At 52.7% G+C, this 52704-nt stretch overlaps 1 protein-coding gene across 3 annotated transcripts; it reads left to right on the top strand.

Annotated features, from left to right (window-relative positions):
• Positions 1 to 13398: 13398 nt before the first annotated feature.
• Positions 13399 to 51445, top strand: IGDCC4 (immunoglobulin superfamily DCC subclass member 4). 3 transcript variants are annotated; one of them, XM_045822552.1, is made up of 20 exons: positions 13399 to 13549; positions 23122 to 23472; positions 24192 to 24333; positions 30549 to 30685; positions 31991 to 32131; positions 35027 to 35182; positions 35841 to 36254; positions 36781 to 36945; positions 37495 to 37632; positions 38547 to 38717; positions 39726 to 39944; positions 40103 to 40204; positions 42468 to 42651; positions 43328 to 43455; positions 44953 to 45123; positions 45372 to 45509; positions 46209 to 46314; positions 46835 to 47063; positions 47833 to 47994; positions 48499 to 51445. In XM_045822552.1, exons 1-20 carry the CDS (start codon positions 13483 to 13485, stop codon positions 48898 to 48900), a joined length of 3723 nt encoding a protein of 1240 aa, XP_045678508.1. In that variant the 5' UTR covers positions 13399 to 13482; the 3' UTR covers positions 48901 to 51445. The 3 variants fall into 3 exon arrangements, with proteins under 3 accessions (XP_045678508.1, XP_045678507.1, XP_045678509.1); XM_045822551.1 differs by having other exon boundaries at positions 39708 to 39944; XM_045822553.1 differs by lacking the exon at positions 39726 to 39944.
• The last annotated feature ends 1259 nt before the right edge of the window (positions 51446 to 52704 follow it).

The following is a 52704-nucleotide window of genomic DNA, read 5'->3' as shown; positions in this document are numbered from 1 at the left end:
GTGCTTCCTAACCTTTTCACCTCACGACAAAAAAAAAAAAAAAAGATGACATTCGTATGACACTCTGGGACAAGCTGAGGTACACTGGATTAACCTAGTAACCTGTAGAGACAGCTTGCAACCGGAAGCAACCAGCCAGGCCCACCCAGCTCTAAAAAAATATTTCAGCATACCCATAATCTATGGCATTCTGAGAAGTTTACAGGCTACCTTGGTCTCAAATTCAGCCTGGATTTAATGCTAATCAAAAATCAGCATTCAACCTGGCCATAAGCATTCTGCAAAAACTTGAGGTGCAGACTTCCTGTGTCTGCACCTCAAGTTCTAGGACTCAAGTCTCTAGGACTCAGGTGCCCCCATCAGATCTCAGCAAGAGCTGTGGCATCGGAGCCTTGGGACCTCCCCTTTGACCTAACCTCACCCACTCAGTGGTTAGGAGGAAACAGCGTTCAATCCCATGGTCTGTTTTGTTTGGGTGAGCAGAGTGGAAACTGCTGCAGTACGAGACCCAGCCATAACTTTATTGGGGGTTTCCAGTGGTCGGGGAAGTACCAGGGTGTAAGTGTTCATCAGCCCAGTTCTGTCCACAGATCTGGTGCCCTGGCACTGCCACACTGGGAGAAGCTGAGCTCCTATTGACATGGAGTGGATGGGATTGAGCTTCGATACAGACAATGGAGTTCCGTTTGCTGAGTGCTTCTTGCTGAAAGGTGCTCTCTGAATTGGCTCCCAGACGAGTTCTTGAAGTAGAAGTTTGGGAAACAGGATAGCTGACCTTAGCCAGTTCCCAGGTATTCCTCTCACCCCTCCTCACCATTACTGGAAAAGCACCCTACAGAAAGGGCATAGTTTATTTTAACATTGTAGTCCCAGGTGATACCTCTCTGCAGGAAGATCCACTGTCCATTTAGTTTCTGGAAAATACTGCCCTTCTGTAACATGAACTCTCCATGTTGGCTTGGTTGCTGGCCATGTACACCATCATAGTTGCACCCCTAAGAGCACATGTGAATGCTGCTGCTGTAGTTCAGCTGGCTACTTACTAATGCGTTGCCATACCAGTTCATTGCTTTGCACCATCTGCACTGTCCACTCCTCACTCCTGTGCTGCTCCTCCTGCCTGAGTCCAGGGCGGCAGTGGCAGGCTGGGTTGCTGCAGCAGCTCTTTCACTAGCCAGAGTTGGAGGTGGAGGTTAAGAATTCCAAGTGACTTCAAAGAAGCAGTTCTCAACTTTTCACTCAGCAAATACAGTGGAACCTTGGTTCTTGAACTTGATTTGTTTGAGAAAACCGTTCAAGAAATGATTTGTTCAAAAATTGAATCTCCTTTGTTCGTTGCCTGAGAGACATGTGACTGATCATACAGGTATCAGCCTGAAAGGGTTGTCAGGCCAAGAATCGAGACTTGAAGTCTTGTTGGACAACCAAGACTTTTTTACGAACATCTTGGTCAGACCCAGGTTCCTTCTGGCATCCTAACAAGCTTGTATGGGAATCTGCCCCACCTGGGAGAGGCGCCATGGGAATGGTACCAGCATTGGCTTTGGAGCCTGGCTTCAGCCCTTGCATTTGACTCAGGCCGGCTTTATGAGTTTAGGCATATTTACGTAACATCCTGACCCTCAGTTTCCTTAAGTGTGAAATAGGAATCATAACAGAACTCTCCTTAATGGTTTATTGTGAGGATTAAGTTCATTTACCACACTATAAAGCCTTTGGTGCCTGGCATGCAATAAAAGTACTCTATAAACATTATCTCAGGTTTAGCACTTCATTTTATACTGTACTGTTTGCCTCTGGTTTTATTTCCCCAGTTAGATTGCAGACGCAGGATGGGCACTGTATTACGCTTGGTTCATTCTCCCCATCGTACCTGCTACCGAGTCGGATATGTAGCAATCACTTACTAGATCCTCGAGTACCCAGAATTTTTCAGATGAGAAAAAATCTCTTATTTAAAGATGTCATCATTTTTTAGGGGAAGGGAGGGAGAAAGAGGGGAAAACATCGATTGGTTGCCTCTTGAAATGCCCCCAACCAGGGACCCAGAATTAAACCAGCGACCTTTCGTTTGCAGGCTGGCGCTCAGCCAACCCAGTGAGCCACACCAGCCAGGGCTCAGCTGAGGAAAGTCTTGTGACCTCCCTCAGGGTTGTCTGATTGCTAAGTGATAGGCTTTTAAGTACCCATTTACCAATTTACTTGTGGGACTGCAAAAGAAAAATTAAAAAATGATTTTCAAAAACTTAAAAAAGTGCCAAAGAAACCAAATTCTCCCTAATTTAAGCTTTTCAGACTCCTTCTTTGAACTGTCATTGGAATTTCTGTTCTTTGAAACTTGAGGTCTGGAGGAGAGGCGCTTCTGAGCCCTGGCTGCTATCATAGTTACCTGGGGAGCTTTTAAAAATGTTATCTAGCCCTGGCTGGCGTAGCTCAATGGATTGAGCGTGGGCTGGGAACCAAAGTGTCCCAGGTTCGATTCCCAGCCAGGGCACATTCCTGGGTTGCAGGCCACGGCCCCCAGCAACCGCACATTGATGTTTCTCTCTCTCCCTCTCTCTCTCCCTCCCTTCCCTCTCTAAAAAATAAATAAATAAAATATTTTTTAAAAAAATGTTGTTATCTGAGTCCCTCCTGGGATCAATTAATCAACGTGGGGCCGGGGTGGGCGGGGAGGGAGTAGGCCTGACATCTTTTATTTTTATTTTTTCACTAAGCACCGTAGATGATCCTAATGTGTAATCAGAGTAAAGTGCCTGGGAGGCAGAGCCATGGAAGACTGTATTCACAGAATGTGAGGGCCAGATTTTAAGAGAACAGATTCTTAGAAATCATCTCATCTGCTGCTTCACTTTGCAGATGAGGAGTGGGGGCCCAAAGCCAGAAAGTGATGATACTGTAGCCATTCCAGCTGTTTAAAGAGTCCATGCTTGAGCGCAGGTCTTCCAGCTCTGCCTTGGCCTCCCAGAGCCACGCTCTCCGGAACCAGAGCCCAGCAGAGGGCCTCACCACAGTGAGCGAGCAGAGGCTGCTGCCAGGAAACCGCAGATTCCAGCCCCTGCAGCCCTCACTCCACACAGAGCTGCTCAGCTCTCTTTATACTTCTGCGAGGCTCGGGGCACATATTTGGCAGCTTCAAAGAAGGGGTGACCCCTCAAAAATTCAGTGACTCCTGCATCAGATGGGGACACTGAGGCCCAGAGAAGACTGCAAAGCCATACAACTGTCAAGTGGCAGAGGGGGTACCACATCAGTCTGACTGCGCTCTCTGAGGTGCAGGCAGGTAAAGTGACCTCCCCAGAGTCACAAAACTAGTTGGTAGCTGAAAAGAGACACTTGAATGCAGTCCCTAGGTTGCCTACTAAATTTCCTAAAATATGAGATATTACTGTTTGTAAGATCCTGGATTCAGAAATATAAAATTGTAAGAGCACATCTCAGAATCGAGGAAATACGGTATTCGCCTGAAATCTGAGTTCCTTCAGGGACTGAGTGCATGCTGAGAAAGCATGTACTGGGGTGGGTCTTGGATAGGACTCTCCCCGAACTTGCTCAGAGAGGAAAGGGGACCATGGGAAAGACTAGAAAATTTGGAACCTGACGGGCGGGTTCAAGTCCAGCAGTTATGACTCGGAGCTAGCCTTTTGCTTCTCCAAACTTGGACCCTGAAATGGCATTCTAACACTTCCTTCAGAGTGCAGCGAGGCCAGCACGCCAAGCACAGGCCTCGCATGGGTTGGGGCCTTGGAAGTGATTTACGAAGTTCAAGTTGGCACCCCTGCCATTTCCTCCAGGGCATGTAGGACTGCCAGTGGGAGCAGTCTGCTCTCCAGGACCTAAGCTGTCAGGCCCAAGCCCTGCTGAGAAGATGGATGCTGGGCGGGAAGAGGAGCATGACTCAGCCCAGAGACCTTGGGAGAACAGCAGGTTCTGAGACGTGAGCGAGAAGGGTGGGTGCAGAAGCCTCTGCCCCGTGGGGCTGACCGCCTCTGCCTTGGCCTCAGATACCTCCCACATGCCTGACCAAGGGTCTATCTTCCAGTGTTCACATTGTTTGGATAAAGACATTACTAACTTGTTAGGGATAACATGTTTAACCTTTGAGCAGGTGACGTATTTCCCTCTGAACCCGCTAACATTTGTATGGTGAGTGTCCCGCCACCTACAGAATGTTTCCATATGTCAGCGTCATGTTCATTCGATCTTCACAATAGGCCAGGAGACATCGGTTAGGTAGCATTACTATTCCTCCAGTATCTCCCCATCCCAGAAAAAACTAGAGCTCAGAGAGGTTGTGTGTCCTGCCCGATGTCACAGTGCAGACATGGAATGCTAATCCTGGCGTTACTTACCCATCCGCAGCAGTGGGAATGGAGCAGCTGCCGCAGACGGGCGATGCTGGTGCTGAGGGCTCCTGGGATCTGAGGACGCTGTGGGGAGTCAGACTCGTTCTCTACCCTCACAGGAGTCTCAGTCCGGAAGTGGAGGTGGATATGCAAACAAGAGGGTCAGTGCAAACACAGGCACTGAGTGCTGTGCGAGTCCCCAGAAGGCAGAGCAGGACAGCAGTGAGGAAGGAGTGGGGCTGGGACCCTGAGAGCCTGCTGTCCTGAATCACTTCCTGCTGTGTGACCTTGGGCAAGTTATTTAACCCCTCTGTGCTTCAGTTTTCTCTTCTCTAACCTAGAGCTAATGATGGTAATACTTTGTGGAGTTGCTGTGAGCTTTGATATGAGAAAATACTTGCAGAGCGCCTAGTATCTGACACACAGCACTCAACAAAATTGAGCTACAATTTTCTCCAATTGTGGGAAAGGGGATGGTCAGGGGAGGCTGCACAAAGGAGGTGGCGTTTGAATTAGGTGTTAAGGAGTGAGTTTCCCCAGGTGGGGGGAAGTCAGTCCAGGCAGAGAGAGTAGTTTACAAGCAGACACGAAGGAATACAGCGGGGGAGCTGGCACACTGGGAGGCAGGATCCTGAGCGGGGGTTGGGGCAATCATAGGGAAAGGTGGGAGTGCTGGGGATGGAATGTAAAGGGCCTTGAATAACGGGAGCCAAGGCATCTGCCCCCGGCTTGTCTCGCTTCACCTCGACTACCTTAGTTAGTCTGAGACCAGAGGAGAGGGCGGGCCCTGGAATAGACACACTTGGATGGGGAAATGGAGGAGGAAGAAGGCCATCAGGCAGGACAGGCCTAAGGGGAGGATGCTGGCCTCCAGCAGAGAGGGTGCAGCTGCCAAAGAGACAATGGACAATGTGACTTGCATCACTTATCTTTCAGTTCTGTGGAACGTAGTGCACCCACCCTGATAGGTGCGCCCAGCTGCGGGCAAAGCATCCAGAAACCTCTGGGGAGAGGAGGTCGCACAGCCCGTTGTGCTGGATGTGTGTACGGGGGCCCTCATAAATGGGGACCAGAAAGCAGCCCTCTGAATCCCAGGCTGGCTGGGCAGGCTGGCCTTGAGCAGAGGCGGGTGTTGAGCAGTCGTGGTCCTGGGCAGGGCGAGCTGTCGGAGCAGCGAGGTGGTGGTGGGGAGCTGGGCGAACGGAAGCACAGCGTCTGCCTGGAGAGCTGATGAGGAAGGAGGGCTCAGGGCAGGGGGCTTCTGTGTGAACAATGCAGAGACCTGCGCCACTTTTTTTTTCTTTTAGTTTTAATTATCATGGTTACATAGGCACATAGCTTGAGGAGTCAAGTTCTAAAATCTCTAAATAATGTGTTTGTAATGTTACTCTGTATTTTTTTTATGCATTATCTAGTGGCATCCCACAATGAAAGATTCAAATTTGTCTGCCTTTCCTTCCATTTCCACCAAACACACACACATACCACCTCCCTCATCTGTTCCGTATAGTTCCATCATAACTTCACTTAGACTGATATTCAGGGTTTACATCATTATGCTGTGTAACTGCATCCAGAGATGAGTCATGTAATAAACTGAATCATTTTCATTCATGCAGAACTTTGTCTTACCTGGCTAATAATTCTCTTTTTTTGGTGTATGTATTTAATACTAATTCAATCCTAAACTTGTCTGCCTTTCTATAGATTTTTGTTTTGTTTTAACTGCTACTATTACCAAAGTTTTTCTGTAATATATTTTAATTGCCAATATACAACATTTCAGATATTGAATGAGTGAAGGGGGTTTTGACTGGGTAGTCTGATCACATAGCCAACATTTGTAGTGTTGATTATTTTAGAAAAAGATTTTATTTATTTTTAGAGAGAGAGGAAGGGAAGGAGAAAGAGAAGGAAAGAAACATCAATGTGTGGTTGCCTCTTACAACCCCCAACCCAGGCATGTGCCCTGACTGGGAATCGAACCAGTGACCCTTTGGTTCATAGTCTGTGCTCAATCCACTGAGCTATACCAGCCAGGGGTATACTGCTGATTCTTTAGGGAAACATGTTTTGCTTTCCAGGCAATTGATTTTTTTTTAAAGACTTTATTTATTTTTTAGAGAGGGAAGGGAGGGAGATAGAGAGAGAGAGAGAAACATCAATGTGCGGTTGCTGGGGGTTATGGCCTGCAACCTAGGCATGTACCCTGGCTGGGAATCGAACCTGGGACACTTTGGTTCCCAGCCCGTGCTCAATCCACTGAGCTACACCAGCCAGGGCTGGCAATTTATTTTTTTAAAGATTTAATTAATTTTTTTAGAGAGAGGAGAAGGGAAGGAGAAAGAGAGGGAGAGAAACATTGTCAGTTGTCTCTCACATGCCCCTAACTGGGGACCGAACCCACAACCCAGACCTGTGCCCTGACTAGCCAACCGGCGACCTTTCAGTCTGCAGCCCGGCCCTCAACCCACTGAGCCACACCAGCCAGGTCCAGGCAATTGATTTTTAAGTGTATGTAGGCATGGCCACCTGTTTGGTGCCAGTTTCTGCCAGGGTTATCTGAGATACAAGACTGAAACAAATAAATTACGTAAATGAAGAAATCGCTGTATGAGGCAGAAATAATCCAGTGCCTATCAAGTGGTACAGACAGATGGTGAGGACTGGATGACCACCTTGAAGGAGCAGGGATTCGAGCTGAGTTTTAAGGGATTATATACGTTCTTCTTATTGTGGTAAAACATGCATAGTATTTGTCATTTTAGCCATTTTTAAGTGTACAGCTCAGTGGCATTAAGTGCACTCACACCGTTGTGCAACCATCACCACTATTTCCAGAACTTTCTCATCATCCCAAACTGAAGACTGTATTTTTTTCTCTTGGTTACATTTACTATTTCTGATTACAAAAATAACATGTGTTTATTGTAGATAATATGGAAGAAAACATAGAAAAGCACAAAGACAAAAATAAAAACATCCCCAGTTCCACGAACTGGCTGCAGTTGATGGCGTGAAAGGGGGGGAAGGCGTCCCAGTGGGAGAAGAGAACCATCCCACAGGCTCAGAGTTTGAGCTGAGGCACAGTGTGAGAGAGAGTTTTGAAGAGGAAGGTTGAAGATATGAAAGCATACCTATATTTTTGTATTTTCCTTACAGGAGGATGAATGGGAGAGGCAGTGAGTGGGTCTAATAGTGAGCCCAGCGCAGTAAAGACTCTAGCAGTTGCCCTGGCTGGATGGCTCAGTTGGTTGGAGCGTCGTCCCATATGCCAAAAGGTTTTGGGTTCGAGTCCTGGTCAGGGCACATATGGGAAGCAACTGATAGATGTCTCTCTCTTCTCTCTCTCTCTCTCTCTCTCTCACACACACACACATAAACGCACACACACACCCCTCCTCTTGCTCTAAAATCAATAAACATAAAAAAACAGAAAAATTCCAACGGTTGTTCTGGTTATCTAGCACAAACCACCCCAAAGACAGTGGTGCAAAACAAAAACCCCCATTTGTTATTCTTCCTGTCCTATGCATGGCTGGGGTTCACCAGGCTCAGGGTCTCTGTGTGGTCACAGTCAGACAGCACCTGGGCTGGACATCAGGACGGCGACACTCACACATTTGGCTCCTGGGCTGGAACAGCAGCCACCCCCCTCTCCGTGCAACCTCCTCACTCGGGCTCTAGTATGATGGCCTCCGGGTGGCCAGACTTCCTACCCGGCAGTTCAGGGCTCCAAAGGCACATGTCCTCCAGAGAAAGCCAGGTGGGAGCCATGTCTTCTTTTATGACAAACCTAAGAAGCCACTCAGTATTGCCTTCACTACATTCTGTCCTTTAGAAATGAGTCACTGAAGCCAGCCTGTATTCAAAGGGCAGGGAAGTGGACTCTACTCACTGCAGGGAGAGGAGCAAAGAGCTTGTATACATATTTTTTGGCCCCCACCTTGGTGCATTCTGGCACCTGTTCTAGACTGACACGAGTGCCGCAGACCCCTCTGCGGGTCCTACAGGACAAGTGGTCTGTAAATTCTTGACTTGGTGTCACAGAGCCTAGCAAGGTCCTGGAGATCCCCCAGGCAAGTGTCTCTCCACAGTTTCTGACGCCCAAACCCCTTTTACAGTAACAGGCTCTCTGGAGAACTCCTGCCATGATTTAGAACTTTCATCATGTTTGCATGGCATATGATACAGGAGAAGCCTTTTCAAAAACGCTCATTGGAGGTTTTACCACCTGCCGCATAGATGCCAGGAAAACCAGAGGCAGCAAGAATGCACACAGCCCCTGCCACAGGAGCGCACTGCCCAGCAGGATGCCAGACGGTTTAACAAAGAATGTTGTAATAAAGTGTATTAGATGTTCTGATGGAGACACAGCAGCTGACAGAATCACTTCTCTGGTTCTGATCGCTCTGCTCAGACCAGAAAGGCGTTTCTGGTCCTTTTAACATCTTCACAGGGATGCTGTGAAGGCACCTCATCCTTAACATGTTAAGACAGCCAATTATCTCCCCTCTGCTCTGCCTCTCTCTCTCCACATTCTTTGTATTTAATCCCATCCCACCCACCTGGTCAAGACCATGAAAACTGGAGTCCTCCAGCCTTTGCCTAGTCTCCCAGCCCCCACACCGAGCTGTCCCCAGAGGTTACTTCTGTCTTAGAATTGTCTCAAAGACAAAAAATGTATGACACTACACTGTTAATGGAAGGAAACGTAAATACATTTCAGTTGATGAGTTAAAAAACCCTCCTCCCCATTTAAGAAGTGATGTGTACTGATTTTAAATTAATTGCAAAAAATCCCACATGATTTGTCAACAAACAAAACTATCAAGTTTGGGGACCAAATATACATTGAAATTTAACCACAGGATCAAAAATGCACAAAAACTGCTTTCATGATATGATTCAATTTTGCGCTACAACCAAAAAATCTTTAAGAAATTTTCGTTTTATTTCTGAAATGTGAAATAAAAGATTTTATATCTATTTGGTAAATACTTCTCCACACACACAAAAAAACATTTAGATACAATAGGTCTGGGTTTCTGGTAAACAAAACTCCAAATTAGAGTGAATTATCACTAGATTTTATTTTTTTAAACATTGTCTTTTCGTCCTGGCTGGTATGGCTCAGTTGGTCGGGTATCATCCCACAATCCAAAAGGTCATTGGGTCCTGGCTGGCGTAGCTCAGTGGATTGAACGCAGGCTGAGAACCAAAGCATCGTAGGTTCGATTCCCAGTCAGGTCACATGCCTAGGTTGCAGGCCATGGTTCCCAGCAACTGCACATTGATGTTTCTCTCTCTTTCTTTTTTCCTCCCTTCCCTCTCTAAAAATAAATAAATAAAATCTTTAAAAAACAACAACAACAAAAGGTCGTTGGTTCGATTCCTGGTCAGGCCACACATATGCCCGGGCTGCAGGTTTGGCGAACTTAGGAGAGGATGGCAATGGGTGTTCCTCTCCCTCTCTTTCTCCCCCTTTTCCTCTAGCTCTCTAAAACATAATAGTAATAAAATAAAAAAGTCTTTTTATATATTCATGAATAATGACTTGATTAGAAGACTATAACATTCTTTTTTGTCAACTTGAAACAAGTTGACAACATCTTCATTTTCTCAGCATCAGATTGTTGTAGTTTGGCCATCAGTGCTTCTTTATACTTCCTGTCCTATCTTTCTCATGGTCCCACAAGGATATAAATTAAACAACACCTACATAGCTAAGATGGGAAACAATTTAAGCTCTTTAATGGTAAGAACCTGTGACGGTGGCTAGTGATGTTCACCTGAGCGTGTTCGCTGGCCCTCCACAGCCCTCCACATGTGAACACCCCACACACGTTTGGAGGCACCCCACAGTACCATTCAAAGGGGGGAAGTAACAGAATATTTTAAGGATGGATTTAAAAAGAGAGAAATTAAGGCAAGTGCCATATCCATTTTTAACGGCGTGAACTCTTGGGCATTGCTGGTTAGAAAGTGCATCATACACACCCCAAGGCCTCTTGTTTTCCTCGCTGCCCAAGCTGAGGCAGAGGGAGAGGAAAGAAGTCGTCCACAGTCACACAGCAAACCGGTAGCAGAGGTGGGACCAGAACCACGCCTCTCAGTCCTTACACGGGATTTACCGGCCTGGACTCGCCACGCTCCACGTCTCCTCCACCCCTGTGTGCTGAGGTGCGAAGACAGACATGCACTGGGTTTTTGTGTGTGCCTTGTGGGACCAGCGACACTACATGGCGATACCTTGTCCCTTCATTTATTCATTGAATTGAGAGCCAGATCATCAACTGCTTTCTAGGTGACATTCAAGACCTTCCCCATCGGGTGCCAGTTTCCCTGTCTGGCTTCCTCTCCCACCTCTGCCCTCCTTCCTGCCCAGTCCGCACTTACACTTTGCTTACACCGGGTTCGGGTATTCAGTTTTCTCCAGAAGCTCCCCCCGCCCCCGCCTCCCCCCCCCCGCCTCCCCCCCCCCCAAGGCTGGGCAGGGTGCCACTCCTCCCTGCGCGCGCCCCAGCCTGTGTCGCACCGTGTTACGATTGCTCTTCTCCTTGTCTGTTTCCCTCACTGGACCTGGTGCCATGCTGGCAAGAACCGTCTTCACCGCAGTATCCCCGGAGCCTGGAGCGGACCTGACCCACGACAGGCGACCCACAAGTATCTGTTTAGTCAGTTGTTGGCGCTGCCGTTCCCAGCGTACCTTCTGTGCTCTCACACCGCAGGGCCTCTGCAGAGGGTGTTTATTCCCTTCAACCCTGCGGTTCCACCCTCCTGAAACCGTCACGACCCAGGATGAACATGTACAGCAATCAACACTTCTGTGAAGCCCTCCCTCTCCCTCAACAAGCCCCGCCCCAAATCCTCCTTCTCCTGCTCCCATCCTCTCAGCTACCCCATGCCACCTAGACACTGTTGTCCCTGTGGGCAGTGACTGGTACCTTTTATCCTGGCTATTGGCACCTACACAGTGCTACTGGTCCAGCTGCTTAGAATTCAGCAGGGAACCTAACAGACAAAAATCCCAGTCTTCAGGAAGCCCTCATTCTAGTTGAGGGGCGATAGACTATAAATAAACTTAGTAAAATGTAGAGCATGTTAGCAAGAAGCGTGGATAGGGAAGTGGAGGAAGTTGTGAGGACGGGAGGGGTGGGGGGACGGAGTTTCAGACTTGCACTAGCTGGGCAAAGGTCTAGAGGCAGGAGGGAGGGGGCTGGTCATGATCAGGTTACAACCACAAGGCTAGTGTGGCTGGAGAGGTGGTAAGTGGAGGGGGTGGTGTAGGAGTCGAGATCAGAAAGGTAACACAGTCCTCCAGATCAGAGCTTCTCACTGTAACAAGGACTTTGGCTTTTGCTCTGAGCTAGGAGGCCCTGGTAGGTGTTGAGTTGGGAAGTGACACAGTCTTACTCACATTTTAACAGAATTACTTCTGATGCTATACTGAGAAAAGAGTGAAAGGCCCAAGGACAGGAATAAGGAGGCTACTGCAACAGGCCTGGTGAGAAGTGCTCGGATCCCAGTGGCAGCAGGAGACAGAGCAGACAGACGTGAAAATGAAGAGTCCAGGATGACTCCAGTGTTTTCCACTTGAGCAACGGGAAGGATGGAGTGGCTCAGAATTGATGGGGGAAACTGGGAGGAGCAGGTTTGAAAGGGAACATCAGAGCTCCGCGTTGGACATGTTAAAATCGAGATGCCAATGAAAATGTTGAGCAGGGAGCTGGATAAGCCTGGGGTTCAGGGGAGAGGGTGCAGCCCAGAGCTATACATGCAGGCATCTTCCGTACAAAGATGTCTCCTAAAGACTTGATGGCCAGACATCACCAAGAGAAGCAAGTGGGAGGGACTGGCTAAGTCAAATGCTGCTGATGGGCCTGGCAATGAATGAATAAATTCCTGGTCCCATTAGATCGGCACAGTACAGGTCATTATTAAGGGCTGACTAGCAACAGACAGATAAGGCACCCCCTGGGTACAGAGACAAAATGGCTCTAGGTCATGGGAACACTGGAAGCACGAAGAATAAAGAACACGGCATCTTGGTCTTTCGAGGTACTTCACATAGGTCCTTTCATCTGTACTCCTCTCCCCACCATAGCCTGAAGATTGAATCCCCGGCTTTAGAGCAAGAAATATGTGTGGGACACTGATCAGGCAACCAGTCTGACTAGGAGAGAGGAGGCACAGTTGAAGAATGAGTGGAAATGACCTTCTAGAGTCAGAAACCCAGAGTTCTGGTCCTGCATCCACGGCTCCCAGGCCTCAGGTCCTTAGGTGAGTCTTCACCTCCTCCAGCCTCAGCTTCCCTATGTGTAAAATGAAAGCCGTCGAGCTTTCTCTGTCCCTTTCAGGGTTGCAAAGACGTCTGAATGGGCTCAGTGTTGAGCAAATGCCCTACCTGGGCTGGTTATTGCAAGAGCCGGGGAAAGAGGCCAAGAGAAGCCCTCAGCTTGGAATGGCAATGGAAATGGGGGTGAAGAGGGAACCGTCCTGTCCTCAGTGGGTCTGTTGGTGCAGCGAACGGAGAAGCTAACCAGGATTCAGGACAGGACCTGGGCTGGAATGGACTGGGCTCCGAGGGCAAGATGGGCCATCGGGACAGAAGCAGGGGCCTTGAATTTGCCTCCCTTTAACCTGGAACAGAGATGGGTGTGGGGGGACTCTAAGGCAGGGACGGGGAAAAGAAACGCAGACACCAAGGCAGAGAGACCCGCGGACCCAGAGACAGAGAGACTAAGAGACAGACTCAGAAACAAGTGGCCCAACAGGGACCCAAGGCAACCCAGAGAGGGCCAGGCACCGTGGCGCGGACCCCAGCAGGGCAGAGCCCAGAGCGCCGCAGGGTCACGGTGCCCGGGCCCGGCGGCCGCACTCGATGAGGCACCCCCCGCCCCCGCCCCCGCCCTCGCCCCCGCCCTCGGCTGTTCGCCCAAGATGGCGATGGAGGGGCGGGCGAGGCGGCCGCAGCCCCGGCCCCCGCGCAGGCCCCCGCTAGGGCCCGGGCCCCCGAGGCCGCGCCCCCGCCCACGGCGCCGCGCCTCCCCGGGCCACTGACGCCCGGCGCGCCCTCCCCCGGCGGCGGCAGCCGAGGCGCGGGGCGGCGGCGGCAGCGGCCCGGGCCGGCCCCATGGCGCAGGGGGACGCTGGCCACGGCGGGCTAATCGCGCTGACCTTCTGCTTGCTGGCCGCGCGCGGTAAGGGCGGGCACCGCTCCCGCAGCCGGAGCGGCTGCGGTGTGTCCGTGCGCCCGCGCCAGGGGCCTCGCGGGGCTGCGGGGCTGGCGGGCATCCCGCGTCCCGAACGAGTACTGTGTCGGTGGGGCGTGGGCTGCGCGTCCGGGTCCCTGGGATGCCTGCGCTTAAGGGTCTGCGAGCAGTGACTGGGGGCGTTTGCGGCTCTTAACTTGTCCGCAGGGGGTGTGTGTCCTTGGTTTACGGAGTCCGGAGTGGACTGAGTGTATGTGTGTGTGCGTGCGCGCGCGCGCGCGTTTGCCGCGGGTAGGGAGGGGGCTCCTGCGGGCAGACGTGTCCGCAGTGCGTGCCACGGCCTCCGCGTGGCAACGCGGGGCTGTGGCTGCGGTGTTGGTGCCTTGCGCGGGGCGGGCTTTGCCTTGCCCGTTAGTGTCTTGGGGTTGAGTGTGTGTGTGAAAGAGGAGGGTTGTTTGCGGGGGGTGTCTGCACCTCCGTCTGTATCACAACCGTGTGTAATTGTGTGTATGGGGCTGAACTAATATTTGGCCTTAGCTTTTGGGGAGTGCCCTTGCCGGTGGTGGGGGAGCGACAGAGCAGGAGATTTCTGATTGACTCGGGTTAGTGGTAGTACAACACTCGACTTTGCCCGGTGGGTGTGGTCCCTAGGGCTGGTGTATGTGTGCAGGGAGTGTTGCTCCCCCAAACCTGTGGCCTGGAGGGGCAGGAAACCAGTTGCTTTTGTGGAAGTGTCCAACAGTCGTTGTGGGGATGGGACGCGTGTCACTGCTCCCCACCCCCCACCCCGGGGGCAGGTCTGGGAAGCGTGGACGAGGTCAGCAAGGCCTCCTCCAAACCGCCCCCCCAAACCTCATTTCGGGGTTGGAAAGGAGCCAGAGTTGCCCACGCTGGAAAAAGGGCTGGGAGGGGGGTGACGGAGTCCGGAGTCTCTATGGCTAGGGCTCCTGCTTGCGCTTCCAGCCCTGTCGCTTTCTGTCCCATAAGCGTTTGGGGACAGCCAAAGGGGAAGATAGGTAGAAGGGCTAGGGAGGGGGATGGGCTGCCCGCTTTGTTAGCCCAGTTCTTGCCTTCCCTGTTGAGGGGAGAGCTGAGGATACGTCCGGGGCGAGTCGGGGAGGGACTTGGAGGTGGGGGTGGGGAGGGGGATTTCTCTCCAGCTGCTGCGGCTTTCCAGAGAGATTCAGCCAGGCCACGTGGGAGAGAGCAGGGATGGCGGAGCGGGAAGGAGCCCTCGCTTAGCGGGTCTTAGGCCCATTTCCAGGAAACCCAAACAGCGGGTGGAAAAGTGCAGGGAACCGCTGGGACCCCTTCTCTCGGTACAAAGACACGTCCCTTTCTAGGCTGACTGCCCACCTGGCTGGAAGCCTGGGGGCAAGGCCCCAAGGCTGATGCAGGGGAGTGGGGGGCTCAGGGTTGTCAGGTGACCAGCACAAGGGCACATCCCCTGAAACTCAGGAGATTAAGGAATAGTTGTGCCCTGGTCCTTGGTTTTTCCAGGAGCTCCAAACACGGGCTCAGTGTCACCCAACAATGCGGGACCAGGGCTGGGAAGTGCACTGGAGCATTATGAATCCTGGTGGGGCCTCTGGCAAGGGGCTCAGTTCTACTCAGATGCCTGACCTATGTCCACTCCGGAGTGCAGGAGGCAGTGAGTGACAGGGACAGATCTGGGGCTTCCTTAACAGCAGCATGTTCAGCTAAAGCAACTACTCCACCAGCCTTCAGTCCCAAACCTGTGCAAAGTTCAGCAAGCCAGGCCTGGGACACTCCTACAGAGTTTTGACTAGCCACAGTTATCTGGACCAAGGTCACCCATTCACTCACTCATTCATTCAACAAATATTTACTGAGCACTTTGTGTGTGTGTGTGTGCGTGGCTAGAATGCACCTGGTGCCTAGACTAAAGTAAATAAGGAGGCAGACCTGGTCCCTGGTGCCAAACTTCAGGTCTGGTGGGGCAGGATGGGGGTGGTGGGTACTGACAAGTCCTCTGGAAAGGCTGCTTTCAGGAAGCAATGAATTATGGAGCTCAGTGCAGAGCCCACGTTAGCCTTGTATAAGGAGAGTGAGGATGGGGAAAGTTTTCCAGGGACAACAGCATGTGCAAGTGCTGAGGTGACTTAGCTGAGACCATTGAATGAAGCTCCATCTGGCTGGAGCTCAGAGCACAAAGGGTGAGAGTGTGCAGGGTGGGGAAGGATGGGATGGGCCATAGAGTGTCAAGGGAACAGGGGGGTCGGCCTGGACCCTGCTCATGAAGGACCCTGTCAGCCCCACCAGGGTCTCTGAGGCCCTCACAGCCCTTGGTGGGTTTTCAGATCAGCTCTGCGTCAGCTCCCTCCAGCCAGTGTGGAGAATCGATTGGGCAGGGCTGAGGCGGGAAGCTCCAGCTTCTTGGGAGGCTGTCACAGTAATCCAGAAGAGGATGGTGGCAACTAGTGTAGTGCAGTAGGGGTGGCCGGAGTAGCTGGATTTCTTGAGATATTTAGGAAGTAGAATCAGTAGGACTTGAAAATAAATTGAGTTTGCAGGGGTGAGGGAAAGGGAAGTAAAAAAATAACAGACACTTCAACAACCTCATCACGGCAGAAGGAAGGGCTGGCGCAGGGGCCAGGATGCTGACTGCCCTGCTCTCCTCTGACACTTCCCTTGAGTCAGGGAAGGGGAACTGGGGGGACATTTCTAGGGATGGGGCTGGTGCTGGAAGGCTTAGTGTGCTGTTTTCATGGCATGCAAAAAGTGGGGCTCTCCCTCCCACCCGATTAGAATTTGGGGGGTGGAGAAGCCAGAAGTCAGTAATAGAAGGCCTCTAAGAACATGAAAGGGACTGTCTTCCTTCTTACCCAGAAATCGCCACCCTCCCTCCCCTCCCTCAGTCTGGAGGCTCAGAGGCCAGCCTGTCCGTCGGAGTGTCGGGGTGGCCTTCTCTGACCCCTTCTTGGAGTTCAGGAACCAGGTGAAACAGCTTTCTCTTAAAAGTGACTCTTGCCCAGAAGTTATCTAAACTTTCCCTGATCCCGTATGTACTCTCATGGCTCAGTCAATCACACGTAACGTACAAATTAGCGTTCCATTTTTTGTCCTCCAGGTACGTCTTTCAAGTTCAGTGGTCTCACAATTGAGGGCATCAGCTAATGTCAGCAGTAAAAGGAACTTAGAAATAATTTTAGCATGAACCCATTTTACAGATGTGAAAACTGAGCGACTCCCCCGAGTTACATGGATAGGACGGAGCTGGGGTTGGAACCAGTCTCCTGGCTCTTGGAGCAGCCAAACTTTCCTGGGGTTTGGTACATACATACCCCAGTTTAACCTCTCTGCACCCCCTCCCCCTCACATGAGAAGTTATCACTCTGGGCTTGGCCTCCCTCCGTTGGTGGGGCTGGGCTCTGGAATCCATACTTTTCCACCCTTCCCCTCCCTGCACTGTCTCCTGTTCAGCCTCCACTGTTTCTGAGGTACAGCAACCAGATTTGACACAGAATTCCAGATGCAGAACAGATGTCATTGCCAGGCCTGCCTGGGGGCTCCCAGCTCCCTGGGGTGGAGGGAGAGAAGAGTAAGAGCAGCTCTAATAGGGGAGGACCCCAGCCCCAGCCTGGTCAGAGGAGGGTGATGGGAGCTGCAGGGGAAGGAAAACCAGGGAGGATGTTCTGGGCCTGACATTCAGAGAAACAGAATTCTTGTCTCCAGTCTAGCGGGGCTGCCAGCTAATGCTGCCTTACTGCTGAGGCTGAGGCATCCTTTGAATTTGAGGGGCTGTGGGGTCATCGGAGTCAGGGAAGCAAAGGTTCAATACGCTCTCTCTCAGGTACAGAGTAGTGCAGAGACAATCCTTCTGGATGGTTTGATAAGGGGGTCATCAATGGAGTCATGGAGTGTGGAGGACAGAGCCCTGGCAAGTGAGTGGAACAAACAGGGAGAAAACAGTGGGCACAGGAGGAAGATGCTTCAACCATTCAAATCACAGGGCAGGAGGGGGTGGTAGTGAGCTCCCTAGCCCTGATAATGTTGAAGTAGAGTTGTTCAGTGTGCTGTTCAGTGTTCAGTTTGCTGTTCTGTGTGCTTGTTCAGTGTTCAGTTTGCTGTTCTGTCTCTGTGCTTTGTAAGCATTTTGTTAGGTGTCTACTAGGTGCCACAGAGTATGCCAGGCACTTTCACATCACATCGTCTTTAGCCCTGAAGGGAGTTCCTATGATTTTTGCAGATAAGGAAATCAAGGCTTGGAAAATATGATGAGGGCTCTGGGCTGTGTCTTTCTGAGTGTGTTCCCCATATGCACTCATGTGTTCAAGAAATATTTACTAAGCACCTACTATGTGCCAGATACTGTTTTAGGTACCTGGGGATTTAGAAAGCTGAGTAGGATGTAATCTTGAGCTTGTGGCCTAGTTGGGGAGAAAGGCGAATCAAAAGTGTGGGTGATGGCTGCAGGGATCAGGGTGCCCAGGGTCCTTTAGGGCGGTAAAGGAAAGGTGTCTGAATCAGACCCCAGATGCCAGCTGCTGCGGGGAGAGGGAGCAGCGTGAGCAACCCACGGAATGGCAACGAGCTTCCAGAGAGCTGGAGGTGGTTTGGTCTGGTGGGGACAGAAGGTCTTGGAACAGGAGGTAGGCAGCTGAGGGTGGCTCTGCTGTCAAGTTGGCCAAAGCGGGTGCTCTGGCTTTCCTTGTGTCCCAGGCAACCATCCCAAGCTGTTAGTGAGAGAGGCTTGTTGTGTGGTTAGGGAGGTGGCCAAGGTGGGGGGCGGGGAGGGAGGTTTCTGGAAAAAACTGACTTTCGTCTCCTGGGAAAGAGAGTGCTGATGGTGTCATACAGAATTGCCCTAAATCAAAAACAAGTTGTAAATCTATCAGGCCCTGGAGTTCAGAAGTGACAAGGCATTGATGTTTGTGGCAAGATCTTGGCCTAATTACGGAGACATCTCGGCTTTATTCCCTGCCCCTCACGCACCTCCTTCCTCAGCGTTTACTGAAAAATGGAACCCTGGTTCATGGCCTGTGCAGATCCTGCGAAACAGCCCTGAGCCGACCCTGGGACTCAGCAGCAGAGCTCCTTTCTGTCTCGGTTCTAACTGGTCTCATAAAATCTCACTTATCCGGTAAATGGGTACAGCAGTCTGTCAGAAAAGGAGATTGAGAGATGGCCTTGGGGCTCCCAAGCATAGAAGCTCCATGTCTGTGGCAGGGTCTCCTCAAAGAGACTGAGGAGGACTGTGGAGGAGGGAGGCCCCCTGGAGGCAGAGAGCTGGCAGGCAGCAAGTGTCCACTGCGTCTGCCCCAGTCCCGACAGGGACCGTGGAGGAGAAATGCTTGTGGGAGGGGCCTTGGGGGTGGTCTGGGGGTGGCAGGAAGCGGGTGGCCACAAACGCCACTGGACAAACAAGGCCCACTCCCCAGAGCATCCCTTTGACGAAAAGATTGGTGGTATAGGAACCACTTTGTTTTAAAACAAACATTTCTGTGTGATGGCGCAGAATGCAAACTTTTCCAAAGGTTTAAAATAAAACCACTTCAGGCAGCCCGCAAGCCTCCTGAGTGTGCTCCTCAATGCTGCTGGGAGCGTTTGGGTGAAAATGAGAAATGTGGAGATGCAGGCCGAAAGGAGGAAAGTAGTGGACCCGAGGTCATACAACAAATGATGGACCCAGGACTCTGATGATCTCGGTCAAGGCCTGTTCTACCAAGTCCCATCATCCATCGAGGCAAGAGGAAGGATGATTTCCAATTGGCTGTGTGATGTCAGACTCAGAAAAGACTTCACTGGGGAAGACAGGGATGGCTTCACGGAGTCCCAGGGGGTGGGCTGGTGCTTGAGCTGAGCCCCTGAGGATGACGAAGGTCCTGACCACAGAGGCTGGGTAGGGCACTGAGGCAGAGAGAAGCCTCTCGTTCAGGAGCAACTGCCTTGCAGAGAGACAAGACCTTCCTTCTGGGCCTCAGTTTCCCCATCTATAAAGAGAGGGATCTCAGGCTCCCCAGCCTGGGCCGGCTCGGGCCCCAGGCTCAGCCCTGTCCTCTCCTGTGCTCTCTCTGTATGTACCTCCCTGCTGGTCTCCCTGTTCTGCCGTATTGGGCGCTGCTGGGCTCCTCAGAGGTGGGGAAGCCAGACATCTGCTGATCCATGAATATTCAGGACGGGAACCGGAGCCTCCTCTGGGCTCCCCAGCCAGCCGCCCAGCCCCTCTGGCCGCCGTCCTGCCTGCCAGAGCCCAGGCTGCTGACATACCCAGCAGCTGCTCGGGCCCCAACTGTTCACATTGTTTGTTCAGCGCGGCAGGGGATTTTCCAGGCCCCGGACGTGCTTTGGGGGGCAGGGAGGCTGTCGGAGGGCGCAGGGATTCCTCTCATGTGCGGCTTTTCTCCCCTGAAACCCAAACTGACTGCTGGGCCACTGGAACCGGGAGATTGGAAGCTGCTGGGCTGAGAGCCTGGGCTTGCCTGCGTTTGAATCCTAGCACCTAGGGCCTCAGATAGTGAGGACTGGGTGTTGAGAACAGTGATTAGCATTTATGCAGCCCCTCCAGTGCCGTTGTTAAGTGATGCGCTCCCACTCCTTGGCTGGGGCTGGCCAGGCTCTGAGCTGGAGCCCTGGCTTCCATCGTCTGGTCTAACCCTCCCAAGCCTGGGGATGATCGTCTTCACGTTACAGCTGTGGAAACTGACGCCCGGAGAGGTTAAGTGTCCTGTCACACCGCTGGTAGGCAGAAGAAAGGACTGGAACCTTGATCTTCTGTACCAAGGTCAAATGCTCTTTTCACCACAACAAATGGCTCCCCATGACGTGGATGCCAGTTTGGTTTCTCCGATTAGAGTGGAAACTGGGTGAGGGCAAGGGCTGCCTCCTGCTCCCTGCGCCTACCGGTGATGCTGAGCCCAGCTGAGTGGCTGGGGTGCCAGCAGAGCTTTTCTCATAGATTAACAAAGGTGGAGACCTGGTTCAGGCCAGTGCAGCACCAGAGCCCCGGCTGCTGCCCTGGCCCCTTATCTTAGCCAGACAGGACTTCTCCCCCAGACCTGATCTTCTCTGAGGGCAGTGAGAAGGGAGCCTGAGGAGAGACCGGGGTTCCAAGCGTGGGTATGCACGTGTGACTGGGTTTTGACGAGTGTGGCAGACACTGGGGTACATGTGTGCGGGTGTGGAAGGTTTTATCTGCAGTGTGTGCATGTCTAGATGATGCCCTGTGTTTCTTCAGCAATAGGTGTGTCTAGTTCATTAATAATCCTAAAATCATAGAATTTCAGACATCACCTGCTACATCTGAGAAAACTAAGGTGAGAAGGAGCAGTGACTGACCCAGGCCACACGGCTGGACTGACAGAGCTGAGTCTAGAACTGAAGGTCTCTGATTCTGTAGTCATTGTGCTTTCCGTTTGCCTCCCATGGCTCTGTCCGCACAGACCTGCTTCGTCACGAGCATGGGCCACGGTCCCTGGTTCACTCTCAGATACCCCACTGTGCCTGGAAGGAAGGGGTCAGGTCAGAGGATGAGAAACTTTCATGGGACAGGGAGGCAGCAGGTCAACCTAATGGGAGACACAGCAGGAGAACCAACCATTTCTCGAGGAACAATGGTTCCTGGGCGCTGCTGAAATGTTGGTTAAAATAATAAAATCGGTGCCCTGGCTGGTGTGGCATAGTGGAATGAGTGCCAGCCTGCGAACTGTGAGTCTGTCTGTTCCATTCCCAGTTGGGGCACAGGCCTGGGTGCAGGCCAGGTCCCCAGGAGGGGTCGTATGAGAGGCGACCGATTGTTAATGTGTCTCACACATCAGTGCTTTTCTCCCTCCCTCCCCTGCTCTCTAAAACTAAAGAAGTAAAATCTTTAAATATATACATACTATATATTTATAATAACATATTATATATTCACATTATACATCATATATTACAAATATAATAACTATATAGTATATGTGCAATACAGCACACATTACACATGTACTATAACATATATGTTATATATGCAATATAGTACATATTGCATAAGTAATATAGTGTATTTTATAAAAGTATATTGTGTATTATATAGTATAATGATAGTATAATAATAGTATAGTATGCTATAATAGTAGTATATTACTGCATTATAATAATATATTTTAATAGTATATTATATAATATATACTGCATACTAAACTAATATACACTCTATTGTATGTATATACAGTGCATATTGTATAGTTCTTTTTTTTTTCCCCCAAAGATTTTATTTATTTATTTATTTATTTATTTAGAGAGAGGGAAGGGAGGGAGATAGAGAGAGAGAGAGAGAGAGAGAGAAACATCAATGTGCGGTTGCTGGGGGTTATGGCCTGCAACCCAGGAATGTACCCTGGCTGGGAATCGAACCTGGGACACTTTGGTTCCCTGTATAGTTCTATAGTACATATAGAACTATATATGTATAGCACATACTGTATAGTACATGTATTACATATGTAATATGTACTATATTGTTTGTAGTATATATTTTATATAATGTATATAATATATATATAGGCCTCTGTGTGTTTTGGTTTTGGCCATGGGGTGGCATTTCCTCCCTCCACGGTTCCCCTCCTCTTCCCTGTGTGCCAAGGGCAGGGCTGGAGCTGCGGGCTCTCCAGGGGCCTCTGCAGAGAACAGATCCCTGGCTTTGGCAGGAGGCTGGGCGCTGGCTCCGGCTTGCTGGTGGCCCTGGGGAAATCAGCTGCAGGGAGGAGTGCCTTGCTCCTCCAGCCACTGGGGCAGAAGGGGTCCAGATGATCCGTGTGGTTCCCGGGGAGGGAGTGACGTCGCTGAGCGCCGGTCCTGTGCCAGGCCAAGCACTGGGCTGTGCTCCTTTCCTCACCTCCTCTCATTCAGTGCTCGCAACAGCCCCAGCAGGAAGCCGTTGCTGTGTCTTTTCTATTGAGACATAATTCACATACCACAAAATTCACCGTGTAAAGAGTACAGGTCAGTGGAGTACAAGTCAGTATAGGATATTCACAAGGTTGTGCAACCTCACTACTCTCCAGTTCTAGATTTTCATCATCCCACAAAGAAACCTCATGTCCCTTAACTGTCACTCCTTCCCTCTCCCCTGTCCCTGGCAGCCATTCATTTACTTTCTGTCTCTATGACTTGCCTATTTCACAGAAATGAGGTCATACAACATATGGCATTTTGTGACTGGCTTCTTATGCTCACCATATAGTTTTCAAGCTTCATCCACATTGCAACATGTACCAGTACTTTGTGCCTTTCGATGGCTGAGTAATGTATTTATCCATTCATCAGGTGATGGGCATTTGGGTCACTTCCACTTATTGCCTGTTATGAGTGACGTTGCTGAGAACTGTGTGTTTTAGTGGGTAGGGACATTGGGCAGCTGGGGAAGGCGAGCATGGGGAAGTGCGGCGGTTTGCGCAAGACCATAGTCAGCGAGGACAGAGCCGGGATCCAGACTCGGGTCTTTCTCAGAGGCTCTCTCCACGATTTGCCCCAGCCAGGGGGTGGGTGAAGCGGGAGCTGGGGCCCGTGGCAGTGGGAGGACACACACTGATGGCCCTGGCACCCTCTCCTCTATGCAGGGGAGCTGCCGTTGCCCCAGGAGACAACTGTGGAGCTGAGCTGTGGAACGGGACCAGTGCAAGTGATTCTGGCCCCAGCACAGGTGGCAGTGCTGGACTGCAGTCTGGGGACCACTGCTGCCGGACCCCCCACCAGCGTCACATGGAGCAAAGACGGAGATGCCCTGCTGGAGCACAACCACCTGCGCCTGCTACCCAATGGCTCCCTGTGGCTGTCCCAGCCACTAGCACCCAATGGCAGTGAGGAGGCAGCCCCTGGGGCCTCAGATGTCATTGAGGGCAGCTATTCCTGTCTGGCCCACGGGCCCCTCGGAGTAGTGGCCAGCCAGCCTGCATTGGTCAAGCTCGCCAGTAAGTGCTCGTATCTGGGGTCTGGGCTAAGACCTAGGAAGCCCGGGGTGTGGGATGTGGGATCCTGATTAGTTACCTGCACAAAGGCCCATCTCTTGAGCCCAGGCCCCCTGTTGCTGCCTCCCGTCCTGCTCAGTGAGTCCCTCCCTGGTATGTCTGCCTCACCGTTCATTAGTCTCATCTCTCCACCCATCTGTTCTTTCTCCTTTTGCTTCCCATGGAGTTCAAGAGTCCAGCGTTGTGCTCTCCTCCAGGAAGGCTGCCAGAGGGGCTTGTAAGAGTGTCAGAGGCACAGAGGTGCCTCCCCAGGGAGCTCCCCACCCTACAGCAGGTGGAGTGTGTGGACTCAAGCCCCACTGGCCAGCCCACGTTCTGTGGGGGCCCTCAGGAGGCACAGATCACCAAGAAATAATTTTCAGGCCAGAAGAATGTGCATCTTACTCTAGTCTGACTGTGATGCTGACGTTAAGCCTGGGGACTTTGGAATTCACAGCATCTGGCCAGTCATGACCCCCTCTTTTCCCCTGATGGCCTCTCTCCAGCTGTGTCTCTGTTGGTCTGGATGTGCTATGCTGGCGTTTCTAAAACCCTGTGTTTCTGGGCGGGTGTGCTTCACTGTCTGTGCTCTCCGTGGCCTCCCTTCCCCTGCTCCTCTCCTGCCCCTGCCTGTGTGTCCCATTCTCACCCTCCTGCCTGTGTGTCCCTGTCCTCGACCTCAGCCCTCGCAGGCTTCTCTCTGCACCCGGAGTCTCAGACGGTGGAGGAGAACGGGACAGCTCGATTTGAGTGCCACATTGAAGGGCTGCCGGCACCCATCATTACTTGGGAGAAGGACCAGGTGACAGTGCCTAAGGAGCCTCGGTGAGTGCCCTGCAGGGGCTTGGAGAGTGGGTGCCCGTGGGCAGGCCAGGGAGGGTGCAGGGATTTGTAGGGTCAGGGTGGCTCTATTTGCTCAGACTGACTCAGGAGCCAAACATTGCCTGACTCTCAGCTCATTTCTGGCCCCAAAGAGAAGTTGGGCAAGAAGTCTTTGCTCCCTGGGAGGAAAGCCACCTCCGAAGCTGTGGAGCTTGGGTAGGGTCCTTGAAAGCGTCTCTGGTCCCACCACTCTCTTTACTGTGGGAGACTGGGCGCCAGAGAGGCAATGTGGCTTATCCAAGGCCGGACCGTGAGTCACCAGCGAATGTTTGTTGTTCGTTCAGGGTCCCAAGGCCACTGGAAAGGTATCCTCCTTACAAGGTTCTTCTGAAGCTTCTACCTCTCTTCCTCTCTCCAGTCCATCCTGTAGGGTGCAGCCTCTGATGAATGGGTTGCGGAGGTCTCTCCTGTTTCACCCTCCTCCCTCTCCCTGAAGTCCGTGGGCCCCTGGAGCCATGCCAGGGCAGAGTTTCTAAGGTGGGAAAGAAGCAGAGGCTGGACCCACTCCCGGGCAGGCCCAGATGGACCTGAGCGTGGCCAGTGAGCACGAGGCTTATTCACATCCGTGGCCTCTGAGTCGATCTCATGACTCTGTTCCCCCTCCCTGCTTTCCTACGTCTTTGGGAATGTGGCTCCGAGGGCCTTTCCCCGCCACCCCACGGTCCTGCCCCTACACCCCTCCCGCTGTGCTGACCACCTCGCTCTCTCCTGGTGGAGGCAGGGTTCCTCAGGCCCAGAAGCACTGGTTTTCATTCAGTTCTCCCCGCACTGGGACTACCCTGTCTCACGTGTGTTGAGTTGTCCCAGCTTGTGACTTTTGCCCATGTCCACATTGGGGGTGGAAGTGTAGGAGAAGCTTCTAGGTAGAAAAGCCACAGGACACATCTCTGTAACAGTTGTGAAGGAGGAAGAAGGGCGAGAGAGAGGTCAAGATGTAAGTGACCCCGTTGACTCCAGTGAGCAGTTAGCCCCACTGGTCCTCAGCATGTCACTTCTCACTCAGCTTCATTCCCCCATCTGTAAAGTTAAAGGGAAAAGAAGAATGAATTGGATTAGATCATGATTTCCCAAAGCATGTTCTTTGTAAAAATTAGTCCCTGAAGGGGCTCTTTGAAAAAAAAAAAAAAAATGATTCTGTCGTCGAGGCCAGGAAGCTGCCTGTGAGTCTCCCTCTTGGAGCTGACAGGGCGTGGAGAAGCCTGTGCTGAACAACCCGTTCGCCTTGTTTAACTGCACGCTCCCTGCGCTTGTCTCCCCAGGCCCCCCTTGCAGCGTTCCCTGAGTGAGCATGCTGGGGAGTGGGCCGTGGGGATACTGACGCTTCAAGGTCTGTGCCTTCCAAATGTGTGGCTTCTCGCTGCTCTTGGGTGGGTGCTTCCTGGGAGTTGCTGGGCAAGACCCAAGTGAGAGCCTCCTGCCGCAGCGCCCAGGGGGAATGGGAGAGAACGGGGAATCTCCCCGCGTTCAAAGTCACAACTTGGTGCCACTTAGTGAGAGCCGTCTTCTCACGTAATGATTCCCAGCATCCTTCAAGGTAGGCATTCTTATTTTTTCATATTGTCCTCTTTTAGTGTATACTCCTAGAAATGCATCTTTCAAATTCATATAAGTAGAAAAGAACAAGAATTACCCGTCAACCTGTCCACCCATAGAAAGCCACTGTTAGTCTCGGTGTCCGTCCACTGGACTTCTCCCCTGTACGCTCATAAAAATTCCCTTTGAAAACTTGGATTGGATTGTTCACACTGGTTTTTGTTGTTCTTGTTGTTCAGTCACCTTTTTTCCAAAACAGAAATGGAGTTCTATTTCAACTTCTACTTTTTTTCCACTTACCATAGAACAAACATCCTTCCACTTAACATAGAATAAACGCCTGTGACAGATATTATTGTCCAGATGGTTAAATGAGGGAACTGGGGATCATAGACAGAGATGCCTCGTTGTTGGTCCAGGCCACAACAGTGGGTGCTCAGAGTGCTGGGTGCCGTTGCACCGGCGTGGACGGCACACCGGCCTCTCGGGCTTCAGCGGTCGGGGTGGGCCAGCTGCTGGGTTGGAGGAGGCCCCTGTTGCAGGGGGGCTCAGAGGTTGCTTGGCCCAACTGTGGCTCAGGGCAGGGAGGTTGCTTCCCCAAAGTTCTTCAGCAAACAGTGGGATTCAGACCTTGCCTCCCGCCTCCCCTCATCTCGTTCAGGCCTCATTCCATGAAGCCACAGGCCGCTCCCAGGAGCCTGGAGCTGCCAGTTCCTGAGCTCTGGCAGTGTTTGCCCCCAAGTCCTCTGAAAAGTGATCCTCATCTATAAATATGCCGGGCTCACATGTCCCAGCACATTGTGTGGGGGGAATAAAGAAATGTTTAAAACAGCAACTTGATTATGCCCAAGGTATGCACTTTCACACGTGCCCAGATATAGCACATGCACAAATATACTATTCATAGACCCAGCCAGCGGCTTGAGGGAGACCATGTGCCTTGGCGTGGGGTGTGCACATGTGCAGTTAATAAACACACTCTGTCGGGGGGTGTGCGCACAGTTTTGAAACTGATGGTGCAGACTAGACCCTGAGGCAATTCCCCGGTACTTATACTAATTTCTAATGATAGGGGATCATTTTTCTTCCATGGGAATTAGTCATCAACGAGAGCAATGTTCCCCCAAATCCGGGCATTCATAAACCCCCTTTGTAATTTTGGCTGTCCCTAAACCATTTATACAATCACTCACTTAGTTCATTTCTTTAAATCAACTCTCTCTTTTGTAACTTAACACATACTAAAAAGGAACATTATCTCACGGCAGTAAAATGGAAAACCAGCAACACTTACCATAAATAGAAGGTGGCCATAAAAATAAATACATAACCACTGGAATAAGAAAGTGTGTGTCTAGACCCCTTTGAAATTGCTTTGTTATCGCCGTCCACTCACACTTTAAAAACACGGCCCTGATGGACGTAAATGCCGTGGGCCCCCTCGTCCCGTCTTCGGCCCCACCCTCCTCCCGGTGTCCGTTGAGCCTGCGGACCCTATGTGGCCCCCAGCTACTGTCCCTCTTCCCCCAGGGGGTCTCTGTAGGGCTTAGAGTGGGGGTTCTTTGGCCCTCAGGAATTCAGACCAGCTGTGTCATTTCTTCTGTGCTCTTGAATCCCTGGGGCCTCGTGGCCTTTTGGGGGAGTGGGAGCAGGCTCAAGGTCAGGCTTGGAGAGAATGAGTCCTTCCTTTAGGATAGAAGTTTCTTTTCATTCTACAAGTGGCTATTTTGTTCGATTTGAAATTTGAATTAAGTGCTTAAATGGTACTTAACAGGGGAATACTTAAATACTAACTTAATAGGGGAAAAAAGTCACCTACCCCCTGAACACAGACGACTATTATCATTTTGAGTATTCCAGTCTTTTTAAATATGTGCACAGTTTACACCATTGTACAGATGTGTTTGAGCTTGCGATTCGTACGTGGTGTTTGTGTCCATTAGTGAATGTGGGCTCCTGAGACATAAAAAGGGGCAGGGCTGCGAAGAAGGCAGGACGAGAATTATCTCGCCCGCTGCTCCGGCGAGAACCCGAGGCGGCGACGGGAGACGTGCGACACCACCCACTACACCCACACGCGCCACCGCGTTCTGGCACCAGCTCTCCCCACAGCATGGGCAGCCACAAAGCAAAGTGCGAGAGCGCGTACTGTTTACGATTTAAATTTTTAAAAGTTTTGTGTTTCTAAACTAATAAGTACTCACTGCAAAAACATGTTTAAAAACACAACAAGGAAGTCCCCAGTAATCCTGCTTCCAGAGAAAACCTCTGTCACTGATGGGAGCTTTACCACCCTTGACTTTTTTGTGTATGTCCTAATATATGATGTATTTACGTTCCAAAAATGGAATCGCTTCACAGACACTGTCTTGTGACTGTTTTCCCCACTAACCGAAGATTGTATTTATTTGTTTTTAGACAGAGGGGAAGGGAAGGAGAAAGAGAGGAAGAGAAACATCACTGTGTGGCTGTGTTTCGAACGTCCCCCACTGGGGACCTGGCCTGCAACCCAGGCTTGTGCTCTGACTTGGAATCGAACTGGTGACTCTTTGGTTCACAGGCTGGCACTCAATCCACTGAGCCACACCAGCCAGGGCTAAAAAACCACATTTTAACAAAACAGAAAAGATTTTAGGTGAACACTAACAGCAGTTCTATTTCGCTCTGTCAGCTGTAGCCACAACACATCTGAGGAAAGGTATTCATTCATTCAATCATTCAACACACATAATTAAGGAAATGTTACTTGTCAAAGGAGGTATTAGCTGTCGGGTACTAGGAGCACAATTTCCCTGTAGAAACCAAGGCCCTTTGGGGTTAGGAAGCATGGGCCGCTCCTGGCAGGAACCTGCAGGCAGAGTCAGCCCGCTGGACCGAGGGAGGACAAGGGGTCTTGAAGGAAGAATATCTCAGGTGGACGTGACCTGAATGGGGCCGGGGGCTTTGTTTCCCAGGCGAGTCCTGCTTGTCCTTCCCCACTCGGTCTTTCCCATTAAACTTTCTATGGCTGCAGGCTGGGCCGTGGCCCAGAATTCTACCTCCAATCACACTTTGCCTCCTTGTCCCTTCTCCCCCACCGGCCTAGCATGGGTGTGGGCAGCTGTTGGAGCCAGGGATAAGACGCTGGGATAGGGGTGGGTTTGCTTTTGGGGTGAGGAAGGGAATGATGCAGGTTTCTCTCCCAAAGTCTTTGGCCCACAGTAGGTTTCCAGACCCATGGCCAGGATTCTCTCCCAACCCCCTTCAGCTAGTTCTGCTCTCCCCTGTCTAGGTTTTATTACACCCTGTTTCCCCACAAGCTCAGGGATTCCTGCACCAAGAGCACAGCTGCCCTATTTCCTCTCTGACCTTAGTCCAACCTAATCCAGGGGCCAGCACTGTTCGCTCTCTTGAGAAATTGAGAACTCTCAGCCACGAACTGACCCTGCAGGATCACAGCCGAAGGATCCAGGAGCACTCACTCAACTCCCTACTTGGGCCGGAGCCCACCACCATGGACACTTCCCCGCCCTGGGTTGCTATGTGTGCCTTCCCTAGCCCGAGCCACATTCCAGCCCTCTGTCTAGGAGGGCAGAGAACACCACCCTCCTCCATCATGCTCCTCCTCAGTAATGTAGGTGTTGATCGGGGCTTGCTAGGGACCACCCCCCTTGCCTTGTCATTCCCAGCCATCTAAGGGCTGCTGAGACAGGCAGGCGGGAAGATTGTAGGATTTGTTACCAGAAGACCTGGATTCAAGTTTTAACTCTGCTCCAGCTGTGAGACCCTGGGAAAATCCCCTGCTCCCTCTGCGCCTTAGTGTCGTCACCAATATAACGAAGGTTGTGACCCCCTGTTTCTTGGGCTTGTTTTGAGGGTCAGATGAAGTAGTGTGAATAAAAGGAACTTTGTCAGGGGAGGAAGGAGGCATAGAAGGCTCTATAGTAAAAAGAAGTTCTCTCCCACTTCCAGCTCCCAGGATCCCAGGGCCCCTCCCTAGAGACAGCCACCATCACCAGGGACATTCAGTGCCAGCGTGTCCATGCACACGTCCCCCCCCCACACACATGCTGTTCTGCACCCACACATTTTGGAGGTCTCCCTATGCTGGCGCACGTGGAGCTGCCCCTTTGTAATGGCTGCCTAGCATTCCATTGTATGAACAGACCCACACCAATGTAGCCAGTCCCCACCCTACAGATGGACACTGGATTGTTTCCAGGCTTGTGCTATTAAAGACTACACTGGAGTGAATGTTGTTAAACACACATTTTTGTGTACGTGCCCAAGAATGTCTGTGGGACAGAGTCCTCAAAGTGGTGCTGCTGGGTGCACGAGCACGTGCGAGTTTACGCTGTCGCCAGCCTGCCCTGGAAAGGCTGCGTTGATTGGCATGGTTCCTGACAAGGCAGGAGAGACTTCCCCGCATTCCTTCATGCAAGTAGGCTGTCCTTAAACCTTTTGACCTTTGCCCACCTGGTAGATGAAGATGGTGTAGTTCTAATTTGCATTTTTAAAATTACGAATTAGGCTTGAAAGTGAGACACTGTAGGTATTTCAGGCTGGAGGAGGTGGCCCGTTTGGGCGTGTCGCCCTCCCTGCAGAGCTCTTGCCCACCTCACAGGTGCCTTCTTCCCCTTCCCAAGGCTCATCACTCTTCCCAACGGCGTTCTCCAGATCCTGGACATCCAGGAGAGTGACGCAGGCTCCTACCGCTGCGTGGCCACCAACTCAGCCCAGCAGCGCTTTAGCCAGGAGGCCCTCCTCAGCGTGGCCCGCAGAGGTAAGGGGACTGGCAGGTGGGGGAAACCAGGGTGTTTCTGGAGTCAGCGGCCTCCGAGTTTGGAGGGATCCCATGAGGTCCAAGCTGTGCCTCATATAGGTGGTGGGGCATGACTGCCATCGGACAGGTGAGGTGATGAAGCCCAGAGAAGACAGGGCCACCCAGCAAGTCAGGAAGAGACTTGGGGCTGGATTCCCAACGCAGCGCTCCCTTCCCGTGAAGACCCTGTGTTCCCTTGGTTGGCTGGAGCACCCAGGGCTGGAGATGGGTGAGGAGGTCAGGCATCTGAAGCCTTGGTCCCTGCCCCTCTGTGTGCCCTGGGGGCTCTGGGCACTGGGGGATTTGCCCCTCACTGCTTGCTGTGCCCTGAAAGTCTGGCTCCCTGCAATCTGGTATTTCTCTGAAAAGCTCCCACCCCAGGGTGATGCAGTGGGAAGGTCATGGGCTTTGGGGTCAGAAAGACCTGATTTGAATCCTGGCTGCTTTACTCACCATCTGTGTGGCCATGAGCCAGTTATCAAATGTCCAGCTCTGAGAGGCTGTGAGAACAGAAAGTGCCTGGCACTTAGCAACGCTCCACGGATCTTACTTTAGGCCTGTCACTTTGCCTCCCTCTGCCATGGGCATCTCCCCACACCCCTGCCCCTCTGCACATCTCCTCCCAGTGCCCGGCCTCCAATTCCATTCTACTTCCTGGGGGTCTAGCTAGTGAGCTGCTCTAGACTCTGGTTTGCTCTCCCTCCAGCGTCTGGGGTCTCTGCTTCCACCTGCTGGACAAACTAGGTATTCACCATGCTGATCCAGGGCACGCCTAGGCAGGAATCGGTGCTCAGGGAGCTGCTAAACGGGGGCGTGGGCGGGGGGCGGGACACGACACGACCTGGACCCACCCCCTCCCTCTCGCCCTCGGAAACCTGAGACCCTTTGGGGAAGGGACCTGTCTAAGGTCACACTGCAGGGTGATGGTGATGCTAATAAGTGCTGAAACTAGAAACTCTGACTGTTGACTTCAAGTCTACTCATGACCCTGACTGTCCTCTACCTGGATCGTGGGTTCAGTTTGGCAGGGAAGAGCGGGGCTGGTGTATTGGAGACCAGGTTATTCCTCTCCTGGCTCCGAGGGAAAGAGCTCTGAGTCCCAGTCCCAGCTCTGCGGAACTATGTGGCTGCTTTCCCTGCCTGTCAGGTGGGAGCTGGCTGCTCCCAGCCCCACCTGCCTCACCAGGGGCGCAGGTGGGGGGGGCGGGGTTCCGCATGTGAAGATGCCTAATGGTAAGACTGCCTGCTGGTCTGCCCTCTCTCCAGGGTCCCTGGTGTCCACCAGGGAGCAGGATGTGGTCATTGTGGCAGCTCCAGAGAACACCACAGTAGTATCTGGCCAGAGTGTGGTGATGGAATGTGTGGCTTCCGCTGATCCCACCCCTTTCGTGTCCTGGGTCCGGCAGGGTAAGTGGAGGGAGGGCACTGGGAGGGCACTGGGAGGGCGTGGGAAAGGAGGGGTGTGGCATCTCATGTGTCCCCAAGTCAGGAAGCTATCACGGTGACCACTTCATAGTCACCAACCTTTGGCGTGGCAGGAGCTCCTCTCCCAGGGCTGAGCATGGGTGGGGGACCTGGACACCCTTAGTCGTCAATCTGCATAGCACCTTCCCGTTACAAGGCGCTTGGAATTTGCCACTCACAAAATTGTCATTGAGACCTTAGTCAGTGTGGGCCCCAGGCTGGCTTCTCTACCTTGCTTCATTCCTCACTACAGTGTGGCAGAGAAGCGTGTGAGAGCTGGGAAGGTGCCACACAGCCAGCAGGTCAGGTGGAACCAGGCCCCCACTGCCACTCTATTTATCACAAGGCCGCCTTTACCCAGGGCGCCTCTCCTTTGCGTGTTGGGCACAGGGAATAGAATACCCAGATGACAGACACGGGACCCTCATGGTCTGGGCGAGGGAGATAAGACCCACAGCTGTGAAGAGAGGCTTGATGGTATCAGACAGCAAGTGACAAGTGCCAAGTGGGACTGTGTTACTGGAGACGCTATCAGGGTAATGAGGGCGCTGGGCCAACCGTCGTCTTACAGTCCGCTGAACACACACTGGGCTCTTGCCTGAGCTTCCGAGAGCCCGTGGAGGAGGGGAGAGGCCAGGACTATTATTCCCAGTGGGCAGGTGAGGAAGCTGAGGCTGAGAGGCAAGTCGAAAGCCAGGGCCCAAACCGTAGAGCTCGTCCTCTTTCCAGTATACCCCTCCCTACTGCTCCCTACTGTTCTGTACGGAAGAAAAGCAAGGATTATCTTTGTTTCCACTTGTTGATAAGAAGTGATTTGTCCCAAGCTGATGGCAGAAGTAAATCTTAAACCTAGCCCTCTTTACCCTTCTTTCCTGGCTCAGTCTGTCACCCTACACTGCCTCCTTATTGTAAATTTGTATCTCACATGCAAGAGTACATAATGAATGCATAGAGTTTAAAGAAAAATAATACACTAGCCTTGCCCTGGTGGCTCAGTTGGTTGGAGCGTCATCCTGTGCACCTAAAGGTTGCAGGTTCGTTCCTGGCCAGGGCATGTACCTAGTTTGTGCCCTGGGATCTCCGATCCCCAGTCAGGGCTCAGGTGGGAGGCAACTGATTGATGTTTCTCTCTCACATCGATGTCTTTCTCTATCAATATATCCTCAGCTGAGGATTAAAAAAAAAGAAAAGAAAAATAATAAACCGAACAACTATATACCTTCTCCCGCTGATCTGATGAGACAGAACAGTTCTGAAATCTTTGCACCTCCTTTACCTGCATGGCCTCATTGGACGTGTGACATTTGCCTAGTTAGGGGGATCCCAGGGCAGCAGGGACCTCAGACTGTTATTGGGGTAAGGCTGTGATGCTGCCCGGAAGTTCTAATATTAGTGTTTCTCAAACACTGACCATGTGCCTGGGCAATTAGAGAGAAAACTGCAGACTTCCTCCCTTCCTGCCAGGAGAGCACTGAACCAGCGGTCTGTGCGTCCACTGCCTGGAGGCCTGGTCAGGAATGCAGAATCTGGGCCCTGCCCTAGGCCTCCGAGTCTTGGAGTCCCGTGAAATCCCATGATTTGTGTGCACAAGAAGGATCTGAGAAGCGCTGTCCCAGAGGATCCTGACACCGGTAGTTTCGGGAACTCACTTAGAGAAACTCTGCTAATAACACGGCTGGACAGAGGCTGGGAAGAGAAAGGCCATAGAGGGACTTCATTCCTGCCCCTGCTCCACTAAGTCAGGGGAGGGCCTCTTGTTTCCTTTTCTTCTGACTGCAGAAGTTGTGTGTGCTCATTGTAGAGAACTAGGGAGAAGCAGAAACAAAATATCTCACCACTCAGAGGTAAAAATTGCTAACATATGTATTTTCTCCAGATTTTTTCTATGCACTTGCACATTTCTCCCTGAAATTGAGAGCCTGTTGAATTTACAATTCCAGGTCCCATTTTCATTCATAGGTATCTCATAAGCACTTCCCCATCTTTACAGTTTTTTCAGACCTTATGACTATATGAGATTCCATCATTTGAGTACAGCTGCAGTGTAATTTTCCAGGTCCTACTGTTGAATTTTTAAGTCTTTCCAGTTGTCCACCACTGCAGTTGACCAGCCCTGTTCACGCTTCCCCGGAACCCATAGTGGAATCCCTGACCTCAAGGTTCGGGTGGAGCCCTACTAGCCCTGACCTTTTCTCCCACACTGCAACTCGCTGTTTTTAACCCTTTCCCATTACGATTGGTGAAAAACAACTGTATTTATTAATGTGCATTTCTTTGAGTATATGAAGTTGAACAATTTTTGTGTGTGTGTTTCTTGGCCATTTTCGTTTTTCCCTCTGAATTTTATGTTTGTGCCCATAAGGCAAGGACTTTAAAAATGGTTTCCATTTCACATCAAGTTGAAAGTCTCTGCACATATTCCAGTCTTTGGTTTTGGTCAGACCTCACCAGCCATATTTCATCACAGGGACTGGGCCAGGGCCATATAGGGATGTGTCCTCCTTGGGAAAATCAGTTTCAACAGTGGATGTAGTAATCACTGACTAGTGTGCTGAGCACTTGTTTATGTGCCTGCATTGTGCCGGGTGTTCTCACACACCTTATTCATGCCACTTCCACAGCAGTCCTTCCAGTGAGAGGCTCTCTCCTCATATTACGGGGGGGGGGGGGACACTAAGATTTAGAGAGGGTCACTAGCCAGCAAGTGGAAGAACTGAGATTGGAACCGGGGACTCTTATGGCCTCATAACCCCAGTGCAGAGAGGCCCCGAGGTCCCGGGAGTGGATGGAGGACAATCCTCACCTCCCCCCTCCAGCGCCCTCCCTTCTCTTCCCCAGACGGGAAGCCCATCTCCACCGATGTCATCGTCCTGGGCCGCACCAACCTGCTGATCACCAGCGCGCAGCCCCGGCACTCTGGCGTCTACGTGTGCCGCGCGAACAAGCCCCGCACGCGCGACTTCGCCACCGCTGCCGCTGAGCTTCGCATACTGGGTGAGGCAGCAGGGAAGCTGGGGGAGAGGACGTGCAGGAGTGGGGTGGGTTAGTCGGGGCTGAGGGAAAAACAGAGCGGGGCGGGACTGGGGAGCGGGCAATTGGGCGTGTTGGAGGGATTGAGAGACTACCTGGAGCAGGAGAAACGGGTAGGGTTGGGGGTAGGGGTGTCGAGCTGGCGGGAGTTCTTCGGAGGCGGGGCCTTGGAGGGGACGGACTAGGTCATAGGAGGAGAGGGAAAGGAGGAGGGGTGGTTAGCTCCCAGGTGATTGGAGGGTGGGAAGGAGTGGTCTGGGTGGAATTTAGGTAAAGGGGGAGGAGTAGGACTGAGGTTAGTGGGGGTGGGGGAGGGGGAGAAGGGAGGAGGCTAGTGGAACTCGGAGTGGTACTAAGAAAACAAGGGGACGAAGTTGCTCCGGACAGCGATAACTGTAGACGGGAGTAAATCTGGTGTGGGAGAAGGAGGTGATAAATGAGGAATGGGTTAGACCCAGGAAGAGGGCAGGCCGAGGAGGCCAGCGTGGGGCTGGGGTAAGTGGGGGGAAGTAAAGGTAGAGGGATGAACCAGGGAGAGGTCAGAGAGATCGGAGGGGACATGGGAGCGGCCCAGTCCCCAGTGGCCGGAGCGCGCTGTCATCTTCCTCCTGCTCGCCCCCAGCGGCCCCTGCCATCTCGCAGGCGCCCGAGGCCCTGTCTCGGACGCGGGCCAGCACCGCGCGCTTCGTGTGCCGCGCGTCCGGAGAGCCGCGGCCCGCGCTGCGCTGGTTGCACAATGGGGTGCCGCTGCGGCCCAACGGGCGTGTGAAGGTGCAGGGCGGCGGCGGCAGCCTGGTCATCACACAGATCGGCCTGCAGGACGCCGGCTACTACCAGTGCGTGGCCGAGAACGGCGCCGGCACAGCGTGCGCCGCAGCGCCGCTGGCGGTAGTTGTACGCGAAGGGCTGCCCAGCGCCCCCACGCGGGTCACGGCCACACCGCTGAGCAGCTCCACTGTCCTGGTGGCCTGGGAGCGCCCTGAGCTGCACAGCGACCAGATCATTGGCTTCTCCCTCCACTACCAGAAGGCTCGGGGTACGTCTGCGGGGTTGGGGTGGTGGGGAGTGGGAGGAGACATCCCAGTAAAGGCCCAAGCAAAGGTCCAAGCGGGAACACCCTGAGGCGGGGGCAAGTTGTGTGACTGAAGAATTGCCCAGTCGCTACCTTTGGGGTTAGGGTAGGATGAGGTGGGAGCCCACAGGAGACACGCGTAGATGGGGTGGGCCTGGTGCCCGAGGGGTCGACATGGCGCATTACTCCTCACGGTTTACCAGAGAAGAGGGAGAGGATGCTTCTCCTCCCAGGGATTCCTGGAGCCAGCTATTAAATGCAGTAGGAGTCGCTTCAGTTAGATGCCAGAAAGAACTTCCTAGCCAGTGGAGGAATTAATGCAGCGGAACTAGAAGCCGGGGAAGTTTATACTCGCCAATGCAGATTATCTGGGATGATTTAGCTACAAACAGACTGTTCCTGAGACTGGGACTGTATGACAGCCTCCAGCTGGTGGGCCACTGGTGGTGGTCCTGTGACAGTCCCTCTGTCCCCTGTGTCATCGTCCCAGGCATGGACAATGTGGAGTACCAGTTTGCAGTGAACAATGACACGACAGAGCTGCAGGTGCGGGACCTGGAACCCAACACAGATTACGAGTTCTACGTGGTGGCCTACTCTCAGCTGGGGGCCAGCCGCACCTCCACCCCAGCTCTGGTCCACACGCTGGATGATGGTAGGGCCTCCGTACCCGCAACAGGCACCTTGGGGTCCAGGGAATTCCCTAGCAGTGGTAGCTGGGCCTCTCCTTACTAGTGAACGCCAAGCAGGCCCCTTTACCTGCCCTGCCTCGTCTTTTGTACCCTGAAAGGGGTGGGCAGGGGTTCTTCTCCCCATTTTACAGCTGGGGAAACAGAGGCCCAGAAAATGAGAGTGGCTTGCCTAGGGTCAGTAGGACAACTGGGACTTGAGATCTCGGCTTGAGATTTCCTGCATCACGTGGCCCTTTATCCTGACCCCTGTGTACCGCCCAGTCAGGCAGGGACCAGTGTGACTGCAACCCACTGGGTGTGGGAGACTGTGTCCCAAACCGTTCTCAGGGTGGGAAGGGTGTCTCCTCCTCTCCAGCGTGGGGCTCCCCTGAGAGGCTCCCTTTCCTCCCTCAGATCCTGGTCCTGGGCCTACTTCTGACTTGCTGTGTGACCTGGGCAAGTCTCTGACCGCTCCTGGGCCTCACCTTCCACGTCGGTGGAGCGGAGCTCATGCTGATGTTCTTCTGTCTCAGTCCCCAGTGCAGCGCCCCAGCTCTCCCTGTCCAGCCCCAACCCCTCGGACATCAGGGCGGCGTGGCTGCCCCTGCCTCCCAGCCTGAGCAATGGGCAGGTGGTGAAGTACAAGATAGAGTACAGTTTGGGAAAGGAAGGTGAGTGGAGGCAGGGTGTGGGCTCCACGTGGCTGGGAATTGGGTCTGCGGAGAGCTGCTCAGAGCTTCTGAGGAGCAGAGCAGAGTGGCAGGCGGGGGTGGGGGTGGGGGCGGTCTGAGGAAGTTAGGTGGTGCAGGGAAGTAGGGAAGGCTGAGCCTGGAAGAGAGGAGTGTGGGCTGAGGGTGGAGGTGGCAGGACTGAAAAGAGGGCTAGCTCAAGGCTGGGTTCTGGCCCCGCCTCCTCTACATCTGCAGTAAGTCATCCTGCTGAGTCCCTGCCTCAGCTTCCCTATCTGTGAGATCAGGCAGGTGGCCTATGTGATCCCTGGGGTCCCTTCCAGCCCAAAGAGCAGATGAGGGATAAGGAGGCGGCGGGTGGGCGGGGGGGATGCTTGTGGGATGGGGAGAATGGAGCACCGGGGAAGGTGTGTTAGGACAGGTGTCGGTAATCTAGGGCAGGAGTCTGAAAGGGAGAGAGTTAGGAGAAGGCGAGTTGCTAGGGGGCCCAGGCGAGGGTGCAGAGGGAGGAAAAGGTGAGGCAGGGGCTTGGGTGGTTGTCGGGGCTCTGGAAGGCAGGTGGTGCCCCGTGTCCCTCACAGCCAACACCTTTGCTTGCGCCCTGGTGTGTGTTGGAGGGGGGTGTCAATGACCGCTTGTGGGGAGTGGGGGTCGCATGCCATGGTTCACCCCACTCGGAGCTGAGGCTGATGTCTGTGTCAGCCAGGGCGGGAGGCCCAGTGTTGGCCCTGGAGCCATGGAGCTCATCTGAGCACTTTGGAGCCAGTACTGAGGGGGCCTCGGGCTCTGATGGGCACTGAGGAACCAGGGTCTAAGGCGGAAGACTCTGTGTAGGGGACTTCAGGGGCCGTTGTCTTTAAGTGGCCTCCCAGCAGCCTGTCTTTTCTGTCCCACAGATCAGATTTTCTCCACTGAAGTGCCAGGGAATGAGACGCAGCTTACGCTGAACTCACTTCTGCCCAACAAGGTGTATCGAGTCCGGATTTCAGCGGGCACGGGCGCCGGCTATGGGGCACCCTCCCAGTGGATGCAGCACAGGACGCCCAGTGTACACGACCAGAGCCACGGTGCGGGCTCGGAAGGGCCAGGCCCCGGGGGAGTGCGTGACTGTGTGTGTGTGTGACCCTGGAACCCAGCCACCCTCTCCACCAGAGGCCTGCCATGGCGCCCCCTGTGTGCCAGACAGGGAGGGTGGGTGTAGGGGTGAACAGCTGGCCTTTGCAGGCACATCTGGGCTTGAGTGCCCCTTCTGCTGTGTGCGCTCCTACAAACCATTCACAGCTCTGAGGCTTCATTCACTTGCAAGCCAGGCATGAAGATTGATAATGAGTGTACTGTAAACAAAGTGTTTAGTACACAATAGCTGGTAAATAGCAGCTGTTCCATGATTATGATTGTTACTGGTTTTGTTGAAAGGCCCAATAGTAGGGTGATTACATCCAACAAACCCTGGTGCATATACTATGTGAGTGACCTTGGACAAGTTACTTCTCCAAGCCTCAGCTTCTTGCTTGTAAAATGGGGGTAATGGTATTTCATTATTTTATAGGGTTGGGAGAATAAAGTTAAAATATATTTATGAGGTGCTTAGAATAGTGTCTAACACAGAGTAAGCTCCCCACATTTAGGCTCCAAGTAGGGTCCCCACTCCAATGGCTCCACCCCTCCTTCCTGGCCTCAGCAACCCCTGTGACCCCCTCGCCTTGCCAGTACCCATGCGTGCATTCCTTCGGAAAACTTACAGAAACTTCACTGTGCTGGGACCGTCAGCCCTGCCACAGAGGTGCTCCTTGCTAACCCTGCGCAGTGCCCAGGAGACACTCTCCATTGCCTGTACTCTAGGCTTGTGCAGCAGTGAGCTCACCTCTAGAGCAGCCCTGGCCTGGCACATAGAGTGGTGGTGAGTGGTGATCTTGGGAGAAGGCTGGCAAGGCTGCCACTCAATACTGTCTTCCTCCTTTTTGCTTCCTCCTGCCTCTTCCCCCTCTCCCGTCCCTGGCCTCCTTCTCCTCATTCCCTGTTCACTTCCCCCTCCTCCTCCTCATCCTGCTCCCCAGTCCCTTTTGCCCCTGCAGAGTTGAAGGTACGGGCCAGGATGGAGTCCCTGGTTGTGTCCTGGCAGCCGCCCCCTCACCCCGCCCAGATCTCTGGCTACAAACTATACTGGCGGGAGGTGGGGGCTGAGGAGGAGGCTGATGGTGAGAGCCCCCCAGGGGGCCGTGGAGACCAGGCTTGGGATGTGGGGCCTGTCCGGCTCAAGAAGAAAGTGAAGCAGTATGAGCTGACCCAGCTAGGTGAGGAGGGCTGCAGGGAGGGAGCGAGACACCGCAGCTTCGGTGGGGGACTGGACAAGCTGGGTGCAGAGCTGGAGATGGACTCCTTTCTGGGGAGGAGAGTGTGACCTCACAGGTTCCTCTAGCTAGTGAGTGACCCCTGTGACCTTCCTTCCTAGTCCCTGGCCGGCTGTACGAGGTGAAGCTTGTGGCATTCAACAAACACGAGGATGGCTATGCAGCAGTGTGGAAGGGCAAGACGGAGAAGGCTCCCACGCCAGGTGAGGGGTCATCTGCGTACAGCTCCCTTTCTCTTTCTTCTGGGCCTTGGTGGTCAGGCTTTCTGGTGACCTCAGCCATCCCCCAAAGCCCTTCTCCTAGGCTCAGGGGTCCTCTTCTAGATGCAGACGGCCTCTGTCATAGAAAGCAGCTTAGCCTGCTCACCGTCTTCTGGGTCTGCTGCTGTATTTCCATCATGTGTGAGCAGGGCTAATCTGCAAGGTCTGGGCGGAGAAACCCGTGATTAGTCAGTGACTCCAGACCCCGAGTTTGACCTTCAGACAGTTTTTAAAACACGTGCAGCTACATTATACTGTTGGATTGTCCATCCCTCCACTCCAGGCAGGGGATTATCCCTGTGCGGCCTACGGGAAGCTGACGCCCAGAGACGTAAAGGGTCTTGTCCAAGGTCACATAAAGCCTGGACGGGAACCAAGACCCCTGGCCCCCAGGCAGGAGCCTCTCCACTGCGGTGTGCTGCCTGGGGCCCTGTACTGTTGCCCATCACGACGTCCCCTCACTCCTAACTTCCCAGGCCAGTTTTTAACCATGTGGTTAGTGGAAAGAACACAACCAGGGCTGAGAAACCTGGGTTCTGATTCCCGTTTGCTGGCTCAGCAAATCTTTTCCTGAGTGCCTACTGCTTGCCCGCTGTTCTGGGAATTCAGCGGTGAACAGCACAAGGAAGGGACCTGCTCTCATGCAGTTCATTTTAGTTTGTGTTTATGTAATGAACCCATCATTCATATACTCATAGTGGAGGGCTTGCTGTATATGTCTTAGTTTAGGTGGCTATAACAAAAATACCGTAGACTTAAACCACTAACATTTATTTCTCACATTCTGGAGGCTGGGAAGTCCAAGACCAAGGCACCGACATGCCGGTAGTCAGTTTCTGGTGAGAGCCCACTTCCTGACTCATAGGCCATCGGCGTCTTCTCACTGTGGGTGGAGGCTCTCTTCCATAAGGTAGGGGCGGAAAGTGTGTGCGGCCCTCAGATTTCGTATGTTGAAACCCTACGCTCCGATGTGATGTGTTAGGAGATAATCAGGAATTAGATGCGGTCCTGGTGTGGAGCCCTCATGAATGGAATTAGTTCCCTTATAAGAGCCATGGAAGAGTAGTGTCCGCTCACTACTCTTCACCACGTGACTATGCCATGAAAAGTCGGCCGTCTGCAACCTGCAACCAGGAGAGGGCGCTCGCCAGAGCTTCACCACCCTGGAGCTGGATCCCGGGCTCCTGCCTCCAGAGCTGTGAAAAGTAAACTTCTGTTGTTCATAAGCCAGCCAGTCTATGGTGCTTTGTTAAGGCAGCCCTAGTGGACCAACACAGGCGCCAATGCTGTTAATGAGCGCTCCACCATTTGTTCAAATTCCAGCACATGAAACTAGGGGATTTGAGGGGTGGACACAAACATTTGGTTCCTAACAGTATGCCATATACCACAAAAAGGAGCACTTGCTGATACATCTTCAATGTGGAGGAACCTTAAAAATATTGTGAGAAGTGAAAGAAGCCAGACACAAAAAAACTCCATGCATTGTGTGATTCCACTGATTCGAAATATCCAGAGTAGGCAAATCCATACAGACATAACATAGGTTTGTGGTTGCCAGGGGCTGGAGGAAAGGTGAAATGGTGACACACGGGTAAAAGGAACAGGGTTTCTTTTTGGGGTGATAAAAATTTTATGGAATTAGTGCAGATTGCTGCACAACCTTATGAATGTACTAAAAACCACTGAATTGTACATTTAAAAACTGAATTTTATCGTATGTGAATTATATCTCAAAAACAAAACATAAAATATGCCAGACACTTTTCTAAATACTTTGCAAATACTAGCTAACTTAAGCCTTACAACAATACTATGAAGCAGGTACTATGATAAGCCCCACTAAGTGAGTAGGGAATGGAGACAGAGAGAGGTAAGTGACTTCTCCAAGGTCACACGGCATGTAAGTGGCAGAGCTGGGTTTGAACCAGAGCAGCCTGACTCTAGAATCTGTGCTCCTAATTGCCATGGTTTGTTTCCTCTCTCTTTTACAGTCTGCTGTATATATGACCTTGGCAAAACAAAATCACTTAAATATTTGGGAGCCTCAGTTTCCCCCTCTGCAAAGTGGGAATGATGCTACCCAGCCCACAGGATCAGAGGGGAAAGGGCAGAAGAAGATGCCTGTGGACCGGGCACTGTAAAGCACCGTGCGTCTTTCGGGTTGGCGTCCCTCCCTTCCCCACACTCTCATTTCACCTTCCAGACCTGCCCATCCAGAGGGGGCCACCCTTACCCCCCGCCCACGTTCACGCGGAATCAAACAGCTCCACATCCATTTGGCTTCGGTGGAAAAAGCCTGACTTTACCACAGTCAAGATTGTCAACTACACTGTACGCTTCAGCCCCTGGGGGCTCAGGAATGCCTCCCTGGTCACCTATTACACCAGGTGGGAATGGGGGCTGTAAGGCGAGGGAGGCAGCAGGTGGTGATGAGGAGAGGGAGCCTGGGGGATTCAGAAACCTTCCGGGGTCACATGTTATGCCCAGGGAACACTGAGGTCCAGGTGGGCTGGTGGCAGAAAAGGACAGGCCATGCAATCCCATCCCCTCACAACAGAGCCTTGTGCTGAACACTTGGTGACATGATACAGAGAGACCTATTTCTGTAACCTCAGAGGGCTCCCAATATGATGGCGAAGAGACAGCCCAGCTGGTGTCCTAAGAGGGCCCCCAGTCAGAGGGAGAGACAGAGCCCCTGTCCTTGGGAGCTGCCAGTTTGGGAAAGGAAACGTATAAAAAGCAATTGATGTTGCAGCTCAAGTAGAATTAAGTCAAGGAAAAGATGCATCAGAGATGGTTCCTCCGGTGAAGGATGACTTGGATTAATCCAGGAAGGCATCCTGGAGGAGGAGGCCTGGCTTAGAGATTGGACACAGAACATGATACCCTAGGAGCTGCACACATCCACCCAGACCTCTCTGTAGGTTCTCAGGCTAGAGTTAGTGGCTCCCTTCCCAGGGCAGGGCCTGGGGCTAGGGCTGGAGGTAAGGGAGTAGGTTTGGAGGAACCACCCGGCTAGGAGGGTGTGCCTGAGACCACTAGTCATGTTTCTTGCCCCGGCAGCTCCGGAGAAGACATCCTCATTGGCGGGCTGAAACCATTCACCAAATACGAGTTTGCGGTGCAGTCCCACGGCGTGGACATGGATGGGCCCTTCGGCTCCGTGGTGGAGCGCTCCACCCTGCCTGACCGTGAGTGGCCCCTCAGCCCTCTTGCCACCTCCCCTCTTTTACCCAACTCCTTCTTGCCCAGAAACCCTCCTCTCTGAAATGCCCCCGAGAACCCCTCAAGGATGTGTCATTTGCTTGCATTGACATAGGCTGGTCCTGTGCTGTCCTAACCATTTTTCCCTAAAGGTAATAACTTAGGATTTAGAGAAGCAGCTTCCTTTGAGAGGCTGTGCTAAGCCCCATGGAGCCGGTGAAGAGGCACGGGGGGAGGGGACAGGTGTCCAGGGTTCTGCAGATGGGTTCCCATCCGCCTGTACACACGCAGGTAAACTTGGGCAGGTTCCTTCCCCACCCTCCAAGCCTGTGACTCTGGAACCTTCTGGAAACGGCATTTTAAGACAAAAGGACTGTTGTTCTCACAGCAGAGGCTCTGCGGTCCTGCCTGCCCTAACGCTGCTCACCTTCCCATCCACAGAAGACCTTTGTCCTGGGACCTGAAGCAGGAAGATGTGTGCGGGCTGGGCTGTGGAGACCCTCTGCTTTCAGGAATTTGCTTTTTAAGAAACTGCTTTCAGATTGTTCCTCACCTGACTATGACCTCTGTTATTATGGTCTTAAATTGCATACAGAATTCAGGGAGACCCAGTGTTTTCTTGAAGCTGACTTTATGACATTGGATCCGCCACACAAGTGACCGGGCTACAGAGGCGGGTGGTCTCTCCTTCAGATGGGGACACTGGAGCCCGAGAAGCAGAGAGTCACGTGGGGTCTGAGAGGTGGCTCTGTTACCTCTTAGCGGCCTGGGTCCCCATCCCACCCTCTGTCAGGACTTGAAGACCTGAACTCCAAATCTCTGTCCTTCCCAACTCACCATTCACCTTGTGCCCCTCCTGCTCAACCTTCCTCATTCACCCCCACCTGTCGGGATCAGCTTCTCTCTGAAACAAACCATGAAGTCTGCCAAGGTGGCACTTCTCATGCCAGGGTGCCCATGACTGTGGAGGACCGGAGGGTACAGATGCAGGCTACACAGAGCATCAGCCAAGTTTGCTTAAGACTTGGGTGGCAAAGGGAGTTAGGAACTTTAAATGCTAAATAATTTTAAACACTATTTTTATATTAAACTTTACCATGGAATAGCTGGCAAACTTAGTGTGACAGTTAAAATAAAATACAAAAAGCCTTCCAAAAACTTTTGAGCTCCGCCCCCAGGCCCCTAGAATACCCGACAGTCTCCTCAGCCCGTGGACATCTCTAGGTGTGGGGGTTTAGGGATCTCTGCCCCAAGGAGTGGAGAGGAGTTGCAGGGAGGGGAGGCACGGTGGTGAAGCTATTCCTCCTCCCCAGCCGTTTTCCAGAAATCCCCCATCGGAGAACCAGACCTTGTCTTGCTGTGTGGCTTGTTCCCGTGAAGGAGGAAGAAGAGAGGCCGTGTCCTCATGCCCTGTCTCACAACTGCCCCCAGTGCTGGGACTCCCAGTGACCCCACCTCTCCCTTTCTCCTCCCCTGCACCCCAGGGCCCTCAACGCCTCCATCTGACCTGCGCCTGAGCTCCCTGACGCCGTCCACTGTCCTGCTGCACTGGTGTCCCCCCACAGAGCCCAATGGGGAGATCGTGGAGTACCTGATCCTGTACAGCAACAACCACACTCAGCCCGAGCACCAGTGGACGCTGCTCACCACAGAGGGTGAGGGCTCCTACCCCCGAGGCTGCAGGAGCAAGAGCGTCCCCACCCTCTTCCCCGCTCCAGCCTCTCCAGTGGCTGGGTTAGTAGTGAGAGTGCCGCTGAGGTGCTAGGGTTTCAGGGAGAGACGGGCAGAAGCTATTGCCTGAGTAGGAGGAGTGGACTTTCTCAGTCCTGCCACCCAGCCTGTCCCGCGTCCCACCCCCACTCAGCCCACTAGCCCTGCTCTCCCTGCTTCCCCCGCCTGCCAGGAAACATCTTCAGTGCTGAGGTGCGTGGCCTTGAGAGCGACACCAGGTATTTCTTCAAGATGGGGGCGCGCACAGAGGTGGGGCCCGGGCCCTTCTCGGGCCTGCAGGACGTGATCACTCTCCAGGAGAAGCTCTCAGGTACGAAGGCAGGAAGGGAGGAGTGGGGTCCATCCCTAGGGCCCCAGAGGCCCCTGGAATTGACTTCTAACCCTAGCATCATCTCTTCCAAGGCCCAGCTGCCAGGGCCTTGTTTTGGGCAGCTGCCCTCCTAGTTTGGTGCAAAGAGGACAGACTTGAAGGGAAGTAGGTGTGGGTTGGTTCGGTGGTGATTCAGCTGAGAGAGCAGATTTTTGGGAGACTGGCTTGGTTTCTTTGGGAGATTGCTTTGATTGGAGGGTTTGCTTGGAGAGGGGAGGAGCTTTCTGAGGTGCTGGTGAGCAGCAGGACCGGCTATGTAATTTGCAGGGCCTGCTGCGCAATGAAAATGAGGGGTTCCTTACTAAAAAATTAGGAAGAATTTCAAGATGGTGACGGCACAGCATTAAACCAAGCATGGGGCCCTTCTCAGTGTGGGCTTCCTGGTTGGCAGGCAGGTTGATGGGGAGGGACCGGAACTTCCAGGTGTCCGGTGGGGAGGACCACTGGAGAGAGAGGTAGCTGTGCTCTCTGTGAGGCTGTGGGGCCCTGCTCTCCTTGCATCAGATGATTCCGGGTGTCCAAAGAGTGAAACTCAAGCCAGCAGTCCCCCGAGGAAACCACGGAGTTCTGATCTATGTATGAACCCTGGGTCTCCTCCTGTCCTTGACCTGTCCTGTCCCCTCTCTCCCCCCCAACCAGACTCCCTGGACGTGCACTCAGTCACAGGCATCATCGTGGGCGTCTGCCTGGGCCTCCTCTGCCTCCTGGCCTGCATGTGTGCCGGCCTGCGCCGTGGCCCCCACAGGTGGGCGAAGGGGCCAGTCTGGCCGCAGAGAGGAGAGCTGTCCAGAAGGATTGGTAGCGAGAGTGACACTGAGCGTCTGGAGGTTTCGGAGAGGCAGAAGTTACTGCCTAAGCTGAGATGAGAGAAATGGGAAAAGTGGCCAGGACTTGCCCTAGGCACCCCCACCCACCTAAAGCTGGGGCTCTGGGTGAAGGGTTTGTGGGGAATGTCCTCATGAGATTGGGGAGTGACTTTAGGGGATCCCCCAGCATACCCCCTCAACAAGGGCAGACAGAGGCGGAGCTGCCTGTCTCCCACTTTCCCTGTAGCTGCTAACATCTTGGAAAGAGGGACCCCAGATGTCCAGGTGCCTGGAGCCAGGGGAGGAAGGGACCCATTTGCAGTATCACGGCTTTTTTGAACAGGTTCCTACTCAAGTCCCAGAGAGGGACAGGAACCTGCCCAGGGATGTGGGCTAGACTGGACCCCAGTCCCACCTCCACCCTCACTTTTTCACCACTGTGTCCATCTTCCTTTCTAGGGAAGCCCTCCCAGGCCTGTCTTCCACCGCCGCCACTGGGAACCCCGCGCTGTACTCAAGAGCCCGCCTTGGACCCCCCAGCCCCCCAGCTACCCATGAGCTGGAGTCCCTTGTGCACCCCCGTCCCCAGGACTGGTCCCCACCACCCTCGGACATTGAGGACAGGGCTGAAGTGCACAGCCTCATGGGTGGTGGAGTTTCTGACAGCCGGGGTCACTCCAAGAGAAAGGTGAGCCTGCATCCTGCGTAGGTTAGCACCACACTGCGGCACACTCCCACATAGGTCGCCAGGGGGCGCGAGAGCATAATGGGTGACCCTGTGAGAGAACCTGCTCGCCCACTCCCCCCATCACCACACCTCCTCCTCACCTTCCTCTGGGCCAGATGCAGAAGAAAAGGCACTCTCTCTCTCTCCTTCCCTGAAAACGTTGGCAGGGTGGGGAAGCCGAATAGATCAGCCTGGCTCTTTTGGAAGGAGGGAAGGGCCCCTGATGGGCTGTTTGCTGGTGACCCTGAGCAGCCAGAACACCCAGATCTCCCCTCATCCTGGGAGCTGGGGAGACCTCTAAGATCCAGCCCTCCCCAAAATGGGAAAAAGAGGTGGTCAGTTCCGCTGTGGCCCAGTGGGACTGGGACCTGGATACGGTGGGCCATGCAGGACAGGACAGGCTCCCTCCGCGCTGGCAGTGGGGGCTCATCCCACTCTTTCCTGACCAGCCTGTTCAAACCTGAGTCCTTCCTCACCCTCTTCCCTGCCCCTCTGCTGAAGAAGGCCGTGCCTGGCTGGGAAAGCTCTGGGCTTTACCAAAGCAGTGATATTAAGCTTTTCTGCAGAAGGACTTCATCCTCAGTTCCCTCCAGACTCAGCCTACATTCTGTGCTCCTCTGCACTGCCTCGGGGAGGAGGAAGACAGGGGTGCCAGAGTCTGTGGAGAGGGCTCCATCCCCTCCCTCTCCCAGCCAGCCCCCCAATGCTCCCACTTCCCTCCCCCTTGCAGATCTCGTGGGCTCAGCCCTGTGGGCCGAGCTGGGCAGGTTCCTGGGCAGGCTGTGAGTTGCCCCAGCCAGGCCCGGTGCCTTCTCTGACCCGGGCCCTGCTGCCCCCTGCTGGAACTGGGCAGACGCTGTTGCTGCAGGCTCTGGTGTATGACGCCATCAAGGTCAGTGTCCTGGGAGAAAAGGGGAGGAAAGGAGAGAAGGATCCCCACGCTTATGAGGAGGAGGTAGTTAGTTCTCTGGAGACCCCGACGGTAACTTCCCTGGGGACAGAAGCCTAGCCAGGAGATCACTGGAGCCTCCTTCTCAGGAATCTGTGTTTCAGCTGGTTGGGGGACAGTCCTGCTTAGACCTAGGTGAGCAACAGCAGAGTTACCGTGGGCCTGAGTGTCTTCAGCCTCTCTTTCCATTCACTGAGGCTTGGGCTGAGTGCTGTACTTCTGGAACTCCTGGGCACAGGCAAATAGATTTCCACTTTCCCTGCCTCCCCATGGGCCGTCACCGCCTCTTGCAGGACAGCCAGCTTCCTTTACCAACTCCTAATGTGCTCTAGGGCACTGGAGGCGGAGGTGGGTGTCAGTCTCTCTCCACCCCAGATACGTCGGTCATTCGTCTCTTGGTCACTCCCAGTGGTGGTCACCTGTCTTTGTGTTCTCTGCTCTGACCAGGGCAACGGAAAGAAGAAACCACCCCTTGTCTGCAGGAACCAGGTGGAGGCTGAAGTTATTGTTCACTCTGATTTTGGTGCCTCTAAAGGGAACCCTGACCTCCACCTCCAAGACTTGGAACCTGAGGACTTCCTGCCTTCAGAGGCTGCTGACCTCACTTCGGGTGTTTTGGATCTAGGGCAAGGGGCAGAGTGGCTGGACGGGGAGCTGGGAAGGTGTGAGCAGACCACCGCTGGGCCAGACAGACTTACCTGCTTGCCAGAGGCACCTTCCCACACCTACGCAGACCTCCCGCCCAGGGAGGCTCTGGAGGAGGCCCCTAGAAACAGCTGCCAGTCAAAGGCTGGTCCTCTAGGAGCCAGCCCAGGCCTGCCCAGAGCTGAGGTCTCCTCTTCTGCTTAGCTCCCCTGGAGGGCGCAGTTTGGGGCAGGCTCTTATGGCTCATGGGATTTGATACCTGGGTACCTGCAGATACTGAAGATCATCAAGCCATTTGGGGAGCCTCCTCGAATGCTTTGGCTGGAGGGAGAGGAAGAAATGGATTATTCATGCCCCCCACACTCTGTGACACATGTGACATGTGAGAGATAAGTGAGGCATGGCTATATGCGATGTACACATATGTGAAGCATGTGTGTGTGTGCTGGCTGGTAAGCTGGGAAACCTTGGTCCAGGCAGTAGTCACTGCGGCCTAACTGATCCTCCAGGTCAGGACAGTGCCCCAGAGCGGTGAGTCCCCAGCCCTGTGGATGCCCCATCTCCGTCACCCAGCCTCTTATTACACACTCTGAGAGTGTCTGCAGTGCCCTGTCTGACAAAGACAGCCCCAGCCCATTTTCCCGTCTGGCGGGGCCGAGTGCAAGTAGGCTCCAAATGCCTAACGTTTTAGTTGCTGCCCATCTCCCACCACAGTCTATTGCCCAGATCGAGAGGGTGGCTCCAGTTCCCCTCAGAGCAAGTCTGCATTTAATTTTGTAATGTGGGAAGTGCCTGGTTTTGAACACCTGCTTTTTCTTGCTCTACCCCCTTCCTTCTCCTTCACTACTCCAGTAGCCTCTCCCCCAGCCAGCTTGCTCCCCCACTTCCAACGCCCTTCACTCCCCGCCCCCCGCGCCCCCCTCCCCCTGCCACGCGCCTTCCTTTCCTCTCTGCTGTTTCGGTGTCTCCTCTTTCGGTGCCTCTCCCGTCTCTCACGCCTCTCCCAGACTGTGCCATGTGGTTCTCCTGCTTTCCTTCCCCAACAACATGACTACCTCATGTCTGCTTCAAGGCTGTAGCATGACTCCTCCACCTGCCCATTCCCTTTCCCCATTACCCTCCCACCCCCTTCTCTCTGTGCCTCCGAACGCCTCCTCCCCAGGCAGACTGCCCGCCCCCAGTGCAGGGTTGGAGAGGACCTTCCAGCTTCCCATCTTTCTTTCTGGGACGAAGGTGGGAGGGTTCTTCTTGGAGGTGATGAATCCAAGTCACACAAGGGGACTTTTGAGATGGGGAAAGCAGAACGAGACCCAGAGGTTTGGTATAAAATTCTTCCTTGCCTTCTGTGCAGGCAGGCCGGTTTGCTGGTGGAGGGGGTTTGGGACCTTCCTTTCCAGCTGAAGCTAAAGGGGAAAAGGGGGAATGGGAATTAGGGGCTCTGCAGCCCAGCAGCTTCCCACTGTGCGCCTTGGACATGAGCTGATGGGGCAGGGGTGAGAGGAATCTCATTCCTCTGGGGTGCTGGAAGGTAGGTCTTTGCCCAGGACAAGGGCAACTGGCTCATTTTGTTTTATTTTGTTTTGTTTTTAATTCAGTCCTGAGGTCATTTTCTATTGACCTACCATAGAAGGACAAGCTTGACTTCTATTTCTCGTGTAGAGAAAACAATGTAATTTATTTGATTTTGCACCTCAGCCTCTCATAGGAGCATAGAATGCCAGGTCTTTTCTCGCCAAATGCATCTTTCTAACTGATTGGCACATCAGGGGTTAACACTGGCTTCTGGGCTAAATTAGAAATAACTAGTCTATCTCCTCCACCACCACCACCCTTTTGTAAATGGTGAGGCGTCTTTCAGCAGAGTTGCAGCTTCCTCAGACCCTTTCAGCATTGTGTTTATTACACTCGGGTGTCACTCACGTTTGACATCCCACCTACATTTCCTCCTCCTCCCCCTCCTTCAACCAGCCTATGATAACACTAAAGATTATTAATGTTGCTTTTGTATCTTGTTAAGCACAGAATTGTCACTTGTACTATTTCTGTAGCGTTCAGCATTGCTGTGGCTGACACCACTCTGTATGTTTCATCATCGCTCTGAAGGTCAAAAGCCTCGTTTTATTTTGCTGGTTTGATTTTTTTCTCCTAAAGGGGGAAAAAAAACCTGCCCTGAATTAAATGGCTGTTTTAACAGTAGGCTCTTAGCATTACACCGCATAGTCATTTTTCATGTTCTTGTTTAACAGGCACTGAGGTTCTGGTTTAAATTAAATAGCTGCAAATGAGACAATTTATAACCCATTAGGTTGGGTGGAAAATTGTTTCTCAAAAGCAAATAAGTAATAAATCTGGTATCTGCCTATAATTCACAGTTGATAAGCAAGTGGCCATTACTCACTAGTATTATATATGATTTGGGCTCTGGGTAATTTGGAAGTGTTAGGTTTGTATCTTTGTAGCAGTATTTTTATTAGAAAGGAGTCTATTGGCCTTTTACAGGGTATTAATCCCATTGCCACCTACCATCGATGCTTTACGTTTTTTGAGTCTCATTTTAAAACCTTTCTTTTTTTCGATGCATGACAAGTGTAATCGGTATCTGCTCATTTATCTGTCTGTATTGAGTCTACGCTGTATTATTTAATTATTTTCCCAGCATTTGTTCCCTTTCCAAATATGACATTTTTTTTAGTGTTAAACCAAGGCATTGATCATGTATCTGTCCTTATAATGAATTAATAAACTATTTTCCAGAAATGTGGAATTCTCTTTCAGAACCAATGTCTAGAATTTCCTCAGCCTTTCTGAATAGAGAACATATTTCCTACCAGATGGGAAATGTTTCTTCCTGAGCAGGTGGTTTGGGGAAAGAACTGAACCACCTTCCTCCCTCCACAGGCACTTAGGAGAAGGACGTAAACTTAGGGAAGGTGCGTTCATCAATGGCACTCTTTTACACTCTCTGAGGATTTCTTTCCATCTGGACACACATTTTTTTTTAACTTTCTTGGGTGCAAGAGAGGAGTGAACAGACAACTCCAGAAGATTTTTTGTTATTCTTCTGTGTCACTCTGGTCTCCAAAACTGCTCATGGCTGCATATTAACATGCATATAGGCGTGCTCAGAAACCCGCGTTTGCACACTTATGTTTGGAAATACCTTTGTGTCCATTAACTCAAATATGGCACCCGGTCACATACAAAACCACACTAATACTCCACACTCATCTCTGGAGCACGGTTGGCAGCTGCTCTGCTAAGATCTTGACAGCCTAGAAGGTTCAGGCTTTTCTACTGGAGGGAACCAAAAGCCAGGGCTGCCCTGCCTAGGACCACCCCTGAAGAGGCTGGTGGGCCAGACCCGAGTTAATTGACAGATCATATGGAGAGATACCGAACATTTTGCATGCGGCAGAATAGCCATTATTTGCATATCACTCTCAGACCAAGGGTTGTGATAAAGAAGAATTAAACACTTGTCAAAATGAATTTAAAATGACAGCAGCTCAGGACACCAATTTGGCCTCTCCAAGTCCAGCACAAGCCCAGAAGGGGTTGTTGAGAATTCGAGCCTGTGGGAGGGAGTTCCAGGACTTTGGGCCCAGGAGGGGCCCCCTCCCTCCCTGTCCTATGGCCAGTAGAGGCCCATCATTTCCGCCCTTCCCTACAATATCAGTTTGGGGCTCTGGTGTGTTGGTGTCCGCTGACCCTGAATTTCTCCATTGCTCCCGCTGTTCACACACCTCAAGCGCTTGCCTCTCAGACGCAGATTCCAATCACTGCTGTCTGCTGTCAGGAGTCCCTGGGCTGCACAAGCCCAATCACTGATAAACTTGTGTGATTTCTGGAGGCCTGCACTTCACTCACCTGCACAGAGATTCGTTTTGTGTATGGGTAACACTCCTGATCCCAACACTGCAGAGTTGCTATCAAAAGAGAGATTTGGTTATTCTGTAGATAGCTGAGGAGCAAATAACTGAGTGAGGCAGAGACTACTCCCTTTAAATT

Source organism: Phyllostomus hastatus, unplaced genomic scaffold (genome assembly GCF_019186645.2).
Source record: "Phyllostomus hastatus isolate PE091 unplaced genomic scaffold, TTU_PhHast_1.1 phas_scaffold_501, whole genome shotgun sequence".
NCBI classification, from domain to species: Eukaryota; Metazoa; Chordata; class Mammalia; order Chiroptera; family Phyllostomidae; genus Phyllostomus; species Phyllostomus hastatus.
This window is presented reverse-complemented; position numbering and strand designations above follow the sequence as displayed.

What these genes read in the sequence shown, in the direction of transcription:
- IGDCC4 (XM_045822551.1), top strand. Translation starts at nt 13,483, where the DNA reads ATGGCGCAGGGGGACGCTGGCCACGGCGGGCTAATCGCGCTGACCTTC. An exon ending in TGCATTGGTCAAGCTCGCCA is followed by an intron (nt 23,473 to 24,191) that starts GTAAGTGCTCGT and finishes CCTCGACCTCAG; the next exon opens with CCCTCGCAGGCTTCTCTCTG. An exon ending in GGAGAAGGCTCCCACGCCAG is followed by an intron (nt 40,205 to 42,467) that starts GTGAGGGGTCAT and finishes TTCACCTTCCAG; the next exon opens with ACCTGCCCATCCAGAGGGGG.